Raw genomic sequence first — 60,948 nt, 5'->3', positions numbered from 1 at the left:
ACTCCTGCATTAGAGGAAGAGGGAAACCTTGGAATTTCATTTAAGAAGAAAGTGACATTTGGAATTGAGGAAGGGAGACAGAGGGCTCAAATTTTACCACGGGTTTACTATACCTGAAAAATACTCACTTTATCTTTTTTACTTTTTCTAAGGAATGCCCCCCAAATGTATACTACAACAGTATTCCTTAAGTAAGAGCCATAAATAAAAGCTAAAAAATTGAAGTAGTGAATCTAAAAGTAGTGATATACCCCTTTTTTTGTTTGCTTTTCTGTTCTATTTAGTTTTCTTCTGTGTGGAAAACATATGTACTAAATGTATATATAAAACATATATATACATAATGTGTGTGTGTATATATATTCACTTAATGTATATATATGTATATATATTACATGTATATACGTTTCATATATGCATTTACATTACATTTTATATTTATATATATAAAATCAAATAATTATAAAATATGTAGCTATGTATTAATACATTCACATTATATGTATTCACATTATATATAAAATAATAATAGGTATTGCATTTATCACAAAGTAATCATAAGAGCAGTACAGGGAAATATAATTGGAAAGCAAGCAGGAAAAGGGGGAGGAAGGGAGTCAGTGTTAAGAAGGATCTTAATAATATTTATGGACAAAATGATTAGCATTTTGAGATTTAGAAATGTGGGATTTGTATTTTCAGTGCTTGTGAGCCATGATCCCGTACAACCACCTACCTGTTTTTCTCTTAGATACTCATCCTATTCTTTTTTCTCAAAGCAGCAAAGTGAGATATGACTCATTTAGGGATTCCATTCTGAGTCATGACCACGGCGATCAGAGAAATAAACGCAGACTTGGGAGCACTCGCACCCTCCTTCCTGAGACTGGTGGCCAAGTCTAGTGTACAACATCACTTCTGGGAAGAACAACCCACATGCCCACAAGCAAATGTCTCAGTGTACACCCTAAGTTACTCCCAAGTCTATTCCCAGAATGAACATTAACCAGACCAGGAACAAATTTATTATGACTTTATTTTTCCTTGATCCCAAAGGAATATTAAATACACAGATTTGGCAATGTGTAACAGCTGAATAATGCTACTAAAGCTCATAGCTCAGCTCACCTTCCTAACTGGATGGAGTGGTGTGTGTGTGCTCAGTCGTGCCCAACACTTTGCAACCCTGTGGACTGTAGCCAGGACAATCCATGGGATTTTCCAGTCAAGAACACGAGAGTGGGTTGCAATTTCTCCTCCGTGGGATCTTCCTGACTTAGAACCAAACCTGTGTCTCTTGCACCTCCTGCATTGGCAGGCAGGTTCTTTACCACTGTGCCGCCTGGGAGGCCCTAATTACCCTCATACTGAATCATAAATGCTGAAAATAGAAAGCCTAGTTCTCTAATGTTCTCTAATGTTAAAGGATAAATTAAGAGATAGTATATGATGTGGCTATAACTGATTTTTTAAAAACTCTGTCAAACATATCGGAAGCCATAGATCTGCAGAGAAGAGTATCTTCTAATCAAACATCTTTGGAGATTTTATTTAAATGAACTCATGGGTTTGTAAAATGTTTTGAAACTGTTATAAGCACGATAGTGGCTTCTTAGACGCGCATCTTCACTCCCAGAAGTTGTGAACAGATTATATTATGTGGCAGTAAGGAATTAAAACAGCTGACAAAATTAAGAACTCAGTTGTCCTTAAAATGGGCTTCGCAGGGCCTCAGTGATAAAGAATCTGCCTGTTAAGGCAGGAGACTTGGGTTCAGTCCCTGCACTGGGAAGATCCCCTGGAGGAAGAAGTGGCCACCCACTCCAGTACTCTGGCCTGGAAAATTCCATGGAAAGAGGAGCCTGGTGGGCTGCAGTCTGTGGGGTCACAGGGAGTTGGACACATTGAGCACATGTCCTTAAAATAGCTGATTACCCTGAGTTATCTGTGTGGGCCTCACGGAATCACAGGGTCATTACAAAAGGAAGAAGGAGTCAGAAGAGCTAACGTCACAGTGATGTGATGTGATGTGATGTGGTGTAAGACTCAAGTGACCATCGTCAACTCTGAAGACGTGGACATGAGACAAAAAACAAACAAACAAAAACAAAAAAACATGGATATCTCTAAAAGTTGGAAAAAGCAAGAAAATGAATTGTCTCTTAGACTTCCCCCTCAAAATGCAGCCCTGTAGATACTTTGATTTTAACCCAGTGAAACTCATTTTGGATTTCTGAGTTTCAGAACTGAAACATAATCAGCTCAGTTCAGTTCAGTCACTCAGTCGTGTCCGACTCTTTGCGACCCCATAAATCGCAGCATGCCTGGCCTCACCAACTCCCGGAGTTTACTCAGACTCACGTCCATCGAGTCTGTGATGCCATCCAGCCATCTCATCCTCTGTTGTCCCCTTCTCCTCCTGCCGCCAATCCTTCCCAGCATCAGAGTCTTTTCCAATGAGTCAACTCTTCGCATGAGGTGGCCAAAGTATTGGAGTTTCAGCTTCAGCATCATTCCCTCCAAAGAAATCTCAGGGCTGATCTCCTTCAGAATGGACTGGTTGGATCTTCTTGCAGTCCAAGGGACTCTCAAGAGTCTTCTCCAACACCACAGTTCAAAAGCATCAATTCTTTGGCGGTCAGCTTTCTTCACAGTCCAACTCTCACAACCATATATGACCACTGGGAAACATAATAAATGTATGCTATTTTAAGCCATTAAGCTCATGATCATTTATTATAAGAGCAATGGGAAAACTAATCTTGGAGGCCATCTAAGTCCCTCCTTCTCCTCCCTCTGTCTACTCTGGCCTTGGTTCTGTTACTCTAGTGACTGCAGAGTCAACCACTCAAGTAGGGATTCGTTTGGGAGTCATAGCCAACCATCAGGAAGTTATTCAAAGCCAGCCGGAGATGCTGTGAGATAGCCTTCATGGAGAATTGATGAGTACAGGAACCAACCCAGAGATAAAGAGGACACAGACTCAGGAGCAAAGTTCCCAGTGCAGAGGTTCATCAATGAAGATAGGGAGGAACAAAAGAACCATTATATATTAATCCTTGTAGCTGCTCCTGCCCTACCTAAGCCCCTGGCACCAGGGACATATGTTAAGCTCCACACCCAGATTCCATCCTGGAGTTAAACTCTGGAAGGCTAGAGTGAAGTTGCTCAGTCAGTCCATCTCTTTGTGACCCCATGGACTGTAGCCTACCAGGTTCCACCATCCATGGGATTTTTCAGGCAAGGATACTAGAGTGGGTTGCCATTTCCTTCTCCAGGAGATCTTCCCGACCCAGGAATTGAACCCAGGTCTCCCACATTGTAGGCAGCCGCTTTACCTACCATCTGAGCCACCAGGGAAATCCCTGTGAAGTCTAAAGGACAGTCAAATTGAGAGAGGCCTTTTAAATAGAGATTAACAAAATACTAAGTTCAGATTTCCTACCATCCAGTGTTGGTGGAAGAGAGATTAAACAAAACAAACAAAAAACCCTTCAATTTTCTTTGTTCAACTGAATACAGTGCATTAATTTTCAATCAACATAAAATGAATAAATAACCTGTGACTAACTAGCTTCTAGGTTAGCCAGAGTCCTGAAGACCCTGAGTCTTTTAACATCCTCTTTCCTCAAATTTGCATTATTTAATAGACTGAATAGATAAGGAAAGCTATGATAAAACCTTCCCCTTGGGGGTGTTCCTGACTCACTAATCCTGAATTTTCTCCATTAATTGCACATTTTTTACTTAAAAAAAAAAAAAGTCAGACACACTGTTTGCATAAGACAACTGAGAATGCAAAGAATTATGAAGGAACTGTTAATGTACAAGAGACCAGAAGAAATAAGGCTTTTGGAATCTAAAGTCCTGAGGAGAAGATCATTTCAATAGTCCAAAGTTGGGTGTTCTCCATACCTGAAATTAGCCTAAGACCTCTAAACTTACAGTGATGCTATCTTCCACTTTACCAAGAAGCAAACAAACAGAAATGAGTAGAATCCAAGTCTTGGATCATCTATTACATAGAAAAGCAAAAAAACAGAAATGAATAGAACATAACTTTCATCTGCTTATCATAATCACTTTCAGTGCTTGCTAAAAACGTAAATGTCATAGTCACACACATTCAGTTAGGATCTCCAAGGGAAATCTCTTGGGAATTTGTATTTTTTTAAGTTCCTTGAATGATGTCGATCAATAAACATCTTTGGAGATCATTAACTTATTTTGAAATATGAGTTATGTCCAAAACTAACTAGAGTAGAAAAAAACACAGTTTCTTTTTAATACAGAAATACTTAAATCAACAAATCATTGCCAAGATTATTATAATGGATCTGCCCCATTTTCTCGTTGGAAACTTTAGAAGAACTTTTATTGACATGGTAATTGTATTGTTGTGCAAAGGAAGAAATTGAGTATGGGTTAGAATATAATAGGTCTGGGTGAGTATCCAAAAATATATATTCTGCAGAGGGGAACTCTAGAACACTAGAGTCTTCAATATTGAAATAATTATCATAAAAAAACCCTCTGTGGTTTATGAATAAGTTAACTACAACTTGCATTTTAAAACCCCAGAGCTATTTTCTAAAATTCTCTTCTGAAACTTAGGTGAAACCATATAGCCCCGGAAAATGTGTATTAGAAAGCGTAAGAATGACTTAATCTTATAGGTCAATCATTTTCTTGCACATGTAATAGGGGGGGATATTTGGAATGAAGGGTAGATATTAAATTTCAGGACCAAAGTTTTAAACACTAAAATAATGAGTATTTACACCACTTGCTGTTAGGAATTTATTTGTTTTTAGTGGAACTTGTCTTATAATGAGTCTATATTATGTCATTTTCAAAATATTAATATGACTTTGGTCCTAACTAAACACTTTAGGATTATTTCAATTTTTATAAACTTTATTTAGTTTCATGATATGGCTGCTGGACTCCTAGGTTGAAACCAAAATATTTTAATTTTTTTTTCTATTTGCGCATAAAGCCTTGATTAATTTAGTTCCTTTGAAAACAATATGTTCTGAACCATCATAGAGTTAATCAGAAGAAAAAGAGATTTTTTTTTAACTTTTAATGTATATACAGACCTTCTATTCTTGAATTCAGTCATGGGAAAACAATTAATTCTTAAAAAAATAGGTTTCTCCATCCTTTGCCTCTTTCAAAATCTTTCACTCTGCCTCAAATGGTGTGAACGAACTATTCTGCCCTTGTACTCAGTTGCTTCAGCTGTGTTTGATTCTTTGCAACTCTGTAGACTGTAGCCCACCCAGACTCCTCTGTCCATGGGATTCTTCAGGAAGAATTCTGCCCTTCCGTTCAGTTGAGTTGCTCAGTCATGTCTGATTCAAGTCTGTTGAATTTGTTACAATATTGCTTCTGTTTTAGGTTTTTATTGTTTTGCAAGGCATATGGGATCTTTCAGGTGGTGCTAGTGGCAAAGAACCCACCAGCCAAAGCAGGAGATGTAAGAGATGCAGGTTTGATCCCTGGGTCAGGAAGATCCCCTGGAGGAGAGCATGGCAATCCACTCCAGTATTCTTGCTTGGAGAATACCATAGATAGAGGAGCCTGGCCAGCTATAGTCCATAGGGTTGCAAAGGGATGGACATGACTGAAGCAACTTAGCATGCACAGATGTATGTGGGATCTTAGTGCCCTGACCGAGGATTGAAACCTCAACCACTGGACAGCCAAGAAAGTTCCATGGTTTGTACTTACTTTAATTTGAATTGCATATTTGAGAGTAGCTCCATAGTATTTTTTTCAGGGCTTATAGTCTTTAAGGTTCTTAATTAAGCTCCAGCTACAGACATCAGAAGGAAATATTTTTATGCTGTTAACTCATTCTTTGATTATACTGACATTATATGTACCATGTTCTATCCATGTCCATTGCCATCTCTCTAGTTCAAGTCACCATCTTTAATTCTGGCCTGGACTAATGCTGCTGTGCTCCATTTTGCCTTTCTGCTTCCTCTTGTCATTCAGTTAGCTACAGTCATTAGCATCCCAAAGCACCTGAATGAAAATTTAAAATGTGTCCCACGCACTGTGATGATCTGTGTAACCTGGTCATCCTTACATGTTCAACTGCAATTCCATACTACTTAACCATCCAGCTTTTATCATCAACGTCTCATTCAAAAATTCTGAAACTTCTGCACTAAATACTCTTTGCTCCACCCATTTACCTTTTCCTACCTTGTTTAAATATTTGTTTACTCAACAAGCAGCCTTTCTCTGCTTTCAATGCTTATATTCTCTTTCATTACATCTTACCAATTTATCTCATAATACTAAGATAAAGTGTATTTTTAATTTATTTTTCCATGTTGTTTAATGTCAATATTAGTATAAATATTAGTCATTTATGCCTTTTATATGTCAGCTTATTGAAATAAATCACTGTATGCTTACAGTGTTCTAAGTAATGTACTCACTCAGTTAATGTAAATGTACTCACTCAGTTAATCATCAAAGCTCTCATCAACAATACTGTGTTCTTGTTATCTATCTTTGTTTATACCTACTATCATTTCTCTATGTAGCTGTTGTTCAATAAATAATTATTTTTAAATCCTCAAATTGTCTGTGACTATAAAAGTGAAGAAAAAGAAAATAATTATACTTTGTTATAACTTTTATTTCAGAAATACTTCTAAATTTTAAAATTTTGTCTAAAATTATTGGAATTTTGAAATGTTTTATTCTATGATGAAATAAAAAATCAATATATTCTTATATTTCAGGACTTTATTGTCATTAACAAGGGAGATTAAGACTTTCTCAAACTCGAGCTGCACTGCACAAAATTAGCATATCAAAGAGCTCTTTAAATCAAGAGAATAAGGAATCCAACCTAAAGACCTCTAAATATGGTGAGTGAAAATGGGAATGAGCATCAGAAATATGATGAAAATCATATTATCTCTTGGCCTTATAGACATTAATAACTTATTTTGTCTTATGCTACAGAGTATGTTAGATCATTTTATGATGTCAGTTGTGTTGTGAGATCATTTTAAGAGCAATCGTTCAAAGTTGAAAGAAAAATGAACTAAGTATTTAACTTAAGACATGAGAGACTCTAAACGTCAAAAGTTGTTTGTTATGTCTTTTCAAACTAGAAATAAAAAGCCACTGAGCATTTTACTGGGAAAAATATACTGCGTAGGCTGAAAAGTATGCACAAAAGCTAAGAGACTAATGTGACATTGGTGAATGCTTGCTGGATGAAATGTCAGTGAAAGTCACAGTAAATCACCCAGATAAAGATTTAGCCAAAACATGAAGACTGAGTCATCACATCTGTATAATTGTACTTTGCCTTAAAAATGGACAAATCTATAAATGACTGTGGCTGAACCAGCTACTTTTTTATGGACTACTATTCTTTTTAATTTTTTTTAACACCAAAACTATTTTGTATTGGGGTATAGCCAATTAACAATGTTGCGGTAGTTTCAGGTAAACAGTGAAGGGACTCACCATACATACACATTTACCCATTCTCCCCCCAACCCCTCTCCCTTCCAGACTGGCACATAACATTGAGCAGAGTTTATGGAGTACTATTTTTAATTAAAAAATGTGACTGATAGATGAACTATAGCTTATCAGATTAGAGTATTTCACAAATATACTCTCAAAAAGCAAAACATATCATTCATGTTAAGGAAAAAAAAATAATTGAAAAAATTCAGACTGTCAAGCAAAAAAATTGAATTGGATTTATTTATTCTTAATTTATATTTTATATTGGAGTGGAGTTGGCTAAAAATGTGTTAGTTTCATGTGTACCACAAAGTGATTCAATTATACGTACACGTGTACCTACTCTTTTTCAAGATTTTTTCTCATTTAGGTTATTACAGAGTATTGAGCAGAATTCCCTGTGCTATACAGTTGGTCTCTGTTGGTTATCTATTTTAAATACAGCAGTGTGCACATGTCAATCCCAAACTCCCAATCTGTCTCTTTCGCCTCCTCCCCATTTCCTGGAACCATAAATTTGTTCTCTAAATCTATGAGTCTATTTGTATTTTGTAAACAAGTTTGTATCCTTTTTTTTAAGGTTTTTGAATGTAAGTGATATTATATAATATTTGTCTTTCTCTGTCTGACTTACTTCACTTTTAGTGTGATAATCTCCAGGTCCATCTGTGTTGCTGGAAATGGCATTATTTCATTCTTTTTAACATGCTCAATCGCTCAGTCACGGCCAACTCTTTGCCATTCCAAAGACTGTAGCCCACCAGGCTCCTCTATCCATGGAATTTTCCAGGGAAGAATACTGGAGTAGGCTGCCATTTCCTTCTCCAATTCCATGTAATGGCTGAGTAATATTTCACTGTGAGTGTATATATACATATGTGTGTGTATATATATGTACACACATATCCCATCTTCCTTGTCTATTCCTACGTCAATGGACATTTAAGTTGCTTCCATGTCTTGGTTACTGTAAAATGCATTGCAGTGAGCAGTGGGGTGAATTGTCCTTTTGAACCATGTTTTTCTCTGAATATATGTCCAGGTATGGGATTGCTCTATTTAGTTTCTTAAGGAACCTCCATACTGTTCTCCATAGTGGCTGTATCAATTTACATTCCAACCAACAGTGTAGGAGGGTTTTCTTTTCTCTACACTCTTTCTAGCATTTACTGTTTGTAGACTTTTTGATGATGGCTAATCTCTGTTGTTAGGTATTATCTCATTGTAGTTTTGATTTGCATTTCTCTAATGATTAGTGATGCTGACCATCTTTCAGCTGCCTCTTGGACATCTGTGTGTCTTCTTTGAAGAAATATCTATTTAAATCTACTGTCCATTTTTTGATTGGGTTGTTTGTTTTGATGCTGTTAAGCATCATCTGCTATTTCTAAATTTGCAGACTAAAGCCTTGAATTTTAGAAACCAGTGTAAAAAAAATGTTCTTTGATATGATTTCAGGTTTTACATTACAATGAACCTTTTTAAAAGCGTAAAAGTTTTTAAGGCTTTAAAGGTTTTAAAAACCTTTCAAACATTTTTGAGGTTTGATGTTCATTAAAGATGAATATTTGATATTATCTTTAAAAAACTATTAAACTATTAATATACTTATTTTCTTAGGTTAATATCTGAGACAAGATTTTCTTCATATGCATTAAGCATAGCAACATATCACAACAGATTGAATAAAGAAGGAGCTATAAGACCCCAGCTCTTGCCTACCAACCCATTTATTAAACATTTTACAAAAATAAAATTCCTCCCCTTTCACTATGTATATTTTGGAAAATATGGGGTTTTAATTAAAATATTATTTATGTTACATAATGAATTCACTATTATTATCTTAAGGAATAAAGAGAGGAGACTATAACTACCAAATATCATTTAATAAATAATGCTTGAACAGTGAGATTACAGAAATGTTACACTTGATTATATCCACACTTCATGAATGATTGGTGAAAATACATTCTCATATACCGTTGATGGCAGTGATAATCAGACCAATAACTAGATGATAGCTGTAAAGTGTTAAAATGTGCACACACTTCCCATCAGAAATTTCACTTTTGGAATTTTCCTAAAGCTAAATTGCACTAATGCACAAAACTTGATCCACATATTGCGTCATAATGATTAAACTGTGCAAACAACAAAGAGCAAACATTGAAAGCACTGGAAACTCACCACTGAGCAAAAACACAAGTAATTGATACAATAGTGTGTTCTGTAACTATATATAACATGAGGCAGAGATATATAGATTAGTTAGATAAAATAAGTAATCTAGATGAAAAGTGCAAAACACAAGGGATAAAAGGGAAAGAGAAAGAAATAGAGAAATGAAATTCTGTTGGGTATATAGAACATGTCTGAAATACCTCAAGTAATAAAGATCGAAAACAATGATTACTTCTGGGGAGTGCAATTGGAAAGTCAGTTGGGTAAGAGGTTATTTTACATTTAACCTTATATTATATCCTGGTATGTTATTAAATGTTTCAGCATGTTATACCATTCATGTATATTATTTTTACAATGTAAACTATTTAATGCAAAAATACAATAATCCTTATTATTGATAATTCTAAAAATATTTTTCATGTAAGATGCAAGAGAAATGGAAGCAGTTGTAGAATGAGTTTAAAAATACACACCCATGTGTAAGGACTCTGAAAATGAAGATAGTTCCATGGCTCGCGTGTGTGTAAGTTGCTCAGTCGTGTCCAACTCTTTGTGACCTCATGGACTATAGTCTGTCAGGCTTCTCTGTCCACGGGATTCTCCAGGCAAGAATCCTGGAGTGGGTTGCCATTCGCTTCTCCATCTGTGGCTCATAAGAAATGCTAAAGTTAAGAACAGTAAAAAGATTGACCTGAGGGGAGAAAAAAACTGAAATCCATTTCTTTATTTTCTGATTTGAAAACATTACCTACTAAAATGGCATTTTCATTTAAAATGTGTCTATCGAGATAAGCAGAATAGACAGATTAGGTACAATCAATTTGGTGAAAGAAATTTCAATGCAGGAGACAGTGCTTTACAAAATATACGAGAGAGCAAGTGTTCATTGTAATATTAAAAAATAACAACTACATTATGATACATCTATATAATAAAATTTAATGCAGTTAGTTAAAATGACATTAGATAATAATATTTAATAATATACAAAAATACCCACAACTTACTTTCATGTGGAAAACACTGCAAAACTATAAGTGTAATGTTGAAATATTTTTGTGAAAATCAATGTCTGTTGGTTTGTGTGTGTACACACTCACACCTTAAGAAAAAACACCAAAATAATATAGTAATCTCTGGGCTAGAATATATATTTTTACTTTTTTCCCTTAAAACTATTCTCTAACCATGTTAAAATTCTTATTTTCCTCTGCATTTTCTAAACATGCTAAAACAAACAACTTTTATGAGAGATAAGAAGAGAGCTGAGTTTGAAATCTCAGTGTATAAAATGGTAAAAATAGAACTTTCTCCTCTATTAGCAGGGAGTTGTCACTGGATTTCATCTTCTTCTGTGCTCTGAGATGACCTCACATCACTGATGCACAGTCATATCTTACTGCCTAGATGGAGCCCTGGGAAACATAAGATGCCATTCATCCTGTGCTGCGCTTATTGCTCTGTCCTGTGCGATTCTTTGCGACCCCATGGACTGTAGTCCACCAGGTTCCTCTGTCTGTGGGACTCTTCAGGCAGGAATACGGGAGTGGGTAGCCATTCCCTTCTCCAGGATATCTTCTCAACCCAGGAATCGAACCCAGGTCTCCCTCATTGCAGGCGGATTCTTTCACTGAGCTACCAGGGAAGTCAGGCCATCCATCCTACACAAAGGGAAAACAGTGTTGCAGTTCTTTGGGTGGAGTACTGGTACCATGTTAGTTTAGCTCTTCACATGAGAAGAAAAAGATCCAGCTGCAGAACTTGGGGAACTGGTTTCATAGAACTCATCCTTTAAAGGGTATCTGAGATTCATTCCAAATCTGTGGTTCTATGACTCTATGAATAGCAATGTGTTAGTCGCTCAGCAGTGTCTGACTCTTTGCAACCCCATGGACTGTAGCCTGCCAGGCTCCTCCATCCATGGAATTTTCCAGGCAAGAGTACTGCAGTGGGTCTCCATTTCCTTCTCCAGGGGATCTTCCCAACTTAGGGATCTAACCCGGGTCTCCCGCATTGCAGGCAGACACTTTACCCTCTGGGCCTCCATGGGAGGCCATTCGGAATCAGGTGGGTGAAACAATAATGATGTTCTTCACCCCCCTTGCTGGTCTCAAGTAACAGAGAGAGTCCAGCTGATAGGCTGACGTGGCGACTCAATCGTTTTAACAGAGATTCTGATGAAATCTCCCACATCCATTACCACAAAGGACCTAATTTCCATTCACCGAGTTGGAAAGCTCAAACCTCACCCAGGAGGTCTAATGTGTGCATATGGGAGAATGTGAGTATGTCAAGTACAAAGAGAGAAAGTATTGCTTAGCTAACCTTGTGCCTTTTAAAAACTTTTGCCTGGCTAATATTTATGCATTTTCTCAATTGTTAATAATGTTGCCTAGAAAATATTTTAAACTGATTAAATACCTTTTCCTAGCTCCATCCTGTCCACCCTCTTTCCAGAGGGTGAAGGTGCTCATGATTTTGTTTTTCCACTTACTTGTTAGGTGACTTTCAGTGAATTATTTAGACCTTCTGAGTTCCATTTTTACTTCTCTGAAAACTTGATAATAATATTTGTATGGATTTTAAAGCATGAAATTTAAACTTTAGAAATATGTGAACATTGTGAAAATAAAGCATGGAATAAGTTAGATACACCACAAATATTAATTTCATTTCTTTCTAATAAGCCTAAGAAATATGCTTTAAAATGTGCAATAGTATCCAATTATTGGCCTCACAGAACTAATTTTATAGAAAAGGTATATAGATAATATCAGCTTCACAATAAGCTAAATTCAACTTAATGCACTTTCTCTGTTACAGACAACACATTATTGCTCAAAAGAAAAATCCTTGGAATATATAGCTGGAATTTTTCAAACAAAATTGCAGGTTATAGAAGTTGACACACAAAAAATTAATGCTTAGAATTGTTTTAGCTATCTTCTTGCAATGAGACAGTTAATGATATATGACTGATCAATATAACCCTTTTTTTTCTTGAGTTCTTCTAAGTTTATTTATGTCCTCTATTGTAACACTGGGTTTGTTGGTGTTGTTTAGGGGCTTAGTCCTGTCTGACCCCATGGACAGACCCAAGCCCACCAAGAACGCCACAGTCCATGGAATTTCCGAGGCAGGAATACTGGAATGGGTTGCCATTTCTTTCTCCAGGGGATCTTTCTGACCCTGGGATCAACCAGCATTTCCTGCACTGCAGACAGATTCTTTACTGCTGAACTACTGGTGAAGACCAATGTAAAACAGAGGTCTTTCTAAAATTTTCTTAAAACATTATGCTACGAATTACTTTACAATTGTATTAGTTACTTCAAAGAAGATTGTTGTGTTTTTAAACTGTTCTCTGACAAAAATGAGGCATTTACACTAATGTGATCACGGAGATCAAATTAATTTTCAAAAGTCTCATAATTTTCAAAAAGTCACATATTTATCTTAAAAGGGAAAATCTTACAAGGTGGCAACTTAAAGTATCTGATTCTAAGAATTCCTATAAACATAAGAAAATGAAAAATTTGGATGGAAAAAATCATATAAAAAAGCTACAAAGCTGATACAATCACAAAATGAAATAGACAAGGAATTGAGTAGATCCTCATTTTCTAGAAGCCTGCATCAGGAAATGATAAGGAAACATATGTTAAACCAGGCCTTTGGGAGAATGCAACTTAGCATAACTTTCAGTTTTGGAAAAAAAAAAAATTGCTATCATGCAATGACAGTGAAAAATGATTACTTTGTGATATCTTTAGTATACATTTATTTTTTTCATCTTCTTTTATGTTTTTTGGCAATAAGCTATAGAATACTATTCCCAAGTAAGGTTTTGGATGAATTCCTAAATTAAATCCACAAAATAAGAAACAGGCAGAATATTACTGATTGGTTCCAGACCTGAAGAGCATAAAATGAGTCTGCTTAACATAAGCAAACTGGAAATGTTGATACTTATCACTTGTATCAAAGTATAAATGAAGCATTTTAATATTTTAGAAACTAATGTAAGTTTCTCTTTTGGCCAAAAATTAAGTTGATCCAAGTAAGTATAAATTTCAAGAGTAATGAGCAAAAAGGATTCAATTCTTCTGAGTCTTCTCATTTACATTTTCCTGAAATGGTTTATTCAGTTGATGATTTACGTGACCTTTAGAGGAACATGATAGCTGGCTGAGAGAACTGCATTTAATTGTTGTCACAGCTATAGAAGCAAAGGGCTTTGTAAGAGAAACATTCTCACTGTAGATGCCTCATTTGCAGCAGGACTCCATTTGGGGTTAAAAGCTAGGTTATTTGGGCGGGTTTAGCACGCATCTCTCTGTTACTCCATAGGGAGTGAGCTGGGCTGGCCTTGCTCACCGAGTCCACCTGCACCTCGTTAGAGAGTGTTTGCATGCCACACCACAAGATCCCCACAATGACATAACTCCATTCAGAGACTGGCGTGACTGGGCTGGGTTTCCCCCCACCCCCCCCACCTCAGCTCTTGTATCACTAAGAATCTGGCAGCCAGTTCCGTCTGACAGAGTTTACAGCATATATTGGTGGATTCTTGTCCATAGTGCATCTGCTTTAAGAATTAACGAAAGCAGGGTCGAGACAGTAAGGTAAGTGCTGTTTTAACTATAGCACTGGGGATGCTGATGGTTTGGGACAGTGTTTATTGTAATGAGAACAGAAAAAAAAAATTCCAGAGCAACTTTGCCAATTGCTATTCAACAGCAAATCCAGTTTTGAGCATTTACTTTCACATCTTGCAGAATATACTTTCCATGATTTATGAATTTGAGATACATTTTATATAGTCTATAATGCCCTACTTAGCAAAGGATGTTATAAAAAGTTTCAAGATTTCACTAGAAAGTAGACACAGTGAAACAGTATGGCATTTAAAATGTTTGCTATTTTATGCTAAATAGTTCTATATGTTAGTTTTGTTAGAACTTAATTTGGAACAAAGGAAGCCATTTCAATCAATATTCAAAATATTTTGCAACTGGTATGTTGTTATAATTTGTTATGATTTGCTGTAAACACTTCATGCTGTTATAAAACCTGAACAAAAGGATTACTTAATTCTATTTTGTTAATTTTAAAGATTTGGGTTGTGGATGTATGTCTTAAGAAACAGGAACATGTTTTAAAGAAATTCTGGGAAACATGATTTACTCTTTGGAAAAGAGCCTTTTCTTCATAGCCACAGGTATTTGAAAAAAACTAGGGGAAAGTAAAGTGTGTTTTTGCTTCATAATGGAGTCATTATATGGTTACAAACTCTCTTTGAATTCAGAGCCCTTGTTTTGACTCTGCCAAAAAATATGGAAGCATTTTTCATTACTATTCAATACTCACATTATAGTTCCCATGTCTATTTTAGTGTATACTGAATTAAAATAATTTGGACTTATTAATAAAGTAAGACAAATCTTTACAACATTAATATACTGTAATTTATAAAGAATCCTACAATTACATTAGCACTATGTAATTGTTCTCATGGCCAAGTCCTGTCAACTAAATTTAATGACTCCATCACAATCTTAGGGAATAATTTACTAAGAGTCTGGCTACATGTTACATTATGTCTGTTATGAGAGTGATCCTAACAATCTTTTCGAGTGTTTCATCTGCTAAAATTAAGTATTTTATAATTCCAAGTTAAAGCAAAGATGTTTAAAATTCCTGAGAGCAGAAAATCCTGCTTGTCCTAAACTACCTAGATCCAAAAGCTTGTACCTTGTTTCTCACAGGAAGAGATTTTATTTTATGGTATCCATTGAAATGTGGATGCTGCCTCACAGAAACAATTTCCCTCCCAGAGTGACCAATTGCTCAGCTATAACTCTTCATTCTACAAAAGCCCAGCTCTTATATCCGATTTTCCTTTACCTACATTGCTGACCCTTTACTTCCCAAGCAATTGAAATGTGCTTCACTGATCCTTAGCAATAGGTACATGTGAAGATCACTGATACAAATTGTTTTCAGTGTATATTCCCAAACTGATCCTTTCCTACATGGCTCTTAATGCTCAGTGTTTAATGCAGGCCTTCCTTAGTTCCCACTCTCTTCCATCTTCATTCAGTGCGAGTGCTAAAACCCAGATAAGCAAACCCTACCTTCTCAAATTTTAACATGAAGAAGGCAGACAAAGTGTGAGTGACTGAGAGAAAGAAAAGCTTTCATTCAAAACTTTGAAAAGAATATCATTCTCTACCAGTTAGATCTCTTTCTAGGTTTAAAGCTGTCTAGATTTCGTGACATTTCCTTGATTAACAAACAATAATTTTACGGAAACTAATATACTGAATACTAATTTTCAAACAGAGTTTTGTAATGTGCTTAAAAGTATAGAATGTTAGATAAAAGTTGACATAATATGCACACACCCCCACTTAAGAAGTCTGTTTCCTCTCTTCAGAGTCAACAATAAAGATAGTTCTAAAAGAATTTTCCACCCTCCCCAGCACCCTACCACTACTACCACCATCACCGCCCCCCAACCACCCCCAGCAGACACACATAAGAACAATGTTCTTCCAGACAAAATCACAGATTGCCCATGTTCTCAGGAAGGATCTTTTTAATGAGATATTTTAATGCTGTTGGATGCTGGGGTAGAGGGTCCAGTTTACAACTGTCTTCTTCCTTTTGTTTCTTCTGGTTTTGAAGGTATTCTGAAGCTGCGTTCTAACATGGTGGTTAAAGGGCCCCTCCCAGAACCTCTTGCAGGAATCCATGTAATTAAGAAAAGGACCTGGAGAGAGGTTGACTGGAACAATTAGGCCTAGCTCGCCCAGAAGGGGGCGCCAGTGTATGCAATCTGTCCTGGAATCTGTTCCCTTCCCCACACATTGTAAATTTACATCCTTATCCTAATACTTCAAAGCAAATTAACAGACATCATTAGTGCAGTAAAAAAGCACTCTAAAATAATAAAATTTGCATTGTCGAATGCATTTTCTTTCTTCTTAGTATACTTTTCCTGAAAGAATACTATTTTATAATACATATTTTCACTTTATTTAGGATTCAAAGCATTTGCCAAAATGAATCTAGGTGTGTTTCCTCTCCTCTTGGCATTAATTGGCGGTGCCAGCAGCACCTATCCTGATTACTATGATTATTACGATTTCCCCCAATCAATATATGGGAGGTCATCACCAAACTGTGCACCAGAATGTAACTGCCCTGAAAGCTATCCCACAGCCATGTACTGCGATGAGCTGAAACTGAAGAGCGTGCCAATGGTGCCTCCTGGAATCAAGTACCTTTACCTTAGGAATAACCAGATTGACCACATTGATGAGAAGGCCTTTGAAAACGTAACTGATCTGCAGTGGCTCATTCTCGACCACAACCTTCTAGAAAATTCCAAGATAAAAGGAAGGGTTTTCTCTAAACTGAAGCAACTGAAGAAGCTGCACATAAATTACAACAATCTGACAGAATCTGTGGGCCCACTTCCCAAGTCTCTGGTGGACCTGCAGCTCACTCACAACAAGATCTCTAAGCTTGGCTCCTTTGATGGACTGGTTAACCTGACCTTTATCCACCTTCAGCACAATCAGCTGAAAGAGGATGCTGTTTCAGCTGCTTTGAAAGGTCTGAAGTCACTCGAATACCTCGACTTGAGCTTCAATCAGATAACCAAACTACCTTCTGGTCTCCCAGTGTCTCTTCTAACTCTTTACTTAGACAACAACAAGATTAGCAACATCCCTGACGAGTATTTCAAGCGTTTCAGTGCATTGCAGTATCTGCGTTTGTCTCATAATGAACTGGCTGATAGTGGAGTCCCTGGAAATTCTTTTAATGTATCATCTTTGTTGGAGCTGGATCTCTCCTATAATAAGCTGAAAAGCATACCGACGGTCAATGAAAACCTTGAAAACTATTACCTGGAGGTCAATGAACTTGAAAGTAAGTAGAAAACTGTGCCCATGATTGATTGATACTTCCTCAAGGTTTTAAATGCCTAAGTTGTGTGACACAAATATTAAATTGGCTCCAGTTAAAAAAAAAAAAGCCAACAAAATATTTCTCTACAATATAGAATTCTAGCTTAGCTGTTTATCCATTATCTGGCTTTTCTTTGGAGTGCCCAGATAAGAAATCATTAAGGTCATATAGAATTTAAACACTCATTTCTTCAGATTTAATATTCTGGGCTAATTATTTCTGCTGTGTTAACCCTTGATTTTCATCTGTTATTGTTTGCCTCCTTCATGATTTCAATTTGTATGTGCGTTCGTTTCTTGACAAGACATAGCTAAGGGGGAAGCCAAGACCAGAGGGAACACAGACATCAGAGACTGTGACATCTCTCTCCTGCTTGTCCCCAGAGCAGCCTGCGTACACTCGTGGTCTCCTCTGACATCTTTACTTGGGGCTCAACATGTTGCTGTACTTTCATGACCACCATCTATCTCTGTTTTCCCTGGTGTGGTTGGGGTGTGTAGTCTTCACAGTGTTCTTAGGAGGACTGTGAGAAAGTTTAAGGAGGACTATGATAAGTGTTTGGAATATAGTTTACTAGAATTACAGAGCCCCTTCTTCTTATATACAACGCTTCACCTCATTTGATTTTCCCATCATTTCTCCTTCCTTTCTCTTACTTCTGTAGTTTGTTTTTCATTGATCTGCTGGGTAGGAGTTTGACCTGATCCACTCGGGCTGTTTATGTACTCTCCTGACCTCCTGGCACATATTTCAATTTAAGCTATGAAGATTTAGATTGTAAATTGACTATTCACCAATATTAACCTTATTTTTTAATGGAAGTTGGCAGAAGAAAAAACCTATAATTCACAGATGAAATTTTTAAAATGAAAACTCAGGTGGGAAACACTGATTCACACAGCAAATAATTCTATGTGCAAAATAATCTATTGGAATTGAACATGTGTATATTATAAAACTTGGTCCCCTTGTCCTGCTGGCTAAGGATATTGACACTCCTATCAGAAAAAATTGCATTGTGCCTTATTAATATGCTACTTTATAAGTCTGCAACAGTTTCATGTAACTCCTAGTAGAGTTGGGGTGTTCTCATGAAGGAAATCATGACTGCCAGCTCTGCAATGCCACATCTTCTTTCTTGCATCTGGAAAGCTTGCCTGTCATGCAATACAGTCAAGCTATTAGAGCTAAACCCTTAGAGTTGTTTCCAGGGGAAAATTCACTATGTGGCAATATATGGTCCCACATTATAAACTTTTGTGGTCAGGAAAAAGGATACTCAGACAAGCCAAAATGCTAATGGAATTTAAGATGGTTGAGGGCTGAAGAAACCCATTAGATTTGGTGGGTGGAGGTTAGCAGGAGAAAGACTACTTCCTACTCTGAGACAAGAAAGGAGAAAGATATAAATGCAAGGGCATTCGAAGGTGGAAAAATTCGTTTTCATTGTATGAGTAAAAAACAAAGAGCCAGTGTAGGAGATGTGACAGATGGACCAAGAGAGAAATGCCAGCAGCCTCTCAGTGCCAAGCTGAGACTGAAATTCCAGTGCCCAGCACGTTTAGTCATTTGCAAGTGAATAGTTACGTTTTCTCCCTTCCTTATCTTTGACACTTAGGTATACACATTTCAGGGATTCTTGTCATGTGACTTTGCCTGTGTGTCTTCAACTTAGTTTATCTTGCTGCATAATATTTACACATACCAGTTGCCCACATTGGAAGATAAAGAGAGTTCCTTAATGCTTTTCTTATATTAGGAAATGTACAGTCAAAAATGATTTCTTATTTTTCAAACTTGCAACTTTAAGCATTAGACTAGTCACAGATCCTCCTAGTATAAAGCAATTTAGAAAAGAGGGGAAAAAAGGACACCAATAACTTCAGTACATAGTAATGTGCTAGCACTGTGTGAAGTGCTCTACATACCGTAGTTGATGAAACCTTCATGCCACACAGTGTGATAGATATGCTATACTTAGAATGGGATAAATGTTTCAGAAGGTAAATGGCAGAAACAGAAAACTAATATAGGCCTAGACCCTTGTTTTTTACATTGTTCCATACTTTCTCAGAGGCAGTACTGGAAGCAAAATCCCTGGCATTTGACAGATGAGTAATTTAAGACAACATCTTAGAGGGAAAGACTGCAGTGTGTTTGGAGTTCAGCTGAAGTCCTTGTTAGCTAGAGTTGAAAAATGAAAGAAAAATAACAAGATAAAGGGCCAGCATAAGGTTACTCTGAAATAGATTTGTGCCACCATAGGCAGTTTCAATGTACATACACGGGTCACGCTATCTAGCAACCATCTTGGTGCCCATTAAAGACTAACTCAGATGTTCATTTGTAGCAACTCTTTGACCCCAGCAGAAAAGGACATGGACTGAGATGGTGGATATTCCATGATTTGGTTTTTGCTTTGGAGTTTTGAATCTTTGTCATGAAGTATGGTTGTTGGAAAACTCTCTAGAGTTCATCTATTTAACTCTTTTTAAGATGCAAAAACTCAAAATCCTTACTCTGCTGAGACTGTTCATGTTACAGCACCCCATCTTAGATTTCCTCAGGCTCGACTTAATATTTCAAAATAATGCTTAGATAACATGATAGGCTCACTGCATGCCTTTCTATAATAAAGTATTTCTAAATCAAGAACTCAAATAATACTAAAAAAGATGTTTCATTAAGAACTTAAGTTCTGTTCCTTCAAACATTAATTGAATCTTCTGACTTAACCATAGGTATTCTTTACTAAATATTATTGGGCTTTGGAAGTCTGAAATATTCCTTTAATAGTTCTAAATTCAAAGATACATCAAATAAGTGGGAAGAAGTGCTATTGGATATTATTATAGTCTTAAAGATTTTCCCTTTTTTTTAAAGGATGGTTTCAAGCTCATGTATTGAAAGAAATGATTGAAATGTTTCACTCTAATTTTCCAGAGTTTGATGTGAAGAGCTTCTGTAAGATCCTGGGACCCCTATCCTACTCCAAGATCAAACATTTGCGTTTGGATGGCAATCACATCACCCAAACTAGTCTGCCACCTGATATGTATGAATGTCTACGTGTCGCGAATGAGATCACTGTTAATTAATGTCTACTGAGTCCAATTACATTGAGGTGTAGCCTGGAACAGCAGTTTATGGTTATGTTTATTTGTGTGTCAGTTTTTATAGTATTCATTTTTTGTTGCTGTTTATTACTTTCATAAATTTCTAATTCTAAGGGAAAATGTTTTGTAAACATTTTACTACTTTTTTAAAAGAGAAGATGAAAGGCAGGCCTATTTCATCAGAAGCACAGACACACACACACACACACACACACACCTTGACAAGAAACTTAATGCTTTATTTGTAAATTTAGTGTTTTTTACATCTCTACTGTCAAATGATGTGAAAGGCTTTTTACTGGTTTCATGAAAGTCAGTCAAGTTTTAAAATTTCTAAATCTTAACTTAATGTGCCAAAAAGCATGGATTGCATGCATATGGATGTCTACAGTCCTGAAGTAAATTATCTCAGTGCTCAAATGTTCACATTTCAATGTTCAAATTTGTTTAGCTGAAAAAATAGATGGTAAATTTTGAGACCAATGATTCTTCAAAATACTAGACAAAATTTGTGAAACTACATATACTTACAGCAGTATTTTTAGTGTTAAGAATATATATATACTTACCTAATGAAACTTTTCTTTTCTAGAATTATGTTTCACCCTAAGTCATGTGTATGTTTCTTTTTGATTATTTGCATGTTATGTTTAACAAGCCAATAGCAAAATAAAACATAGCAAATGGCATCACTGTGTTTGATTTCTTGTGAAATTCATATCTCTCCAGTAAAAATAGATAAAATGATAGATTAGAATTTAAAAAATCTCTAGCCTGAAATATTTTGCTTATGTTAAATAGAATTTTTCATTAATTAGATTATCTGCTTAGAGCATCCACTTGTAAAGAGTCTTTAAATACATCTTACAATATGTACTTGAAAGTGTACAAATCCCAGGTGTGTCCTATAATACAACTCAGTTCTGACACCATGTGCCTAAAGATGGGGTCAGATTGTCCAGGCTAAAGGTTCAGTCCTACAGGACTGCCTTCCCTCCCCACTCATATGCCAATTGAAAGCCCAAGTTGTTACATCTTCTGACCAACTGGCTATAAATCAGAGGTTCCCAAGACCCTCTTCTAGACTTGAGGAATATGCTAGAGTGGCTCACAGAACAGGAAAGCTCTTTACTCACTAGATTATTCATTTAATATAAAATGGTACAATTCAGGAACAGCTAGATAGAAGAGGTGCAAGGCAAGGTATGGGGACAGGGTGCTAAGCTTTCATGCCTTCTCCAAGCATAGGCCTCTCTCTCCAAATTTCCACAGGTTCACCAATCAGAAAGCTGTTCCTATTTTGTCCTTTTGGGTTTTTAGGCAGGCTTCATTTCATAGTCACTGGGCATTGGCAGTTGAACTCAGTCTCTAGCACCTCTGCCTTCCCAGGAGGTGAGGGGGAAGGACTGAAAGTTCAGACTCTCTCAGGATGTTTTTGGGTCTCTTAGCAACCAGTTCCTCCTTCCCCCCACTTAGGTTACCTAAGTGCTTTCCAAAATCACTTATTAACATAACAAAAGATAACTTTATGTATTACTGTGATTTATACACAGTAATACTCTATTAAATAAAAAGCAGCTATAAGATTGGTTGTAAGCAAAAATGGCCAATCACTCCCAGGACTGAAAATGTTGAATATATATAAATGTTTATGAATATGAGATTTAATAGATCAATTTATCTTGAAACCAATATATTTGTAACATAAAGTTAAGAGTTTATAATGCAGAAAAGGATATCCATGTTTCTATACAATGGGGAACCATAAGGCATATAACTTATAACTTCTACCTTACCTAGTTAACAATAAAGCATATGTTTGGAGCCAAATGTGCAATCAAAGATCACTCATCCATGGAGAAGCACATACATAGTCTCAAAGGAGTCTAAAACAAAGGCAACATTTCTCTAAAGTATTAATACGTTTTAATAGAACATTTTTAGAGAACTCTATCTTCTGGTAAAATGGCTTATCATCAAAGGACCATTATCAACTATCATTATCTGGCAGACTGATGTATGACATGAATATTGTTTTGTTGTTTAGTAGCTAAGTCCTGGAAGATTCTTTGCAGCCCCATGGACTGTAGCCAGCAAGAATTCTTCTCCAAGCAAGAATACCAGAGTGGGTTGCCATTTCCTTCTCCAGGGTATCTTCCCAACCCAGAGACAGATATATTATGTAATTCTTAAAGTGGTTGACAAGGACAAATTAAACATGAAGTGACATTTCTAGTAGAAGCATCTGAGGACTAGTTAGACCCTGTTTGGGGACAGGCTCCTCCCCTTTCTAGAGGCCAAACCCCATCTCTCCAGGGCAGAGCTGGAGGAGGGAAGATACTGTTTGCTCTTTCATGCATTGTGACAGCCTTAGGGAGGAAAAGATATTGGAGACTCTTCATTTGCTCTTCTCTCTTCCCTTCCTCAGCTCCCACACCAGTTTCTGTAATGCTTTCCAACATCTCAAGTGTATAATCAGCATGTTCAGATGTTTTTCTAAATGCAGATTACCAGCACAGTGCCCCAGATATGCAGACCTGGTAAGTCATGCAACATAGGATTCCACATTTTTAAGGAGCATAAGGATTCTTATACTAGTGGTCAGCAATACACATCTTTAAAAACACTGAGTTAGTGTGATCCAGTCATTGAAACCCAAAACAGTTGAAAAGAAGAAACATCCTCTCTAGGGAAGCAAAATAGAAGAAAGCATGTCATTTGCAGCATACATACATGAGTAACATATTATTTTTTTTGTATTTTAATTTATTTAAGCCCTCATCTGTGAGCAAGGAATAAAAATTGTAATTTAATGAACATAATGTACATCACTTCTGACTCAAAACTAACTCGAGTGGCTTCATAGATATTTCTTTCCTGCCTGTGCTCCTTTCTCTCTAAGCAAAGGTATTTAGCAAGAGAGACGGCTTACAGTTTAGTTTGATTAAATGTTCAGGAAGGTGCCTAGAGGAAGAAGGTACTTAGGGGAAATGGTCAAAACAGGGTGAATTTAAAACAAGAACTTCCTTGACTATCTCACTAACAAAAGTGATTCTGATTTTGTCTCCTTCTGGATAAACAACCCTATGCGTGGATTAAAGCAATTATGCATGTGAATTATTATTTTTTACTAAGACTGATTCGTTGGAGAATTAATGATAGACTGTAAATAGGGCGGGTACGAGGGGACTGGGGGTAAGGAAAATGAGAAAAGTCCTTCAACATCTCCATTTGAAAATCAATGCTAAGTCGTGCCTTTATGGTGAAAGAGAACTATGATGTACTGGGGTTTTGAGGTTTGTGAGGAATTATCGTGCCCTAATAAGTACAAAAATACAGATGGAAGATAGACCGCTAAATGAGCCAGAGGAATGTTGATTTCTTAGTTAAAAGTTCTTCTACTGGTAATAGCTGTTTTCAGAATACTAGAGAGTTTAAAAGACTGGTTTTATAAAGGACTATGAATTTTTTTTCCTTGTGATCTTTTAAGGTTTGGGTTCCGGTTTTTTGTAGAGCTGTAATTTTATCATAATGATGGCCTTAGATTTTTTTCTTTGGTTGAATTTTGCAACAATCATGTAAACTTTTTTAACATTGTTCTCACAAGTAAAAGTAAATGATCATTTGAGTTAAAGTGAACTCTAAAGGAACTTTACTACCAGGAACTAAATACGTATATAAAATAACAATGTTATCAAATTTAAGGTAGACATGCTATGCATGCAGGCTCAGTTACTAAAGTTGCATCTGACTCTTTGAGTCTCTGTGAACTGTAGCCCACAAGCCTCCTCTGTCCATGCGATTCTCCAAGCAAGAATACTGGAGTGGGTTGCCATGGCTTCCTTTAGGGGACCTTCCCAACCCAGAGATCAAACCAGCATCTCTTAAGTCTCTTGCACTGGCTTTACCACTAGCTCCACCTGGGAAACCCAGACATGCTCTGCTGCTGCTGCTGCTAAGTCGCTTCAGTCGTGTCTGACTCTGTGTGACCCCACAGACGGCAGCCCACCAGGCTCCCCCGTCCCTGGGATTCTCCAGGCAAGAACACTGGAGTGGGTTGCCATGTCCTTCTCCAATGCATGAAAGTGAAAAGTGAAAGTGAAGTCGCTCAGTTGTGTCTGATTCTTAGCGACCCCATGGACTGCAGCCTACCAGGTTCCTCTGCCCATGGGATTTTCCAGGCAAGAGTACTGGAGTGGGGTGTCATTGCCTTCTCCGAGACATGCAATAAGTACATGAAATAGACAGAAATGATTGTTTTAAAATATCTTGCTGGATATATTTGTTCACTCACTCATGCATTCAGTAGATTGTGTTTCCTAAAAAGGTATAAAAAAACTGAACTGCAACACATGGAAGGAAAAATAGAAATTTAGACAATATAAAATGAGTGAGGTCCCATGTATCTTTATTTCACTTTGTTAATCCCTGCTTTCCACTTCTACTGTGTAGGTGTAGTTAAAACTACACTTCACTAGCATAAAAGTAGATGTACAGCCCAACTGAACAGAATGGACAGCCCAGAAATAAGCCCTTGCACTAATGGCTAAATGGTTTTTGACAAGGGTGCCAAGACTGTACAATGGGGGGAAGAAACAACCTCTTCAGAAAAGTTTGCTAGGAAAAAAAGAACAAAAACTGAATATTAACATGCTAAAGAATGAAGCTGTACTCATATCTTATACCATACATAAGACTTTACTCAAAACGGATTAAAGATCTAAATATAAAATATAGAACTGTTAAACTCCTAGGAAAAACAGGGGGAAAGTTTCAAGGCAATTAGGTTCAGCAATGATTTTTGATTATGAAAAAAAAATTGCAGACATCAAAATTAAAACATAGATCAAAAGGACTACATCTAACTGAAAAGCTTTTGAATGTCTAAAGAAACAAGCAGCAGAGTGAAAAGGCAACCTATGGAATGGAATAAAATAACTGCCAATCACATATTTGATTAGAAGTTAACATCCAGAATACAATAGGAACTTCTACAACTCAGCAGTGACAACAACAAATCTCCAAATAGTCTAATTAAAATAATGGTTGAAATAATAGACATTTCATCAATGAAGACATGCAAATAACCAATAATCACACTAAAAGATGCTCAACATCACTAGTCAGTAGAGAAATACAAAAGAAAACCTCAATGAGATACTACTTCAGTATTAGGATGGTCATTCATTTTCAAAACAACAGGAAAAAAAAGTCATTGAGGATGCTGGGAAGTTGGAATACTTGTGCAGTGGGAATGTAAATTGGTAAAGCTACTTGGAAAAAACTATGGAGTTTCTTCATACAATAATATTTAATGGTATATATTATATATACCATTATATATCTAATATATACCATTATATATACCAAATATATCTAATACATACCATTAGATAGTATTGTATGAAAGACAATTTGAAAAGACCCTGATGCTGGGAAAGATTGAAGGCAGAAGGAGAAGGGGACAACAGAGGATGAGATGGTTGGATGGCATCACCAACTCAATGGACACGAGTTTGAGTAAACTCTGGGAGATGGTGATGGACAAGGAGGCCTGGCGTGCTTTGTATTCCATGGGATCACAAAGAGTTGGACATGACTGAGTGACTGAACTGACTGAACTGAACCTAATACATATTTTATATCTTAGATTTTATCCTCTCAACATTCCTACATATTTGATATATCATAAAATTACAGTGAAGAAACTGAGGAACAAAGAGTTAAACTAATTTGCTAGGATAATAAACGATATCTAGAGATTTCTCAAGACTGCAAACTAGAGAGCATCCTTTCTTCTTCTCTTAGTCTTATACTTCACATTCAGTTCATCAGAAATTTCTAATGAATAAGCCACCAAAGTACATACCAAATCTCTCCATTTCTTCCCATCTCCACTTCTATCTCCCTACTGCAATCTTTCCTGGTGGTTCAGTCAATAAAAGAATCTGCCTGCAATGCGGGAGACCTGGGTTTGATCCCTGGGTCGGGAAGATCCCTTGGAGGAGGGCATGGCAACCCACTCCAGTATTCTTGCCTGGAGAATCCCCACGGACAGAGGAGCCTGGTGGGCTACAGTCCATAGGGTTTCAAAGAGTCAGACATGGCTGAGTGAATAAGAACACAATGCAAGCTTCAGTTGATCTGGCCTGAACAACTGAAGTGTTTCTAACTAATCTTTCAGCTCCCTCTCTTCTGCTATGGGTTGAATTCAGTTCAGTTCAGTTCAGCTCAGTCGCTCAGTCGTGTCTGACTCTTTGCGACCCCATGAATTGCAGCACACTAGGCCTCCCTGTCCATCACCAACTCCCAGAGTTCACTCAAACCCATGTCCATTGAGTTGGTGATGCCATCCAACCATCTCATCCACTGTCGTGCCCCTTCTCCTCCTGCCCCCAATCCCTCCCAGCATCAGGGTCTTTTCCAATGAGTCAGCTCTTCTCATGTTGTGGCCAAAGTATTGGAGTTTCAGCTTCAGCATCAGTCCTTCCAATGAACACTCAGGGCTGATCTCCTTTAGAATGGACTGGTTGGATCTCCTTGCTGTCCAAGGGACTCTCAAGAGTCTTCTCCAACACCACAGTTCAAAAGCATCAATTCTTCGGTGCTCAGCTTTCTTCATAGTCCAACTCTCACATCCATATATGACCACTGGAAAAACCATAGCCTTGACTAGACAGACCTTTGTTGACTAAGGTCTCTGCTTTTTAATATGCTGTCTAGGTTGGTCATAACTTTCCTCCCAAGGAGTAAGCATCTTTTAATTTCATGGCTGCAATCACCACCTGCAGTGATTTTGGAGCCCCCAAAAATAAAAGTCTGACACTATTTCCACCATTTCCCCATCTTTTTCCCATGAAGTGATGGGACCAGATGCCATGATCTTAGTTTTCTGAATGTTGAGCTTTAAGCCAACTTTTTCACTCTCTTTCACTTTCATCAAGAGGCTTTTTAGTTCCTCTTCACTTTGGGTCCCTCCAAATATTCATATGGTGAAATACTAATCCCTAGTACCTCAGAATAACCATATTTGAAGGTCCAGAGCCTATATTTTCAACCACTCCTAGTACTGTTCCTATCAGGTTTCCAGAGTTAGTTCTAGTGTGAGTTTCTTTGCTTCAAGGGTCAAAACATTGCTGAAAGATTTGGGCTGGGTAATACCCAAAGAAACTTTCACTCTAAAGTCCCTCATAAACTAGTAGATTCCTTGGCTTAAAATAACCTATTCAGAGATTACCTGGTATTTTTTTCTCCTTTGGGTATTATATAGATTCTTATTCTACATCAATTCAGTTTAAAATATTGCTGTTAAAAGATGAAGAAGAGGACTGGAGAGACCATTTGTTCTGCTAATTACACTTGGCCAGTGTTAATTCTTTTAAAGTAATTCTATTCCCCACACAAATACACAGTCTGAAAATTGGGACCATTTTTATGGGGCCTGAGCATTTTGTTGATAGGAACATGGCTTTTCTTCTCTTTAGTTAGTAAGACTAAAGCTTTCCAAGATTTTGCAATCACTTTTTCATTTTGTCAACTCACTGGCCAAAAAAAAAAAAAAAAAAAATTCCATCTGACTTCTTTTTTCTAGTTTTTGGCATTTTCCCAGAAAATTCTAGGATGGAGATTCCATTTCAGATTATTTTAATGGCCTTTAATCCTGAGTACAATCATCTTCATTCTAGGTTTATTACTAAAAATTCATTGGTCTAAGAAAATAATGACCTTTATTTGTCTAAGATGGAAATTAAAAGTACTATGACTTCATGGCTATTTGGATGTATGAATAGGTGTTCAAATGTCTTAGCTTTGAAAATGTCAAGACATTGTCCAAATTCTTAACCAAGACTTGCTTTAAAAAAGATTATTTTAAAATTAAAAGAACTGGAAATCGAATGTCATTTGCCAAACTTTTTGATCATGGCTTAGATATAACAATTTAGATCATTTCAGTGAGAAATATTGCCTGGCGAATAAACATCCAAATTTTAGCAGGAAAGATTGCCATCAATGCAAATAAATCACCACACTCAGAAGCTGATGTGCCCACTTAAATTATTTTCCAGATACGTACTTTGAAAAACCCTTGGGGGAGAGTTTCTTGACTACTATAATCTTGAGAACTACCTCTAACTCCTAGTTAGCACCATTTGCATTGCTCTTTCAGCTATTGCTAAGATTGGGGTTTCCTTGACTATTACTAGCATTGTTTTAGCTGTTCTAGGGTTGCATTTTCCCTCTATCTTATTCCACAATTTTATAATAGCTAAAAAGGTAATACTGTAAACAAACAAACAAACAAACAAAACCTTAAAAGTAAGCCAAATGAATGCCAGAAAGTAACTCTATAGCAATTTTAGCTTATCTTTTTGTAATAGGAATATTTTAAAATATTCTCAGTTTCAAACAGGGCGACCACTCTAAGTTCACCTTTATCTCTAGTCTTTCTTTATCCTTCCCCAGACATGAGAAACAAGTGGAATTCGATTTCACTTAGACCTTGGTAAAGCAACTGGAGACAGACTTCAGTCTTTTTTGTAACCATGATAGATGTCACAACACTCAGTACCAGAGAAGTCTTTCATTTTTGTACTTTTCCCCAAAGGGTTTCTAATTCTCTCTTCAGAGATAAAGTATCGGGCAGCAGTCAGCCAGGTTCCAAATATTCTTTTACTGCAAAAGTAAAATGCTTTCTTTGTTTCTCAAGTAAACCCATCTAGCAACTGCTGAACTGAAGTATTAAATGCACAAATTCCAATAGCATGTGTCCAAGATCTCCCTCTTTGAGAGAATGAGAATGTTTAACTTCTGATAAAAGAATCCTCTCTCACTTGTACCTTTTCCACCTCAAGTTTAGAGTGAGGACAAAGCCGGAAGCTTTGATTATTCTCTTGGAATGAAAGCTGTGGCTCTCTCCTCTCTCTCTTGCCCCTCCTCTTCTTCTTCTTTTTCTTTCCTTTGTTATTATTATTTACTTATTTAATGTTTTTGGCTGTGCTATACGAAGGCTTTCTCTAGTTGCAGGGTGTGGAAGCTACTCTACGTTAAGGTGCAAGGGCTTCTTATCACGGTGACTTCCCCTGTTGCGGAGCAGACTCCAGGCCCATGTGCTTCAGTGGTTTCCGTGTGCGGACTCTAGGGTGGGTGGGTTTCGGTAACTGCAGCACAAAAAGCTCAGTAGTTGCAGCTCACAGGCCCTAGAGCACAGGCTCAGTATTTGTGGTACATGAGCTTAGTTGCTCCATGGCATGTGGAATCTTCCAGACCAGGGATCGAACCCGTGTCTTCTGCACTGCCAGGCAGATTCTCATCCACTGTGCCACCAGGAAAGTCTTCTTTTTCTTCTTCTTCCTCTCCTTCCTCCTTTCTCCATCCTCACTCCTCCTTCCTCCTTTCTCCATCCTCACTCCTCCTTCCTTCCTCTTCCTCCTCCCCTTCACCTCCTTCTACTTTTCTTCACCAAAAACAATATAATGTAAGAATATAAGCTATGGCAACAAACATAAACAGCATTGATAAAATACATGATTCAATTTGTTTTCAACCCAAATAGGCTACTTTAAAAAATCATTAATAGTGTTACTTAAAACCCTCATATAATTTCCTTCTTTAAATCTCATAAGATTTCCATGACGTAAATCTTGTCCTTATTTTACACACCAGGAATTGGAGGCTCAGGAAATTTATATTAACTAGCCAAGTTTCATACAGATGGTGAAATCTGCAGCTGAGGTTTAAACACAGATCAGTCTCATCCAAAAGACTATGAACTATTCAGTAGATATTCACACCCATTTTTGAAAGGAAGAAAATGAAACAAAGTTTCCTGGCTAAGTAGGAGGTTTAATACAGCAGAAAAAACACTCAGTGGGAATGGGTTGTAGTTATGGTTATGCCACTAAGTATCTGGTTGGGTGATTACTTCTTTGATCTTTGTTATCTTCATACCTAAATCAAGAAGACTGGAATAGATGACACTGCGTTCTTTGGAGCTGGAAGATTTTGTTATTTTTAACTGATTCAAGGCTACAGAGCTAGACTTTGGGATTTCCAGGTAACTTGACTATCTCAGTATTCTTCCCATTTATTGTTCCCCTTGATGAGAAGGAACCAGAGACACAGGCAACCCAGGTAATTGCAGGAAGCAGGGCTAGACATGTGCCAGCCTGCAAAGCAGGTAAAGGTAGACTCTGGCTCATCCTGGGTCGTTATCCCCTTTGCTGTCTCTCTGCAGCTTATGGTTTCCAGACTGTCCATTCAGTCTCCAGGAGTCTTATCCTCCCTGAAGGCTGCTCAGAGGAACTGAGAAGGAAAACGCAGATAGAAAGTAACCCATAGGCTTGTCTCAGTTCTTATACTCTTGAGAAGAAATGGGTTGCTCAGTTTTGTAGATACAAACAAATCAGTTCCTCTAGATCTCTCATGGCCCCTGCTGCAGCCTGAAGCAGGGCTTCAGTTCCTGGTATTGAAGTCAGGTTGGGATGGTGAGAACACCAAGGCGGAGCCACTAGCCCAGAGCTCAGCAACCAGCCCCTGGTTCTTCGACTCTGTAGAAATGAATGCCCACAAAGACAGAAAGCAGTGAAACAAAGCGTTTACTAGGAGGAAAAGAGTACAGTGTGTGTGGATAGATACATGGGCAGGCTCAGAGTCACTGAGTTACCCTCCTGGCAGTTTGAATCACTTTTATGGGGCATTTCTTCCGGGTTTTCCTTTGACAAACTATTTCTATTTGCCTTGTCCTGAGTCCATATTTAGTGTTTCCCAGGAACCTCCCATGTGAGCGTGTTTGTCTCTTAGCCAAAACGGATTCTAGTAAAGAGGCCTATGAGTAGTGCACAGGATTTATCATGGGATGACGCCGCGACTCTTCTTGATCTCCAAGGAGCCCTTCTGTGCATGCGTAGTCAGGAAGGTCTCCTTAACCCTGAGAATGAGGAATGTGTGGTCTTTTATCTCTTACCTGGGCAGGGCCCAGCCTCCTCCCATCATCCTGCTTTAATAGAGTTTCTGCTCTTAAGGAATTTCTGTCCACAGGGGAGGAACTGTTCGGCCCAGGGCCCATCTATCTCCTGCCTCAGTCTTTCCTTAATTCAAATGACCAGTCCATACTATTGTACTTACTCTTTTCCAATGACCTCACGCCTACAGAACTTTCTCACCCATGTAATAACCATCCTCTGCCTTCTATGGTGATTCCTGATTTTACTATGCCCTGAGATGAGTCCGTAATATTCTTTCCTTTAAATACAAAACTTCCAAAGTTTTGTTTGTTTCTTACATATTTGCTTATTTGTTTTCTCTTCCTTTCCTATGCAAATAACTCTGGTATCCTTCTAAAGAACCTCCTTCTATGTTTAAATTAGCCAGAATTGATTTTGGTAATAACTCAAAGAAGCTAAATTGATTCAGGATAGTGTACTTCTTCACATCTTTATAAAATGTATCCTTGCTCAGATTCCCTTAACTAATTTATGAAATCTCTCCACACATCTTATCTTGTTCTTCCACACTTGTCATCAGCTAATCTGTATTGTCATTGTTGTTCAGTCACTAAATCCTGTCTGACTCATTGGAATCCCATGGACTGCAGCACGCCAGGCTTCCCTGTCCTTCACCATCTCCTGCTTTGCTCAAACTCGTGTCCTTTGAGCCGGTGTTCCATCCAACCATCTCGTCCTCTGTTGCCTGTTTTCCTGCCCTCAATCTTTCCCAGCATCAGGGATTTTCTAGTGTGTCTGCTCTTTGCATCAGGTGGCCAAAGTATTGGAGCTTCAGCTTTAGCATCAGACCTTCCAATGAATATTCAGAGCTGATTTCCTTTAGGATGGACTGGTTGGATCTCCTTGTAGTCCAAGGGACTCTCAAGAGTCTTCTCCAACACCACAGTTCATAAGCATCATTTCTTTGGCTCTGATATGTTTGATTTAATTTATTTGCATTTTCTTCTTACTGTTTTGTCCTTAACAGGATACATGTTTCACAGAGGCAGATATTTCCGTCTTCTACTTCTAGTGCTCTGTCTCCAGGGCCTACAATACTCCTGGCACATATAAGCCACTTTGTAAATATTTGTTGGATGCATAGACATTTATGGCACCAAAGTACTGGGGAATCATTTATATCCCTTACCTAGGACTTTGAATCTCCTAATAATAAGCTGTTCTTCTTTCTCTTCTTTATCTCTCTCTCTCTTTCCTTTTTTCCACAAGGCCAAACTGCTTGTTAGTTCACCTTTGCAAACCGAAAGATTTTTAAGATGATACACAAGAACATTTTTCCCTGCTATACATGTATCTAGGGCTTACCATTCTCACCTATCTAACAATACAGAATAGAAAAATACGATTTAGGTGTGGGCTTGGAGAAAACTCAGGCTGTCTTCAGTGTTGTTAGCCTCTGTTGTCTGATCCTCATCAAGAAAAAAGGTGTCTTCCACTTGGGCCAACATTGTCATGCAGTAATGTAATGTTGGGCTTAAAAACCCATTTCAAAGAAACGTGCATTCGTAAGACCTTGACTTCTGTGCGTTTATTCTCCAGATGCCTGAGGTGGAGAAGAGCAGTGGAATGCAGGACACATAGGGACAGGGCGAGCCCTTGGTCTTGGCCATCGTTTAATGTCTTTTTCTCCTTGGATACAGGAAATTGAAAAGTTAAGAGAAAAGATCAATGCTAAGAAAATATAATAAACAGAAACAACTTGATGAAGATTCCTTATTCCACCTGTAATTCATCAGATTTTCTCACATTATTTTTAAAATGCACCAAGACATTCCATTCAAAGAAGTCAGTTCATTGTTAGTTTAAAATAAACATGCACAAATTCTAGATGACACAAAACTTTTTTCTTTTGTTCTGGGAGAGCCTTTATAGTGCTTTTTATCCTTTCTGTCAGAAGCCACAAGAGGATCAGTAAATTGTGACATTTAAATCAGTTTTACTGATTATAGGAGAAAAATGGAACATCTGCAAAATCTCTTTAAGAAACCTTTTCAGAGATTAACTGGCCTTGCTTTTTATGTTTTTCACTAGAGAGTAAAGAAAATTTTGTGATCTTGCATCCTAATGATTAGTTAAGAGAAGTATCAGAAATATATTTAGGTGTTACCAAGGGCCCATAGTTTCTTATGAGTTCTTTCTAATCAAAAGGGCATTTCTTTTTATTGGTTTACTCCTTCTGGACTGAAATCTTTGATTCCTTAGCACCGCCTCTCCATTCTGTACCCCAGCTCTCTCCCTAGTCTCTGAGGAATGGATCCTTGTAGAATCTTCCTAGAAGGGACAAAATATCATCGCTTAAAGACATCTGAAAAAAATAAAAGCATATGAAATTATCAACTTAAGTTGTAAAATGTGATGTGGTCTAGACATTATCAGATATTATAAAGATTACATGTTTTTAATAAAAACCAACATTATTGATATCTCACGAAAAGAATCCTACCATGGCTAAGAAATTTGAGTCCTTATCATCATCTACTCTAAAATGTTAAAGGAGAAAGAGAAGTTCTGAAGTGCTTAGTGCAAATCATTTTCGTGCTCTGTAGCTCCCTCCAACCCATATTTCATGCCCTGGAGAACCTCCCTGGCTTACTACTGATTGACTGACTGTAGTATCCAGTGGGTGTTATCAGCAATAATTCTAATGCTTCTTTAAAGACCTAGTTTGACCCCTCAATACTCTTAATTTATTATACTTTCTCAAGCCCATGTCCAAATGCTTTGGTGGAGGTTGGGGGGATTTAAATACCACTTTTTCTTTAAAGTCTTTATTGTCTACCATCATGAAATCAAATCATATTCTCTTTCCCTGAAATTCTTTTCTTCCAGCTGTCCCTCTCCCTGCACTGCCATTGCTTTCTTCTTTTCTGTTCTTAATCTGAGTCCTATGACATTCCCCACAGTCTCATGCCACATACCCTTTAGAATTTTGCGTTGTTTGTTTATTTATCTCTTCTCCACCTCTTTGGAAGATGAGTTCTATGGGAGAGGTGTTTATCTCCATCTATTCAGATGATTACTGAAGGTAACACTTTTACCAAAAAGTGTTCTTGGCTTGTGGGCAGATACAAGGTGGCTTCACACCTGCAACTGATATCTGCTAAAAGTGCCAAAGCATCTGTTGTGCTGGATGGTGGGAAAAGAGGAAAGTTTCCTTTCTCTACACCCAGGGAACAAGCTCATGATAACAAAGAAGCCAGCAAAATGAATTAACACTAAAGACCAATTAATATCTTTTGCAAAGATGTTTGTAAGTTTTCCAGGAGACAGATGCAATGCCTAGAAACAGGGATCCTGTCAACGCTGGAGCTGACAGTTTGCCTGCAGCGGACCCTCCCAGCCCGAGGGGCTTTTAAAATGGATTGTCATGATAGATTCCATCTGGTGAAAATGGAAAGAAAACCATGCAGGTTTTTCATTACAGTCCCCACATTGGCATAGCAGCCAATTGGCAGAGGGTACATTCAAGGTTTCTCATTTTTCTCTCCCTTCTCATAAGCTATGGAAAGTTCTAAATTTTAAAGGACAACAAGGCTATATTTCAGAGGTGACAGAGTGAAATTCTACGCTGTTCTCTCTACCTCAAGCTTAAGTAACTCTTTAACAACTGATTATTCTATAGCTAAAGAAAAGCCCTCAGCTTTGACTAGTTCTGCCACAGGCCCTGGTCTTTCTGGAAGCATAAAGGGAAAAAAATGTGGTTAATATCAGGGAGCACATTTTAATTTTAAAAAATATAGAACAAAAATTTGCAGAGTGTTTTGCTTGAACAGTCTGAATCAGTGTCACCATGACATCATGATAAAAGTACAGATTTCTAGGCTCCATTTCAAATTTATTAAGTCACAGTCTCTGAAATGGAAGCTTTGGGAGGTGAAAATTGGACAAGTTCCCTGGATGATTCTAAATTTTTTAGGTAAGGGTGTGGAAAGAATATTGAAAGTTTCTAGAAAAAATCTTCATTTAAAGATATGCTTCCTTTTAAATTTTTAGATGCTTTATAGAGGATATTATTATTAAAAATTGAATTTAAATCACAGTTCTAAGAATTTAGAGAAGGGTAAAGTGTGAATTTAAAATTACTTTGAGATACATTCCCTAATACTCATAGAGTGAATAAGTTAAAACCATTGCAATTAGGTGGTCTTTCAAGGACTTAAAAAGCCAAAAAAAATCAAACATACTTGCATAAAGTTTATGGATTTGAGGTAAAGTCCTAGAAATGATTGTAGGGAGTAGGTTGTCAACTTATGAAACCAACAGCTTGGAGGCTTTTTGAGTAGTTGAAAATGAATTTAACAGTGAAAATATTTATTGTCCTTTGGCTGAAAATATTATCTGAAATTAATTTGTTTGGCTTGGGAGAAATTTGTGAAATGTATAGTGAATTATGTAGCCAGTTCTTTTTTAGATTTATAATATTTCAAATAAAATCTGCAATACCCTACCTGAGGGGAAAAATGCTTAGTGGCAAGTACTCCTAGCCAAGTCACATTAGATTCCAATAACTTTGCTTTACTTTACAAGAATTCTTTTTTTTTATAAAATGTGTATGCTTGTTCAATTTTCCCTTGGATTTTTCTTTTTCTCTAACAATTCTCTTTAGCCAAATCCCAAGCAGATGTAAGAACAACTTTGACTATGATGGAAAATATACAGAGGTGAGAATAATAAAATCATGTCATTTGGGTACAGATTAAAAAAATTTTTTTTGAAGTATGGTTGAGTTACAATCTGTTCATTTTTAATTTTTTAAAACTTTATTTTATTGTATACAGATGTCTCTATAAACAAAACAATGCTTGAGCTCACTATAAACTTTCAAGTGAATGTGAAGAAACTATTTTGTAGTTTGAGGTGGCAAGGAAAAATATATTTTGAAACTCAATGTTGAGGGACTTCCCTGGTGGTCCAGTGGTTAAAACTTCACCTTCCAATGAAGGAGATGTGAATTTGATCCCTGATCAGGAAGCTAATATCCCACATACCTCTTGGCCAAAATTCCAAAGCATAAAACAGAAATAATATTGTAACAAATTCAATAAAGACTTTTAAAAGGATTCATATAAAAAAAAATCTTGAAAAAAAAAATCTGAAGTCTATCAGTCCTCTTGCTGAAGTGCTAAGTCCAATTTCAGTATGGAAAGACTGCACAGACATTTCTGAAGGCTTCAGACTGTCATCAGAACCTGTGCTATCTCAGGTGGCCCAGTTGATTATGTTTTCCCAGGTATAATTAGAAAGATAAGTTTTTACAAAATTTTAATTGGATAATGGTCTTTCCTTACTGGTTTAGTAATGTAAACCCATCTTCATTAACAGCAATCTCACACCCAAACTCTCTCTCACATGCACAAAAAGACCTTATGCAAGAAATAAGGTCTTCAGAATCAGCTGTGCTCATGTGCTCAGCCACTCAGTCGTGTCTGACTCTCTGAGACCCCATGGACTATAGCTTAGGCTCCTCTGTCCATGGGATTTCCCAGGCAAGAATATTAGTGGGTTGCCATTTTCCTTCTCTAGGGGATCTTCCTGACTCAGGGATCTAACTTGGGTCTCCGGTGTTTCCTTCATTGGCAGAAAAATTCTTTACCACTGAACCACCTGGGAAGCAGTCAAATTCAACAGACACAATTAAAATGACATGCTATATATCATTCCCTAGAATCTTCATAAAGCCAAATTGAGGAAAGATAGCTATTTGATTAGATTTGAGGAAAAGTTTGTATGTTGTGACATTTCCATTATAAAAGGTAAGAACTATCTCAGAGAGGATTTATTCAAGCTTCTCTAATATCCTAGCACACAGTTTGTACTTACTACATACAATTATTTCATAATAGCCTTAAACACAAATTATGGCACAGAGATTTTGAATGGGATTATAACAAATTAGTATTTGGGAGACTGAATAAATAGCAAATAAATGGATGGGAAGGTAGTTTGACATCTCAGTTCTTATGAAATATGGAGTAGACTATCTCTTCTCTATTATTTATATTCTTTATAGCCTTTAGCAACGTAAATGTTAACCCGAGTTGATATTGATCTAAATCTGAAGTACTGTGACATTTTTGGCTTAAAAACATGATTTAGTGGCCACGGAGTCAAAAACTGTCCCCAATATTACTTTCTATTCATAACTTTTACACTTTTTTTTTAATACACAAAACACAGCTTACATTAAGGTCGTTAGATACTGCCAAGAAATTCTAAATTATTTACAAGAAAAGTGGCCAAAGATGATGATCATTTAAAAATCTTTATTCTCCTTGAACTTTCTGTGGCATTGAACATAGATGGAATTTGTAATAAAATTTAAATACATGAAAAATCTTTCTTTTTATTCTTTTCTTTTACACAAGTTATTTTTCCTGCTTTCTCTTTAGTTCATTTAAATGCTACTTCATTTGTATTCTCACCCTGAAAAGAAACAAAATTGCACTACATAAAAATTGTAAAAAACAGCATGATCCTGAGGGGTACAAGATTAGTGATGAGATTTTTTAATGCAAAAAGATAGTTAATAACTTTTCATTTAGACTACTAGCAAGTACCTTTAAAAAAATTGGAAGAAGAGCAAAAGGTATCCATTTCAACCTTTCAAAGCCCAATTGCAATCACTTTATTTCTGCTTCCTTAATTTAGCAGATAGAGGATGAAGAAAGATTGGGTGTATTACCATCAACACAGTTTATTTCTTCAGATTCGATAAATGAAATTCACAGTGGTTTCTGGAATCTCCATTACTATACACTGGCACCAAACATAGAATAACAAACACATATTTTATTTGGTTTAATTCAAGAAAAGTAGGTTTGTGTTACACTTCTTCAGTACTCCAACTATGGCGGTCATACAATAGTACCAAACTTTTTATTTTCTTTTGAAAATCTTAGATAATTTCTTTTTTGATGCTGTAATTAGGAGTGGCATCCTTTTAGTAGAAAAAACTTTTTATCCAAAATTATGAATATGGAAAATGTGAATGTGGTTTCTAGCCAGGAACACGAATGATTATTCCAAAAAGAACATGAAAAGAACATTGTTATACAACATCCTAGCTGCTTTGAAAAGAAGATCTGCCAAAGAAAAAGTCAGGCTTTCAAATGTTGGTTGTGGACAAAATGTATACACATTTTAAGGCTGAATCATTAAAAGAAATTGCTGTATAAAAAGTAAGTGTGTCATTGCCTCTATTTTACTAATGGAAAGGGCCAAGTGAATGACCCAAAGTCAGAACTAGTTAGACATCTGACTCTGGAGCCTGGCTTAGTCAGTATGCTCCAGTTGTCACTGAAATCTGGTGTAAGGTTGAAATCAGTGTTTAGGATCTAATAGTTATATTCTATCTTTTACAAATGTAATTTGGCCTTCCCTGGTGGTGCTAGTGGTAAAGAATCTGCCTGCCAATGCAGGAGACATAAAAGACTTGAGTCCAATCCCTGGATTGGGAAGATCCCTAGAGGAGGGCAAGACAACCCACTCCAGTGTTCTTGCCTGGAGAATCCCATGGACAGAGGAGCCTGGCAGGCTACAGTCCATGGGGTTGCAAAAGTTGGGCGTGACTGAAGTTACTTGGAAGGCACACACAAATATAATTTACCTCCCAGTGAGGAAAATACTACAGCAATGTTTTTATTTGGAACTATTTTACTTTAATATATTTTAAAATTTGAGGAAAATACAAAAAGTTAATTTTCATAGGTAATTTTTGTCTTAAGAATTTTACTATATGCTGACTATGCCAAAGCCTTTGACTATGTGGATCACAATAAACTGTGGAAAATTCTGAAAGAGATGGGAATAGCAGACCACCTGACTTGCCTCTTGAGAAACCTATATGCAGGTCAGGAAGCAACAGTTAGAACTGGACATGGAACAACAGACTGGTTCCAAATAGGGGAAGGAGTACGTCAAGGCTGTATATTGTCACCCTGCTTATTTAACTTATATGCAGAGTACATCATGAGAAACGCTGGGCTGGAAGAGGCACAAGCTGGAATCAAGACTGCCGGGAGAAAAATCAATAACCTCAGATATGCAGATGATACAACCCTTATGGCAGAAACTGAAGAGGAACTAAAATGCCTCTTGATGAAAGTGAAAGAGGAGAGTGAAAAAGTTGGCTTAAAGCTCAACATTCAGAAAACTAAGATTATGGCATCTGGTCCCATCACTTCATGGGAAATAGTTGGGGAAACAGTGGAAACAGTGTCAGACTTTATTTTTTGGGCTCCAAAATCACTGCAGATGGTGACTGCAGCCTTGAAATTAAAAGATGCTTCCTCCAGGAAAGGAAAGTTATGACCAACCTAGATAGTATATTCGAAAGCAGAGACATTACTTTGCCAACAAAGGTCCGTCTAGTCGAGGCCATGGTTTTTCCAGTGGTCATGTATGGATGTGAGAGTTGGACTGTGAAGAAAGCTGAGTGCCATAGAATCGATGCTTTCTAACTGTGGTGTTGGAGAAGACTCTTGAGAGTCCCTTGGACTGCAAGGAGATCCAACCAGTCCATTCTAGAGATCAGTCCTGGGTGTTCTTTGGCAGGACTGATGCTAAAGCTGAAACTCCAGTACTTTGGCCACCTCATGCAAACAGCTGACTCATTGGAAAAGACCCTGATGCTGGGAGGGATTGGGGGCAGGAGTAAAAGGGAATGACAGAGGATGAAATGGCTGGATGACATCACCGACTCAATGGACATGAGTTTGAGTGAACTCCGGGAGTTGGTGATGGACAGGGAGGCCTGGAGTGCTGCAGTTCATGGGGTCGCAAAGAGTCGGACACAACTGAGCGACTGAACTGAACTGAAAGCATTCAGACAAAAAAAAGGAAAAGTCTATACATGGGGAGAAATTAATTGCAATATTCAATCCCAGAGAGTAGTTATACTCAGTAGAACTGAAAATTCCTCCTGAGATAAATGATAAATATGCTAATTATTTATATTATTAAATATTTTTAACCAAGTCTCTCAATGGAGAGAAAAGTTAAGAATTAAATGCTTAAATATCAAGGGGACTAGTAGTTGAAAATTATTCTATTAGGGAGTGAAAATTAGACTATAAAGGCTATGAGAACTATTGGCCGAATTTAATTTCTCTTCCTCATCACATAAGCATCCATAGAACACCTATGATATATCAGCACAATGAAGTTAGTCAATGGGGGAAAAAGGTGGAAAAGGAATTGCCTGTCATCAAGTAAGGTGGAGGCTAAAAGACAGGGAGAGAAACAACCACAAATTGTTTTGACTGGGATTGAGTGGGTAATTAGTTTCTCACAGGAACATGTACTTATTTCTAAAGGTGTGGTATAGGAAATACTGATGCCTTCATAGAGGAAGTGATGCTGTGTTTGAGTGTGTGTTCTACATATAGATGGGTGGTATGGGGATTTCTGGTTCAGGAAGTATCATGAGCAAAGCTTGGACAGAAGATGTAATAGTAAACTGAGAAAACTGCAAAAATCTGGATAAGACTACAGCAGAGAGCTTGTGGATGCACGTTTGGGGAACCCATGAAGATAGAGTCCTAGAGTAAGCAAGGGACAATCAATAGAGAAGGTTCCTGTGCAGAAAAATGTCTAGTATTGTAGGTACTTTTAATCATGCAATTATATTCCCGGCTAAAAGATAGTAACTTTTTAATCTGGAAGACAGTGACCTGCAAAAATGGGACATATCCCCTGTATAGTTACTGAAAATGACACATCACCTGAGGGTACTGCTGCTGCTGCTGCTGCTGCTAAGTCGCTTCAGTTGTGTCCGACTCTGTGCAACCCCATAGATGGCAGCCCACCAGGCTCCCCCGTCCCTGGGATTCTCCAGGCAAGAACACTGGAGTGCCATTGCCTTCTCTGCACCTGAGGGTAAGGATTTGAAAAAACACATAGCTTTGGAGAAATATCTGTTTAGGTCTTCTGTCCATTTTTTGATGGGGTTTTGTTTTTTGATATTGAGCTGCATGAACTGCTTTTATATTTTGGAGATTAATCCATTGTCAGTTGCTTCATTTGTAACTATTTGCTCCCATTCTGAAGGCTGTCTGTTCATCCCATTTATAGTTTTTTTTGCTATGCAAAAACAGATGCAGAGAACAGACGTGGACATGGCAGGGCAGGGGAGGGGAGGCAGTGGGGTGAATTGGGAGACTGACGTTGACATATATACATTACCATCTGCAAAACAGATAGCCAGTGGGAACCTGCTGTATAGTGCCAGGAGCTCAGCTTGGTGTTTTGTGATGACCTAGATGGATGGGATGGTGGGAAGGAAGGTCCAAGAGAGAGGGGATATATGTATACATACAGGTGATTCACTTCATTGTCCAGCAGAAACTAACACAATTGTAAAGCAATTATACTTCAATGAAAAAAAAACACATATAGTTATTGTCATAGGAAAGTATGAAGGACATGAAACAGGAAGGGAAAAATGGCTGCTTCTAAAGACCCATGAAATCACTGGACAAGAGACAAACTGCAAGCTCAACTCCCAAAATTCTCAGTTCAAGTTTTGGGCTTGAAATACAGGGGCTTTATAAAATTACTTTTTAATTATTTCTTTCCATTGGAGGATGAGAGGACTCATATATTTTAATGCACTGTTCATCTTGCCTCTTTATAAAGAGTTAGAACACTGATCTGGAAACAAGGCTGCCCAAGAATTGGCATGGGGATTAGACAATGAGATATGGATGAAAATGACTGCTTGGGATTCCCAGCCCCACTGAACTTCCTTTGTTTGCTGAAAGAAGCCCACACCCCTTGATTTGTAAAGCAATTCTTTCCTTTTAGAAGACGCTACTTCTTCCTCAACTCAAAGGAATAACTTTTAAGAGGGATTTCATTCTTTTCATGCCCCATTCCCCTTGGCCTGTATATGATTCCCACCTCTAATAAGGGAGAACAACAGGGTATCAATTAGAAAGTGTAATCTTGGGATGGAAATACTATTCTAAAAGAACCACAGGAATTGCCTAATATTGACTAAATATTGGAAAAGATGAATAGATTCTGAGGGTATTCAACCAAGGAGAATGATAATATTAGATCAAGCTGAATTTAGCAATAAGAGTGTACTTTCAGAGCCTGGATTCACTAACATAGTTTAAGCACCTGGGGGTCTGTTAGTTTGCTGAAATATTTACCACAAAGTGGAACTCAATGGAAGCATATATTGAATGAAATTGATTCCTTGGTATAGTGTAGAAGCACAAAATCAAAATTTTCACAAAGTGGAATTCTTATATGTTAAAATGGATTTTCATCATGAATAATCCACCCATTCATTTTCATCAAGACATATATTAGAGATGGGAATACCAAGGTCTTTAGAAGATTTTAGTGATACCCACGGGTTGATGGTGGAAAGCATAGCAATGAAAATTGATGGCATGATATTAGTGAGGAAGGGTAAATTTGGTGTGGAAGAGATAACGTAGTGTCATTTAACTACCAATGAGTAAAATACATTTTTCATTAATAAATATCAGGATCAGAAATACAAAGTACAAATTCAGAACATCTGATCCAAAAAGAACTTAATAGTCAGTTGAAATTTAGATTTTCAGAAATGAAAGAGATATGAAGTCCTCTAGGGAGCTATTTGATTTGTGAAATGTAATGTATGGGTGAGTCCCTTCACTTTTCACCTGAAATTATAACAATGTTTTTAATTGGCCATACCCCAATACAATGGAGAAGGAAATGGCAAGCCACTCCAGTACTCTTGCCTGGGAAATCCCAGGGATAAAGGAGCCCGGTGGGCTACAGTACCTGGGGTCACAAAGAGTTGGGCATGACTGAGCGACTAACACATAACATCTCAATACGAAACATTTTTGGGGTTAAAAAATAAAAAGAAAAAAGAAAACCCCACAGAACTGTTATTCAGAGGCTGGGGTAAGCCATTATGACATATAATATGGAATTTCTGCCCTCCATTGAATTTTTAAAGTTTAGTTAAATCATGGATCTAGAGCTACCAGAATCCTTTCCCTTCTACACGGGATTTCTCCACCAAGGGATCACACTGGAGTCTTCTGCATTACAGATGGGTTCTTTATCATCTGAGCTACCAGGGAAGTCTCATGAGAAAGCGTCTTAAATAAATACTATAAGTACTTTGCACCAATATCTCAAGTGTGTGCTCCTGTTTTTTTTTAATATTTCTTTTTATTTATTGATTTGTCTGCACCAGGTCTTAGTTGCAGCACACAAGATCTTTAGTTCTAGCATGTGAATTCTCAGATGTGGCACTTAGCATCTAGTACCCCAACTAGGGAGCAAACCCAGGCCCCCTGCAATGCGAGTGCTGGGTCTTAACCACTGGACCACCAGGGAAGATCCCAACTATTTTTTTTTAAGCCTAGTATTCCCCTTAAAGAACCAGAGGTCATGACAATGTAACTGTGCCCCACGGAGTGCGTCTCAGTTAGCTCAGTGTAAAGAATCCGCCTGCCAATGCAGGATATGCAGGATACTCAGGTTTAACCCCTGGGTCGGGAAGATCCTCTGGAGGAGGAAATGGAAACCCACTCCAGTATTCTCGCCTGGAGAATCTTCTGGTCAGAGGGGCCTTGCAGGCTATAGTCCATGGGATCTCAAAGAGTCAAACATGATTTAACAACTGGGTATGCACACACACACATGCCCTGTGGAAGACACCATGGTTTTGAAACACAACTAATGCCCAGGGACACAGGACACTTTTGCAATCCACTAGGGAGGGTTTTTTGATGTTAAAATGACAAATGGAAAATCTACCCTCATCCAGCCCATATGCTCCCCATATTTTTTCCCCAGTTCTTATAGAGCTGGAATAGATGAACTCAAAAAATGAAGGATTTCTCACATTCGTCTGTAATCCATAAAAAAGGAGCATTTTGATTGGAAATACCAAGTTGAAAACTGCAGAGTCTTCTAGTTCTACAAAAACATTAAGTTAATAACTGTGATGCATCAGTGAAAATCAGAAATATCAGTGCCATCTTTAATGACTTAAAAGTGCAGGGTTAATGATTCTCAGCAGATTTTCATTTGTGTTTAGTAGTGGAAGGATAGTTTGAGAGGATAAAAATGGATTTTCCAAAGTTTAATTAGATGGCAACTTCTGTTGCAACTGCTGTTCCATATGGGGTCCAAATCATTATAGTTCTTAGTACTTTGTATAAAGCAACTGATCTGAATCATGTCTTTCTCCTCTTTTCCAATAAACAAAATTACTAGAAGCAGTCTGTTTTCTTTCACCAGGCAGGAACAGTAATATAATTTTGCTATACTGTTTCTGGATTATGTTAACTCCTTAGCTTTGTACCGCATTATAGTCTGCAGAAATACCATCTCACGGAACATTATGTGATACAACCTAGAGGGTAAACTTTATTAGCTAGATACATTAATTAGACATGTGAATGCCAGAGCATTAGAGACAAATATAATGGAAGAGGAGAGAGTTGTCAAGTCACTGATTTATTATAAAGGTGAAGAGGTCTAAGGAATGTTGAGCTATCTCTCTAGAGGGAGGACAGTTTGCACTATGTCCTCGGTGAGCACTAGGAACATGAACAGTCTCTTTAAATTCCGGAGGCCACATGTTACTGCATGTGAGTCTGGTGCTGAAAACCTGTAAGATTTGAGTTTGTCCCATGACAAGAGAAGGCTCTCCAGACAACTGAGGTCACAGTGATCCTGCTTACTATCACTCATCAAATTAAATGATGTTTAAATGGTGTACAGCAGGTCAGGTTGCTATATGTAGTGTGTGGTAAGGCTTAATAAGAAAATTAACCTCTTAGATTTCCAAAGCAAGGATATGCTTATATTTAGCAAGTAATTATTAATCTTTTGGAGAAGGCAATGGCAACCCACTCCAGTACTTTTGACTGGAAAACCCCATGGATGGAGGAGTCTGGTAGGCTGCAGTCCATGGGGTCACTGAGTCGGACACGACTGAGTGACTTCAATTTCACTTTCACTATTAATCTTTTAAGAGCAATAGTCTCTTCTGAAGGGAAGGGAAAACAATAATTGATGTTAACTACTCATAAATCTAGTATTATCCTATCTCTCTAGCCTAAGCTGAATTGCTCTGTAGTGCTGATTCAGCAAATGCATGATATAAATGAAAATGGGGCGAAATAGGTCCTAGTCTTGTGGCGGGATCTTGCCGTCTCTTCCTGTCAGTCCCGCTTATGGCCTCACAGGGGCTTTCTCTATGACCAGCTGTCTGAGAAGGGTATAAATAAAATTGTAATTGACATCATATGACATGCAGGAACCAATTAAGAGCATGATGCTGCAACAGTATAGGTCTGATTGGGATGCCCTGAAAGGGCAGTTTGATAAGAAGCTGAAGAGAACAAGAATACATATGACTCAATTGATCTCCTCAACATGCTGAAGACATTAATGAGTATAGTTCTCACTATTCTGATGCAATGCTTTCTTGTAAGAGATTTCTTCCAAAATGCTTTGGAGGTGAGCTTTAAATGAATTGTCTCTCAAGTTGCTCACTTCCTGTTATCTTAGTATTCTTTGAAGGTCGCTAGTGCTAAGGTGGAACATTGTAGGAACAGAGCAGCTGGAGGAGGACAATTCTAGAACCGAGTGGTTCTGGATAGCTGGTAACAGAGCTCACCCAAGAATCACAGAGATACTTTTATTTTTATTTTTTAAATTAGGTTTTTTAAAGTCTTCCTGTAGAGTCTTGGAAGAACCAGCACCAGAGAGAGTGATAAATCTCAAAGTTGAATCACAACATAAATAGCTTATAAGTGACAGAGTTTGCTACTAGTTTCAGATAAACTTTGGAGAGCATAGCCTCAGGATGCTTCATATACAAAGGCTAAACTATACATGGAAGGTTATTTGCTATCTAGTCACAACTGAAAAAATGCATATTAGCAGTATTAATAAAAATCAAAGTTATGAAAAGTACACTAAAAATAAGCATTGACTTTTTCAATTTGTTCCCAACGTGTGTGTGTGTGGTATATATAAAAGTGAGAGGGAGACAGAATACCTGAGCATCAGCTAACAATGTTATTGATTCTCATAGATATTCTAATAAGATTATTAGTACCTCCTCTTAAGTATAAGTTCAGCAAAGCACCATCAAATATATCAGGGACGTTTCCAATATGAAATACTGCTATAGGTCAAGATAAGAAAGAAAAAGATATGAAGGGAAATAAAGTTCTTGGAGTGAGTGAGCAAAAAAAAAAAAATTCAAAATGCTATCAAAACCTTGTAGTTTTAAATTTTGTTTTGAACAAGATAAGAGAAGATAGTTAAGCACAGAAGAGAAAATAATGCTTTAGGAAGGGAACAAACAGATAAAAAATTTCCAAAGTAAATACATGGCATATGATATAGAAATTTTAAAGAAGCCAAAACTCTGTTAGAAAGCATAAAAACTTTTAGAAAATGGAAATATTAATAGAAGAGATCAAAGATAGTGAAAGAGAGACTTAGACAAAATACCTGAGCATTAGCTGACAAATGCTATTGATTTTCATCGATCTTCTAATAAGACTATTACATTTGAAGCTCCAGTACTCTGGCCAGCTGATACAAAGGGCCAGTTCATTACGAAAAGACCCTGATGTGGGGAAAGACTGAAGGCAAAAGGAGAAGCGGGCAACAGAGGATGAGATGGTTGGATGGCATCAGCAACTCAATGGACATGAACTTGAAAAAATTCTCAGAGATAGTGAAGGACAGGGAAAGTCTGGAGTGCTGCAGTCCATGGGGTCGCAAAGAGTCAGACATGATTTAGCAACTGAACAACAACAACAAAAATAAAAGATTTAGACAATGTAACCAGGAATGCACTATCTAAGACTCACAAAGAGAAAATAGGAAAAAAATTGATGGACCATATGAATGTGAATTTCCAGATTGAAAGGGCTCCCTGAGTAACAGTGAATGAGTGAAATACACTCTCTCAAGACATATTGCTGTAAAGTTGTAAAAGTTCAGAAACTGAAGACGAAAGGAAAATCTCAAAAGTTGAAAGCAAAAAAAAAAAAAAAGGAGTCACATTCTGAAGACTGAAAATTACAATTTTATTAACCTCTTCCATCTCAACTCCAGAAGCAACAAGAAAATTGTTTTCTTGAGTATCCTCAAAATTTGTAAGGAACATTATTTCAAATTAAAATTGCATCTAGTCAAAATACCAGTTAAGTGGGGTGGGGTGTGGGAAGGTGGGGGACTGAGTAAATACATTTATAAATGTGAATTCACACACACACACAGAGTGAGAGAGAAGTAACTCAGGTGCACAAAAAAGCGATCAGAGGCTATGTTCCCTCAATGTTCTGGAGTTAACCACGAAAGGAACAGAACACACGATTCAGAAAGTAACAAGGGATCTAACCCAAGAGATGGGTGAAGGAACTCCAGGACCACAACAATCTCACTATCTCAGAAAAAAGAGTTCTATTATTCAAAAGAGCTTCCCAGGTGACGCTAGTGGTAAAGAACCTGCCTGCCAATTAGGAGACGTAAGACGCGGGTTCGATCTATTTCTTATTCATAAATGTACTTTAAAAGACTGCACTTTGGCAGAGACAGTTAATTTTGGTGTTAGTTTTCTTTCTTTCTTTTTTCAATATTTTTTATTTACAGTGTTGTATTACTTTCAGAAGTACAGCAAAGTGATTCAGTTATACATATATACATGTATCTATTCTTTCTCAGATTATTTCCCATTATAGGTTATCACTATAGGTTATTACAAGATATTGAATTTGCATTAATTTGACACAGGTTAGCTTGGACTTCTCTGGTGGCTAAAAGTAAAAAGAATCTGCCTGGAATGCAGGAGACCCAGGTTTGATCCCTGGGTTGGTCAGATCTCCTGGAGAAAGGAATGGCTACCTACTCCAGTATTCTTGTCTGGAGAATTCCATAGACTGAGGAGCCTGATGGGCATTAGTTTTGACACAGGTTAACTTAGTTAACATTTGAAGGTATCTTATAATGGAGACTCATTTCATGAATTTTAAAAATGTTTAGTGCAAAATAAAAGCCTTTATGTAAGACACAATTGAACTGAACTTATTTTCATTAAACTGAATACCTCTTGTAGGTTGTAGTGGAAGACTCCTATAGCCCTCATTAACCATGAGACCACTGAAATGTGCCATAAATAACCTAAAAAATAGTATTTGCCAAATTTGCTTAGGTTGGTTTACAACAGCAAGCAAACTAGATTAAAGTAGGAAGATATAGTATTCCAGGAGAAATATCTCCCAGCAGGAAAAAAGTGAACTCAGTATTTCTGATTTTATTTATGAATACATTTACCATGTTCTAAATGCTTTAAAAACAGTAGCTCTTTCAATTTTCATAGTAACCCTATGAGGGGGTATTTGTACTCTGATTATTTGCATTATTATTATTATCCAAAATTTACAGATGAGAAGACCAAGGCAAAGACAAATAGTTGCTCAATTTTTCATAACTAGTAAACAAGAGAGATTCATTTAAATCCAAGTAGATCTGATTTAACCAGCACACTATGTTACCCCCACCCCTTGGGTGCAGAAAACTTCCAAAGTGGTTTTATAATTTGGTTTTGGAAAGTATTATTGAAATAGTTTTATATGTATTGTTGTTTAGTCTCTAAGTCGTATATGACTCTTTTGCAGCCCAGTGGACTGAGCCTTCCAGCTTCTCTGTCCCGGGATTTCCCTGGCAAGAATACTGGAGTGGATTACCATTTCCTTCTCCAAGAGATCTCCTTGACCTAAGGCTTGAACCCATGTCTCCTGCATTGGCAGGTGGGTTTTTACAACTGACCACCAGGAAAGCCCTTTGAATGTATAGAGAACACTATAAGTATACATACATATATGGCAAATAAAAAAATAAGGACTTCCCAGGTGGTGCTAGTGGTAAAGAACCTGCCTGCCAATATAGGAGACTTAAGAGAGGATCCCTGCACGGAGAAGATCCTCTGGAGAAGGAAATGGCAACCCACTCCAATTGGCTGGACAATTCCATGGACAGAGGAGCCTGGTGGGCTACAGTCCATGGGGTCGGCGCAGAGCTGGACATAACTGAACTGACTTAGTATGCATGCATGGATGCATGGCAAATAAGCGCAGTGCAATAAAGAAATTAAAATAATTTTGCATTATTTTTTCAGCAGTAACAATATTTATATTGTGAATAACATATGTAGCAAATATTCAATCTAAGTTTGTGCTATGCATACATTAGGAATTATTGAAAGGAATCATGACTTCAGGTGGGGTAAGGGTAGGACTAAGCAAATGTACTAAATGTTTATCTAATAAGAAAATAATTGATGTTTAAAATGGATAAGTTAAACAAAAAGTACAAGCAAGAATATTAAAGTAAATATTAAAAGAAATCCATAGTAAAGTTGAAAATAATGGCCTCTTAGGAGAGGGACTTAGACTGAAGTGCGGAGTAGGGGATTGCTTGGTTCATGATCAGCTTTGTGGTAGTTTTGACCTTTTAAATGTGTTGTTACTATATTTTAAATGTATTATTTGAAAAAAATATACATATATATATGTGTGTGTCAGCTATATATGTCAGCAGACCCCTTTTATATTTTAAAATTATTTTACAGAATTTAGTTTAATAGCCTAAAATTGATCAATGAAGAGAAAATTATGTCTCTTACCAAACATACCATCAACTGGGCTTAAACATAGGTCCTAAAAGTACCTAATAGTTCAACTTTTGCTAAAATAGACACATCAGATATGTATACCAACAAATTTGAAATTCTACTAGAGTTTTATGTGTTTTATATCCTAATGTATTGCCTTTGCTTTTATCAATTTGTTTTTTCATGTGGACCAAGTCTTTATTGAATTTGATACAACGTTGTTTCTGTTTCATGCTTTGGTTGTTTTTTTTGGCCCTGAGGTACGTGGGATTTTGGCTTCCTGACTAGGGATCAAACCCACATCCCTGTGCTGAAGATGAAGTCTTAACCACTGGCTCACCAGGGAAGTCCCTGCCTTCTCTATTTAAATGTCAATGATCTTTAGGAATGCAACAAGACTAATTTCCTGGCCTAAGACAGTTTAGCAAAGTATGTTTTTATCATCATTATTATTGTTATTTATTAATGAGGAGGAGAAGCAAGAGAAGCAAATAGAAAGCATTGAAATGTGCTAACAAAAGGAAGAACAGTAAACCAACAAGACTTTAACTCCATCTCAAGATTCTAGGACTTCTCTCAGGTATGTTAAGTCCTAGACAACAGTGCATGCCAACCTAGGTAGTCAAGAGTGTATACCAATCTGGGTAGTCAAGAGTATATGCCAGCCATCATACACTCTGCTGAAAGAAATTTCTGGGCCAACTGATATGTTCACCTTCATTATTTTCTTTGATTTTTCAATTGACCCTTTATAGTAATCAGAGCAGGTACTGTAAGAGTAGACTTAGGCTTATGATGGTTAAATAGCCTGTGCCAGCTTAATAACTAGTAAGATGCAACAGGAAAACTCTGTCACTGTTTTTTTTTTTTTTTTTTACTATATTTCAAAGGCTCTTCACTATGTTTCAATATACATAGCTATATTGATTTAAAAAATCAGTTATCAAAATGACACAGGTGCCTTATGCATTTGTTTGTTCATTTAATAATTTGGTAAATAGTTATTGGAAACCTACAATGTCCCAAGTCCCATGGACTTTGGACGATAATAGTATGATGATGTGATCACTCTCCTAGAGCCAGACATCCTGGAATGTGAAGTCAAGTGGGCCTTTGGAAGCATCACTACAAACAAAGCTAGTGGAGGTGGTGGAATTCCAGTTGAGCTATTTCAAATCCTAAAAGATGATGCTATGAAAGTGCTGCACTCAATATGCCAACAAATTTGGAAAACTCAGCAGTTACTACAGGACTGGAAAAGATCAGTTTTCATTCCAATCCAAAAGAAAAGCAATGCCCCAAATGCTCAAACTACTGCACAATTGCACTCATCTCATGCTCTAGCAAAGTAATGCTAAAAATTCTCCAAGCCAGACTTCAATAGCACATGAACTGTGAACCTCCAGATCTTCAAGCTGGATTTAGAAAAGGCAGAGGAACCAGAGATCAAATTGCCAACATCTGTTGGATCAAGAGAGTTTCAAAAAAACATTTACTTCTGCTTTATTGACTATGCCAAAGCCTTTGACTGTGTGGCTCATAACAAACTGTGGAAAATTCTGAAAGAGATGGGAATACCAGACCACCTGACCTGCCTCCTGAGAAATCTGTATGCAGGTCAAGAAGCAACAATTAGAACTGGACATGGAACAGAGTGGTTCCAAATAAGAAAAGGAGTACATCAAGGCTGTATATTGTCACCCTGCTTATTTAACTTATATGCAGAGTTCAGTTCAGTTCAGTTCAGTTGCTCAGTCATGTCCTACTCTTTGTGACCCCATGAACTGCCGCATGCCAGGCCTCCCTGTCCATCACCAACTCCCAGAGTCCACCCAAACCTATGTCCGTCGAGTTGGTGATGCCATCCAACCATCTCATCCTCTGTCGTCCCCTTCTCCTCCTGCCTTTAATCTTTCCCAGCATCAGAGTCTTTTCAAATGAGTCAGCTCTTCACATCAGGTGGCCAAAATATTGGAGTTTCAGCTTCAACATTAGTCCTTCCAATGAACACCCAGGACTGATCTCCTTTAGAATGGACTGGTTGGATCTCCTTGCAGTCCAAGGGACTCTCAAGAGTCTTTTCCAACATCACAGTTCAAAAGCATCATTTCTTCAGTGCTCAGCTTTCTTTATAGTCCAACTCTCACATCCATACATGACCACTGGAAAAACCATAGCCTTGACTAGACAGACCTTTGTTGTAGAGTACATCATGAGAAATCCTGGACTGAATGAAGCACAGGCTGGAATCAAGATTGCTGGGAGAAATATTAATAACCTCAGATATGTAGATGACACCACACTTATGAAAGAACACGAAGAAGAACTAAAGAACCTCTTGATGAAAGTGAAAGAGGAGAGTGAAAACGTTGGCTCAAAACTCAACATTCAGAAAACGAAGATCATGGCATTGGGTCCCATCAATTCATGGCAAATAGATGGGGAAACAGTGAAAACAGCAACAGACTTTATTATCTTGGGTTCCAAAATCACTGCATTTGGTGACTGAAGCCATGAAATTAAAAGATGCTTGCTCCTTGGAAGAAAAGTTATAACCAGCCTAGACAGAATATTAAAAAGCAGAGACATTACTTTGCCAACAAAGGTCTGTCTAGTCAAAGCTATGGTTTTTCCAGTAGTCATGTATGGATGTGAGAGTTGGACTATAAAGAAAGCTGAGTGCCAAAGAATTGATGCTTTTGAACTGTTGTGTTGGAGAAGACTCTTGAGAGTCTCTTCGACAGGCAAAGAGATGCAACCAGTCCATCCTAAAGAAAATCAGTCCTGAATTTTGATTGGAAGGATTGATGCTGAAGCTGAAACTCCAATACTTTGGCCACCTGATGCGAAGAACCAACTTATTGGAAAAGACTCAGATGCTGGGAGAGATTGAAGGTGGGAGGAGAAAGGGACAACAGAAGATGAGATGGTTGGATGGCATCACTGACTCGGTGGACATGAGTAAACCGAGAGTTAGTGTTGAACAGGGAAGCCTTGTGTGCCGCAGTCCATGGGGTCGCAAAGAGTTGGACATGACTGAGGGACTGAACTGAACTGAACTGAGTCTCTCATTAGAAAGACGATTCCAAAGCTTCATCGTTAAATACTACATTTCTTTTCTCCTTTTACCAGAATGAGGTATGACTCAGCAGTCTTTCATTAATTCTTGTATCAAGTAGCTTGATTCAGATATTCTTACCATTGTTTTCATTTAATTTACTGAGCTTCCACATAAGTAGTTCTAATGAAGAGTTAGAATCATCTAAGAATCAGCAATCTAAGAAGGGTAGATTGAATTGTTATGGGAAAAACCAAGACATAGGCAGAGAGATATTACAGTAATGGTGGCAAACACCCTATGTTTTGGTCTGGAAACAATGATGCCAAACCTGGCAAGCATTGCCGATGATCCTTTTTATTTATATCACGTCTCCCAGGTTCCTTAAAATGTTATCACATGCTCACAAAATAAGAAGGAAGAGTTGAGAATGATTTCCAGATTTCTAGTTAAGGAGACTGAATAAGCTGATAGCGTTGCTCAAAAGTATAAAGTGACAAGAGCAGTAAAAGATTCACGGCTGTGAGACCTGCCACAGGAGATGTCTATATAGTGCGTGGATACACACATTGGAGTTCAGGTTTGCTTCCAGAGGCTGGAGTGAAGAAAGAGCCTCACGAGTCATCATAACGGAGGGAATGGTTAAAACTTTGGAATTGTTTAAAAATTTTGAGATCTTAGGCTCTAAAGAGCTTTAAATGCTAGAAACAATTTTTTTAAAAAATGATACAGGAAACACAGAGCTGCAGTATACAGATAAAGAGAAGTCACAAGGAAAGAGGAGGAATAACCAGGACAGAAACATTTCATTAAAGGGGTGGGTTGGTACTGCTAGAAGTCACAAGTCAAGTAGGCTAAAACTAAAAGACGTCAGTAGATTAGTAAACATGAAAATCATTGCTGTTTTTTTTTTTTTTTGTCAGAGAAATGTGAGGGAAATGGAGGGGTTAGAAACTCTATTTTGGTGGCTGAATCGTGGATGGGATGGTAGCTAGAAATGGAGATTAGAGGTAGCCAATGTATGACTCTAATTTTCCTACAATGGACACATATGTAGCAACATTTCTGTAATAGAATTAAGAAGTGACTGACATAAGGTTGGCTAAAAAAGAAAATTAAATAAGAGAGTAGCTGAAGGGGGTCATGCAGTTTAGACATTATCTGTTGTCTATGTCATGAGAGTTTAGAAAAAGAAGAAAAAGAAAAGGAAAAATGCAGTAAAGAGAGGAGATCATTGTTGTGAGAAAAAGTTGTGTCGGACTCTTTGTGAACCCATGGACTATACAGTCCATGGAATTCTCCAGGCCAGAATACTGGAGTGGGTAGCCTTTCCCCTTTCCAGGGGATCTTCCCAACCCAGGGATAGCACCCAGGTCTCCCGCATTGCAGGTGGATTCTTTTATCAGCTGAGTCGCGAGGGAAGCCCTGTGAGAAAAGCAAATAACCCTTAATTTTTTTTTTTTTTTACGATATAAATGTGCCTGTTGGGCTACTAAGAGATCATGTCTGATTTAGATCTTGGGCTAAAAAAGCCCTTAAATTGAAGGGTATTTTCCATTTGAGAGTGTAGAGTTTATGCTACAAAAAGGCTAACGTTTCCTATCCTTTACAACAAACTTGTGAGGGGGTCCAGCCCTGTGTTGTAGCTGACAAGACTGTGTTTAAGAGAAAGGAAGTAAGTGGTTCAGAAGAAGTTTTGTGAGTCCAGTGCTCTCTGCTCTTCACTGTGTTCCCTGATAATACTTGCCTGAGTAGTGTCAAATAAGTCATATCAGTACACATTTCTTTTCTCAGAATGAGATAGATTTAGAAAACACAATGATTATAATCAATCAACAGGATAACATCTGAAAATGAGATTTTCAAAAATTTTTGTCTTAAGAGGCATAACTTTTTTTCCCTCAAATACAAGAACTAGAAGAAACATCATCCTAAACTTATATGCTAAAGAAACAAAAGAGTGCAGCATAAGGTCCTATAATGCCCTAAATGCAAAACATCTGTTATAAAGAGAAAAAAAATCTCATTTTAATAGCTATTTGGAATTAAGCTCCCAATATGAAAGAGAGACAGAAGAATTACTTCTATAAAACAAAGCATAACAGCATATTTAGTGCCAACATCAGGTAGAGCTTTCCAGATTTCATTTTTAAATTTCTCAAATATATTTTCTATCTCTTTTTCCCTTATCAAAATCAATATATCGAAATAGAATTTCAGCAACTGTTTTATACGAGAAAAAAATGAGTAAAAGATTTCCATATAAAGAGGACATTGGCCCTTATTTCTTTGTATCCAATTAAAAAAAGAAAAATGCTTTAAAATCTCTTTTTTTGTTGTACTTGAAATTAAAACTGCGTTTAGTTTCTTGCTGTTACTCCAGATCACCACATTACAATATCGTTGGGACTGTGCTCAGAGTTTGAAAATGACACTGAATTTTTGTTATGGGTTCTTGAGATTAAAGTCAGAATTTTCTGTGCTGGGCTGCCTGGGTACAGAAGTGCTGTGGTTGTTGGAGGGGTTAAAGCTGGAGCCATGGATGCATATATATTAGGGAGGATTTATAAGAACACCAGCGTGGAGCCTGGGTCAGTCCATTACTATGAGTGAGCAGTGACCAATAGAAAGGGAAGAAGAAGATCCAAGAGCTGAGGTAAGCGGTGTTCTGAGGCTCTGTCAAAGTGGAAACAATAGATCAAAGGTGTTCATGGTGGCTGGTCAGAGGAGGTTGTTTTTTTTCTCACAGGAGGCTTGACAGCATAAAATAAAAACAAATTCCCTTAGTTAAAGTTTTCTTTTTTTTCCTTAACTGATTTTAGCAAACTTCAGCTCCAGACACAGGACTCAAGCGATACATTCCTGGACAGCAAGGTAAATTATTTTTTACAATTTTCGTAACTCTTACAGTTAAGAATTCAAAGTTATGATTCATCTGAGGCAGGGTTACAGTGTCAGTAACTAAAGCAAATCCCTATTCTGAAAAAAAATAATATTTTGATGTTTCTGGAGGATGACCAGAGGAGCATTCTGCAATCACAAGAAATTTGACAGCTCGAGGAAGCAGCTCTGAGCTTGCTTTGATTTAGTGGCAAAATCAAAAGATCAGCATTTCTAAATGATACTCATTTTGTCTTTTCCTAAGGAAGCAGTAAAATTTATTTGGTCTTCATTACCAAGGGTTTGAACTAAATGTATTTGGTCAGAATGTTACTGTTATATAGATACACACACACACACATACACACACATATATATATATATATATATTTTTCACGTTAGGATAGTTCTTTTTTCCCATAGCCTTGCTGATACTCAGCTGGGAGGATTTCTGTCTTTTAAATGTCTCACATATCAGTAAGTGTTAACTTATGCTTGTTAGCAGCCATACTGAAACTATGGAGATCACCTGTGCCCTAAGCATGTTTTGTTTTCTTTCTTGCTGACCATAGCAATGCCACTTATATAAGTGTGATTATATCTGTATCTATGTCTATACCTATATCTGTCTAGAGAGAGTTTCATAATCCAGATTTCTCGGCTAAACAGCCTGATCTTGTATTAAAATATTAGAAATATTTTCCTAAACCCCCAAAATAAAACTTACCTGAGAAGCTGGGCAACAGAGCAAGCGATTAATCACATACTTTTCTTCAAATCCTAAAACCTTCCTTCACACACACACACAAAACTGCTGAAATGTTCTTTGATCTCGCTATTTCTTTGGTTCAAGGGCCAAAGAGCCTGGGAAATCTCACCCAGATGTTCTGCTCATTTAGGAGCAAAAGTAAAAGCATATGCCTGTTTCTTAGGAACAATGTAGACTCTAAATTTGAGTTATTAAAAGGTCACTTTTTTGTACATGTGTGTTCAACTCTGGGTTTCAGTTAACTTCCTTGTATTAAATAGCTTGAAATGGAAAAGCACTTAGAGTTCCTAAAATTTGCTTTTTCTTACTCAGTTTTCATCGTGATTGTGTTAAAACTGGAAAGTTACAAGTTGGTGAGTCAGTTTCACTTTTGGAAAATGCTTTGCAGATAGTGCTTACTAAATAGATGGGTAATGATTGATAACTATGCATCAAATGCTGTCAAGTCTTTACCTCCCTCCCTCCCCACTCACCAAAGAAGCTATGTTTACCGATCATTCTGGTGCACGCAGTTACCTAAAGGTCAAACTCTTTAAATCTCTTACTCTAGATACTATAATGGCAACCACAATCTGCTTCATCATCTGGGTGTTATTCGTAACAGATACGGTGTGGACTCGAACTGTGAGACAGGTTTATGAGGCAAGTGATCCAGAGGACTGGACAATGTATGATTTCGATTGTCCCAGGGAATGTTTCTGTCCCCCCAGTTTCCCTACTGCTTTGTACTGTGAAAACCGAGGTCTCAAAGAAATCCCTGCTATACCATCAAGGATCCGGTACCTTTATCTTGAAAACAACCTGATAGAAACCATTCCTGAGAAGCCATTTGAGAATGCCACCCAGCTGAGATGGATAAACCTAAACAAGAACAAAATAACCAACTATGGAATTGAAAAGGGAGCCCTGAGCCAACTGAAGAAGCTGCTTTTCTTGTTTCTGGAAGATAATGAGCTAGAGGAGGTACCTTCTCCATTGCCAAGAAGCTTAGAACAATTACAATTAGCTAGAAACAAGGTGTCCAGAATTCCCCAAGGGACTTTCAGCAATCTGGAGAACCTGACCCTTCTTGACCTGCAGCACAATAAGCTATTAGACAATGCCTTTCAAAGAGACACCTTTAAGGGACTCAAGAACCTCATGCAGCTAAACATGGCTAAGAATGCCCTGAGGAATATGCCACCAAGATTACCGGCCAATACAATGCAGCTGTTCTTAGACAACAATTCCATTGAAGGAATACCAGAAAATTATTTTAATGTGATTCCTAAAGTGGCCTTCCTGAGACTCAACCACAACAAATTATCTGATGCTGGCCTTCCTTCTAGTGGTTTTAATGTATCATCAATTCTAGATCTTCAACTGTCTCACAATCAACTCACAAAGGTCCCCAAAATCAGTGCTCATCTGCAGCACCTTCATCTCGATCACAACAAAATTAGAAGTAAGTAACCATCAGGGTGTGTCATTGACTAAGATACTCATTAAGTTAACTCTGTATCTTCTTTTGTGGTTGTTGTTGTTTCAATAATGTGGGTGTTTTATTCCAACTCTTGTACTTTTAGATTTTTTAAAAGCATATTTTCAAGTTTTGTCTATTCATAGTGTCAATGATCCAAGAGGTTGAAATCTTAGATTGAAAAGTTGATTTTAGTAATCTACAGAGGTATATTATCTGTTGGATAAACTAAATGTCTCTATCTTATTTTACTGAGTAGATTCTGATATTCCTGCCTCAGTGGGCAGACTTACTGAAGAAAGTGTACCAGGCGCAAACAATCTCATGGATAGTAAGAGACAGAATATGATTTAGGAGGTATCAAGAAGGGGCCCCAGTCTTAAAGACTGCAGAGAGCTGGTGCCTACAGTCACCCTAATTAGAGTTTCTGCTTTAGATCAGTGGGTTTCTCAAACTTTGGAGTATGTAGATGGGTGGCCTCATTCCAGAGTTTCTGACCTGAGACTTTTCATAGCTAGCAAGTATCCTAGAGATGCTGAGATTACTGTTTCAGGGACCATCCATTGGGAACCAATATTGTGCCTTAAGGTTTTGCTCAATTGAAATTAAAACAATTGTCCCTGGAAGGTGGCAATTCCTTCAGACTAATGGCAATCAACAAGGTAGAATACTCACTCCTTTCCTGAAAATAGCTTTGATAAGAGAGAGATGAGTACAGTGTGCCTTGGAGGCAGAGATGCTGTGAAGGGAAGAAGCTGGAGACATTAAAGGCAAACTTGGCATCTTCACAATTATGCCTGAGACGAGGCTGACTCTGATGTAGAAGTGGACAACGTCTTGGTCCAGCTACAGGCTATGCTATCAGCCTGTCAAGTATCCAGGAATGCTCTATCCTCGAACAGGCCCTTAAGGAAGATAATCTTGAGGGGGGTTTCTGAACAACTTTATAAAATACATTCTTAAAGTGAGAATCAGTTGGATAGTTTGTAGGAAAGTAACACAGATAATTGTCAGAAGGTTGTGCCATTTAAGCAAATAATTACATAAGTATCCCACTTGTAAGAACAGACCATTTTTGCACTATGAATTCTTCATTTATCTGATATATATATATTTTTCCTAACAGCACACTTGAGCATAAAATCCAGGAACTAACGAGCAGGCTGCTGCCACAGCAGTGATTTTTTTTGCCATGGTGATGAGACACATTGTTTAATCTTGTAGTTAAAGCAAAAGATGCAACAGGAAAATATCTTAATAGCTGAATCTGTTGTACTGAACCAAATAGTACTACAGCCAATATCAACCTGTGTATGTGCGTGTGTGTGTGTGTGTGTGTGTGTTAGTTGCTCAGTCATGTCAACTCTTTGTGACCCCATGGACTGTAGCCCACCGAGTTCCCCATCTATGGAACTCTCCAGGAAAGAATACTGGAGTGGGTTGCCATGCCCTTCCCAAGGGGATCTTCCTGACCCAGGGACTGAACCCTGATCTCCCGCACTGCAGGCAGATTCTTTACCATGTGACCCACCCGGAAAGCCCAATATCAACTTAAATAAATGTAATTTTCCCTGACAAAAGTTCTATGCTTCTACAGGTGCATTCCTTACCTGACAACAAAAGTCCCATAGACATTTGAGGTAGGAAGTCAATTTATAAAGGGATTCCACATAGATCCCTGTTTGTGAATTGAGGATTCCCCTGAACTGGGACTATGAGCAGGAGAGTGTTCAGGAGTGAGGTAGTAAAATTCAACACATGGTTGGGCACCCATGCAAGGTAATTACATAGCTATACAAGGTTACCCAAAGAAGAGAAGGACTCTGTTCTTCTACTCTGAGTGTTGTTTTCATTGAAGTTGTCTCATGTCTCTGTTTCCCCACATTCCATCTTAATATGCATCAGAATCACCTGGAAGGCTTATAAAAGATTTCTGGGCTCCAGTCTCTGTGTTTCTGACCCAGTAAGTCTGGGTGGGGTATAAGGATTTAGTTCTCAGGTAGTACGGATACTGCTGGTCCACACTTTGAGAAGCACAAATGAGCCCTCAAAGGAATCTTGTGTGCTATTACGAATTTCTGAAGATAGAAAAATTGAGGCTCAACTAGTTGAGGGTATTTTGCCAAGGACAAAGGGTAAGTATAATAGACAGGACCTGAATCCAAGGTTTCCCTTAGGTGATCTTTCTCAGTCCAGCAGTATAATCATAGGACATTTTCTTCAATCTCTAGAGTATAAGGCTTAAGACAGATTTCTAGCAAAAGAGGTAAAAATCATTTTCACAGCTGCAAAGTCTACATAGAGAAATTGATTTACTTGTTTC

At 37.5% G+C, this 60,948-nt stretch overlaps 2 protein-coding genes across 4 annotated transcripts in view; both read left to right on the top strand.

Annotated features, from left to right (window-relative positions):
• Positions 11,883-21,484, top strand: LUM (lumican). Of its 2 annotated transcripts, none has more exons than XM_018047618.1 (3): positions 11,883-11,980; positions 16,747-17,640; positions 20,623-21,484. In XM_018047618.1, exons 2-3 carry the CDS (start codon positions 16,767-16,769, stop codon positions 20,775-20,777), a joined length of 1,029 nt encoding a protein of 342 aa, XP_017903107.1. In that variant the 5' UTR covers positions 11,883-11,980; positions 16,747-16,766; the 3' UTR covers positions 20,778-21,484. The 2 variants fall into 2 exon arrangements, with proteins under 2 accessions (XP_017903107.1, XP_005679869.1); XM_005679812.3 differs by lacking the exon at positions 11,883-11,980 and adding an exon at positions 14,006-14,324.
• The window catches only part of KERA (keratocan), a 7,526-nt gene continuing 2,682 nt past the window's right edge, over positions 56,105-60,948 (top strand). Inside the window, exons 1-3 of one of the 2 annotated variants that reach the window (XM_005679810.3) lie at positions 56,105-56,173; positions 56,340-56,391; positions 57,717-58,610. In XM_005679810.3, coding sequence (XP_005679867.1) covers positions 57,725-58,610 — 886 coding nt within the window. In that variant the 5' untranslated portion in view covers positions 56,105-56,173; positions 56,340-56,391; positions 57,717-57,724. Of the gene's footprint in view, positions 56,392-57,716; positions 58,611-60,948 lie in introns of both variants that reach the window. The other variant, XM_005679809.2, reaches the window with a different exon arrangement.

The sequence above is a fragment of the Capra hircus genome, chromosome 5, assembly GCF_001704415.2.
Source record: "Capra hircus breed San Clemente chromosome 5, ASM170441v1, whole genome shotgun sequence".
Taxonomy (NCBI): domain Eukaryota; kingdom Metazoa; phylum Chordata; class Mammalia; order Artiodactyla; family Bovidae; genus Capra; species Capra hircus.
Note: the sequence above shows the minus strand (reverse complement) of the source record. Positions and strands in the feature narration are given on the sequence as shown.

What these genes read in the sequence shown, in the direction of transcription:
- LUM (XM_018047618.1), top strand. Translation starts at nt 16,767, where the DNA reads ATGAATCTAGGTGTGTTTCCTCTCCTCTTGGCATTAATTGGCGGTGCC. An exon ending in GGAGGTCAATGAACTTGAAA is followed by an intron (nt 17,641 to 20,622) that starts GTAAGTAGAAAA and finishes CTAATTTTCCAG; the next exon opens with AGTTTGATGTGAAGAGCTTC.